The following is a 62,103-nucleotide window of genomic DNA, read 5'->3' as shown; positions in this document are numbered from 1 at the left end:
TGTCCCGTAGGCTTTGCCTGTGAGGTGCCGAGCTGACTAGGTGTCAAGCTACCTGTGAGGTGTCGGGCTGACCAGGTGCCGAGCTACCTGTGAGGTGCCGAACTGACCAGGTGCCGAGCTTCCTGCGAGGTGCCGAGCTGACTAGGTGCCGAACTACCAGTGATGTGCCAAGCTACCAGTGAGGTTCCGAGCTACCAATGAGGTGTCGGGATGACCGGGTGCCAAGCTACCTGTGAGGTGCCGAGCTACCAGTGAGGTGTTGGGCTGACCGGGTTCCGAGCTACCTGTGAGGTGCTGAGCTGACCAAGTGCCGAGCTACCTGTAAGGTGTCGAGCTGACCCGGTGGGTGCCTTAGAGCTATGATTGCATTGCATCAGGGCTGATCGGGTGCCGAGCTACTTGTGAGGTGCCGAGCTGACCAGGTGGGTGCCTTAGAGTTATGATTGCGCTGCATCAACTTCGTAATGCCGGTCATCCACTCCTACAAGAAGCTACTAGGAGCTTGACTTTTGGGGGCAACACTACTAACTTTAGGTCATCAGCTCACACAGGAGCCTTGGAAGGCTTGACCAGTAAGGGCGCCTATGTAGTCTGTTGGCCGCCAATTCCCGCGGAAGTCACGAAGAGCTCATCTTTGTAGGGGGACCTTGCGAAGAGGACTGATGAGGCTTTATCCGAATTGAAAGTAAAGTTACTTAGTCTGTTAGCTCCCTGCATAGTGTTTGAGTTCATAAGAAATGTAAACTATAAAGTGAGAGCTTCAATTTCTAAAAAGTGAGGACTTAGCCTTTCAAGAGAAGAGGACTTAGCTTTTGTAAGATGAAAATTTAGCTTTTGTAGGATGAGAACTTAGCTTTTTGTAGCGTGTTCCCATAGACGACACCAATTGATGTAATTGGTTCTGGTCATGTAACAATTTTTTTTTATTTTTTGCTAAGTACCTCGTCATTTGACTTGCTCTCAAGAGAGAATGGTGGAACTCCCTGGTGGCGATGCCTGGGGAAGAGCTATGCCGAGCTCCCTGATGGAGAATTGCCTGGGGGAGAGCTATGCCGAGCTCTCTGATGGCAAACTGCCTGGGGGAGAGCTATGCCGAGCTCCCTGGTGGCGAACTGCCTTGGTGGACTCGTCATTTGACCAAATCCTAGACGGCCTGCAACTCAAAGGATGGTGGAAATCCCTGGTGTAGCGCAACCCGTTTGCCCTTTGCATGAGGTGATCTTCCCTCCTTTGTAGGCGGCGGGAGTTTCGGGACTTGCGAGAACTCCATCTTTTGCTCCTCTTTGTAGGCGGCGGGAGCTGAGGAACCTGCGAGAACTGAATCAGAGGACCCTGGGGTATTTACCCGGCGGGGACTCTCCGATGCTTAAGTTAGCACTCTGATTGTAGAGAGGTTGAAGATGATATTGGAGAAATGAGAGAGCTAGGGAGCAAGGATTACCTCCATTTTTTCATCTCTATTGTCTTTGGGGGTCGGAGTCCTTATATAGTGGTGTCCTGTCAAATCAGGCGTAACAACCTCTGTCAAGTCAGGCATAACCGCCTCTATCTCTTTGCCACAGTCGTTACTACTAGAGCTGAAGTGGCGGGTGTAGGCAACTGTTGCAGAGTACGACTCTGCCAGGCAAGGGACAACTCTCAGGGCTAGCAGGCACAGCGCCGCCTGACAAGAGACGCGGGCGCAAGTCTCCGGATCTATTAGGTACGGTTGTCAGGTAGGAGATCTTCCTGCGATATGCCGAACTGCTCTTCTGTACCGAGCTACCCTACAAGTGGCGAGCTGCCTATGGCGAGCTGTCTGGGGGGGAGTTATGCCGAGCTCCCTGAGCTATGCCGAGCTGCTTGTGGCGAGCTCTACCGAGCTGCCTGTGGTGAGCTATGCCGAGCTACCTGTGGCAAGCTATGGCAGGCTCTGCCGAACTGCCTATGGCGAGCTATTGCCGAGTTACCCGAGCTGCCCAATTGTCAAGAGGTTGCGCTTGGTTTACTAATGCATTTGATTTTAGTAAGATTTATAGTAGTAAAAATGTACCAAAAAATATTAGTAGTAAAAAATGTCACTCTCTACTATTGACCTATATTCTCAAATATTCTATTGGATCATATATTAGCCTTGATTTTTCCTCTCGGCCTAGTGCTTGGATTCTTAAGCTTCGTCAAGCTATGTGTTGAGTTTAAGGTTGTAGTGCAATTTCACTTGCACAGTTGCACTATGGGAGTGCAAATTTTGGTTTATTTTTATTTTGGCCTTTACCTTATTGTGTTCATTTGTATTGTATATGAAATAAAATAAAACCTGAACTGAAGTAAAGTAAAATAAAACCCAAAGCAAATTGCACACTCATTTGCACTTCCTGCAGGGTGTTAAGTTGGAAGACTCAGCAGATTACTTGTCGCTCAGCTCTTGAAGTAGAGACCCTAGCAGTTGGTACTCTTCTACCCCCATGCCAGAATCGTAATTTGGGTTGGCCCGAATTAGTCTTTTACATTGCTTTAGGCTTGGGCCTATTGACAAAAGTCCAACCCAAATTTGCCCAAGTTGCACCCCTAGTTACCTGGACTCCAGTGCCAAATGTGTTATTGAAGAGCTTCCCCTTAAGCCTCGACATCAGCGTCACCCATTTGCCGACCTCCGGTCGGAGATATGGACCCTGAATCGTCGGTGCCATGATGTTTGGTTTGCTCGTCTGTGGGCTTGGTGGGCCGTTGCAGCCTCCGGGCCCGGGCCCCCTTGATTTGGTGCTTTGTGTGCCTTGTCGTTTTCTTTCTTGTTTTCTTCTGGGCTTTGGCCCAATCTTTAAAAGAAAAAAAATTCCAGAGGTCTTATAAAATTCGCCACCAACAACAGTGAGGTAAAAGAAGGTTCCACCGAGATTTGAACTCGGGTTACTGGATTCAGAGTCCAATGTCCTGACCACTAGACCATGGAACCATAAGATACTTTTGAGGATTATTAATCCTACCTATTTAATATAACTTTACCAAAATTTCAACCAATGAAAACCAATATCTTAATAACCAAACCAGATGTCTAACCGGATAACTGTTGAGGTAGAATGGTCCAACCATTCCGTTCACCGAGTGAATGTAACAATAAAACCCCTGAAAAGCAATCAGCTGTTGACTGAGGTCAATAGCAGATGGGATCATGGGAATTTGAAAACATTGTTGAAAAGATGGGCATTATTAATTCTATTAGACGGATAGAATCATCCAATGGAAGAACTGATCCCAGACTCCGAGTGCATCCAGATTGTGCCCCCTGTGGTGACGAAGCTGAGACGACTGACACCTATTATGGTATTGCCCAGTGGACTGGAAAGGCTGAATGGTTCGGCTCCCCTAATCCCTACGGCCAATTAGTATTGATGTTGTCTGTGCCAACCAGAACCAGGTACCTCGGCAGCTGCATTGAAGCTTCGCTCCACATAGAAGTGGAGTGGGTGATTGATAGAGCTGAGCAGCCCAGCCCGGTTCGTGTAAGCCTTGGCCCCAGCTCACATTGGGATGTTGTTGAAATGTCCGGATGGGCTAGAGATTAGACCTGTTAACTGTTAAGGATCGAGCCAGGCGGGGCTTTGCTTCTTTATTAACAGAACATGTTCGGGCCTAAGCCTAAGCTTGGCCCGATCATCAGGCCTAGATCTTGATAACCCCGAATCCGGCCTTTATAAATTTCAAAGCTTGCACCTGAGTCCAAAACTTGACCTAAAAATTGGTCAAAATGATATTTTTATTTTTTTTTCTTGAAAATAAAATTGATTTATTTACATTAAACTCCCTCAAAGACCAAAAATACCAAACGATTTCACTATGGCTTGAGAAAAGAGAAGAGGAACAAAGGAAAAAGGTATAGCATCTTTTTTATTATATAAAATATTATTAGATCAGGCTTGGGTTCAGACCGGACTTATTTAAAAAAGTCTGAGCCCAGCCCAAAAAAAAATGGGCTTAGTGTTTTAGGCAAGAACCCAAGCTCATGGGCCTAACAACATATCCAAGCCTGAGAAATAACAAGCCAGGCCAAGAAGGCCCTTTGAGTTACTTGGTTATGAACAAGTTTTCTAGATACAAAGTCATGCACAATGGGCTAGGCAACCTATCAAGAATGAACATGCCACTATCCGGTTTCTCAGCTGAATAGTGGGATGGTCATTTTAGGAGGGGTAGCAATGCGCCAGGTTCATGCATACCCAAGCCTAGATCATATTAGAGGCATCACCCTGGGTCTTGGAGGGTATGGGTCCCATATGACAGAGGTAGACCTATTCACAGGCCGGGCCAGGCCAGGTTCGGGCTGGGCTGTCTCTACATTAACAGAATATGCTCAAGCCCGAGCTTGAGCCCAGCCTGATCATCGGGCCTTGGTCTTGAATCCAAGCCCGGCCTGATTATAAAGACCGAAACCTGGGCCTGAGACCGAGCCCAGCCAGAAATATGAAAAAATGAATTTTTTCTTTTTAAGTCAATTAAAATTTATTCTATTTATATTTAAAGATCTCAAAACCTAAAAAATAATGGAAAGTCCCATTATTACTTGAAAAAAGAGAAAAAATATATTATATATGTTTTTTTATTAATTAAAATATATTTTTATTATATAGTACACTATCAAATTGGACTTGGGTTCAGCCTTGGGCCGATCTTTTTTAAGAAAGCTCGAGCCCGGTTTGAAAAAAAGTCAGGCCCAATATTTTAGGTCCAAACCTGAGCCCACAGGCCTGAAATCCTCCTGTTCAAACCCGATTTAGATCAGGCTGGGCCAAGCTAGCCTATCAGGCTACCCGGCCCATGAACAGGCCTAGACAGAGGAAGTTCTGGACAGGTACCATTGGAAAAACAAAAGCCCGAACTCATTCGCATATACACAAATCTGAAGTTTATATGAAATCCCGAAATATGAATTCTATGTGAAATTTCAAAAGAAGTTTGTTCCATCATAAAGAATGGGTTGGGCTTCTGAAACGTATTTCTTTGATCAATATAGCAAACTGAGGTTGTTTATATCGAAAAAGCACCATATCTTAAAAATGCATGTGTGGGAAGTTTGTTTACATAAATGTCAATAAACGACATTGATAATAAGTGTGATAGTTGAAGTGACTCTCATGATTGATGTGATAATATATATCTCTCATCAATTTATATTGTTTAACCCAAAATATTTCAGGTTGAAATAGCAATTTTATTTACCAATACAATCTTTTAAAGTATCTTAATATTCTTTTAAGAGTTTGAAGAAATTTTAGGCTGTGTTTGATTTGAAGGAAAAGATAGTGAAAGGAAAGAGACCTGTACAAACGTATAGGTTTTCTTTCTTTTCCTTACCTTTTCCTTCAAATCAAACACACCCTTAAGAAACTTAAGAAACAAGAGATTCTTTTAAATGTAAACTCTCACGTATAAGAAACAGGTTCATCACTCAAATCAAATGCAACTCGTAGTTTATTAATGAATTCATCTTCTCCAATCTTTTGTTGTTAACATTATGAATACTAGCAAAACTTGAACTTGCATGAATTACTATGTTGCGTAAGAGTTGATGGATCTCCTTTCTTGCATAATCTTAGGTATCCTTTGTCAAGTATTTTTAGTAAGATCTTCTGATAGATTAAATGGCCAAAAGATCTAAGGAGCTTTTTGGGTCTTATCTTAAAAATATAACAAGTCAAAATTAATTAAAACTCTCATGGGTCTTCATTGTTTATCATAAAATTCATATTTATTCTCTAATTAATAAGATCATTCTTAAATCTCTCTCTCCCTCTCTCTCACCCATCCACCTTAATAGTCAGGGGGAGTCAGGAGTGGCAAAGGGGGGCCGTGGCCCCCCCTATGCCTTGAAAATCCCTACACTACCCATTTTAACTTTACCTATATTTTGGTCCCCCTACTTATATTATTAAATTTTGCCCCCTATCAATGTTTATTATATTTTGGCCCCCCTCAAAAGAAAATCCTAGCTCTGCCCCTGTTAATAGTTAATGTTTGTAATATTTCCCCTCCTCATTAAATCATTCTTTTCTTCTTAAATCTTTCTTACTTAATCCCTTTGGCTCTCTAATAAAGTAGGAAAGTAAATTAGATGGAGATTGGCTTAGGTTAAGGGCCAACTCTTTGGATCACCCCTTGTCGGATCCGAAAAGATCAAATCCGATGTGTTATATATTTATAAATATAAATATATATAATACATATATATTATTTATTTATTTATAAACATATTATTTATATTGTATTTTTATAAATTTGTTATATTATTTATTTTTTTATAAACAACATGTATATATATGTTTAAAATAATTAAAAAATACTTATATTTTTGTTTTTTCTTTATTTAAATTGGTATATTTTATTTTTTATTTTAATAATTTATTAGTTTTTAAAGAAAACAAGTTAGATCAAATTAGATCTGAAAATTCGATAGGGTTCAAATTCAGATGGAATCCTATCAGATCCGATAGGATCATTGGATCGGATTAGACCCGACATGTCAATGTTGGATCGGATTCAAATATAAACTGATTCGAATCCAATCCAATCTGTTTGCATCCCTAGCTAAGCTGACCCAAATTAATGTCAAAATCCAAAATTCCCCACCCAATACATGGGGTGAACCATTCTTCTTCTATAAGTCTAAAGAAACCATTTCTCTGTTATTAGGATTTTCTTTCTTTTTTTTATTAATTTAATGTGAGCCTTTAGTTATCTTTCTCAAATTAATTTTAAATTTGGGATTTTTGGGCTGCAATCCCCCTCACAAATCTGACTTGCAGCCCCCTCCTAGTCTTCTAGTACCCCCCTCCTATAAACCGCATCCTGCCCATGGATTTGGCATCAATCCACGGTCAGGATTCAGTCCACCCCTAGAGTGGAGCTCTAGATTTCTAGGGGTGGATTGAACTGTAAAAACCCCTTTAATTTTTTTTTTTAACTTGATTAGTGATAAGCATATTTTTTTTTTGGTTTATAGGGCTAGACAAAGGGGGATAGCCCATTTGCTAAACCCTTAACCCCAACCTTAGTGGTAGTTGAATTTGATCCAAGTCCCACTACAACTAGATAACCTACCAACAGAGCCATCATTGGTTGGTTTCATGCTAAGCAGTTGATTTATGTATTTCTCACAAAATATAACTTATATGAAAAGGAATAAATGTGAAGTTAAATAACTAAAAAAGAAAAGAAAATTATTTTTCTTCTATTTTATATCTAAAAACTAAAAATATATAAAAATTTTACTGAATATTTTTTACTTCATTTTTCCATAAAAGTACATTTTTAATCAGCAGCCCACACGTCACCGCTAGTTCATAATATGTAGGGAAATCCGACTCGAGCTGATCCGATCCGTTTATAACTGATTTGTTTGATTTGATAAAGAGTAAACCAAACAAAGCCTAAACCCAACAATTGATCATTAGATTATTTCTTGTATCTTGCCACGTGTAAAACCAACCCAAGATTCCCTGCATATTTACCTCTTTTTCTCGGCTATAAGACCCGAAAACAACATAATGCAATGTCATTCTTAAGCCTTTACAAAAGTATAATTACAAGATCAATTGCCTAATATTTTCGTTATTTTGGAAATAAATATGGGCATTATCATAATTGAAATTCTTATCTAAATATTTTATCCGGACTTAAGATCGTTCGACACTGGAAGGACACCGACTTCCGGTCTCACTCTCTCAGGTCTCCATAGTCTTGAGGTGGACCTCAACTGCTAATTGAGAGTTGCAGACTCAGAGAGAGAGAGAGAGAGAGAGAGATGAGCAGCGATTCGAAAGTAGAGACGATCTCGAGACTTGCTCAGTGGAAGATAGAGAACTTTGGTCCATGTTCTTACAGACGGTCTGACCTTTTCAAGGTCGGAATTTGGAACTGGTAATACCCTTCTTCCTTGTATAATTCTCCATGAAACCCCCTTTCTTTTTCTTTAGTCTAGTTTGATTCTTCTGAATTCACCCGATTGTGCTTGAATTCCGAAATATTCACCTGATTCGTTCCTCTTTCCATTGAAATACAGGCACTTGTCGATAGAGAAGAATCGCTATCTCTACATTCGTCTCTTTCCAGAGCCTTGTCGGGTCGCTAAAGAACAACCTCCCATAGCTAGATTTGTTCTCCGAGTATCCAATGTTGGCGCTAGTCGTCGCCCTTATATCTCGCCAAGTATTTATTCTAATTTCGTTTTTTTTCGCTGCAAATTCTAATTTCGTTATTATTTTGTATTTGAGCGTTCGTTTATTAATTCCTGTTCTATTTCCGTTTCAAGAATCTACTCAATTATCAAAGAACGGTATAACTAAACTTCAATTATCTGTTTGATGCTTTTCACATGATGTAGTGAACTAGATGCAGGATCAGACAAATCAGAAATGTGTTCATGAACTAGTCCAATTTGCATAATTTAATTGATTTCAAATGCGACAATTGAATTGATCTAATTGATTGCTTCAGTGCGGCTTCATAAATAAAAAAAAAAAATGATAACTCCAGTGCTTCTTATTGTGAAATTTCAGTGTTAATGCTAGTCAAGTATCAGTTGTTGTACGGTAGATGATACGTTATTTCTTATTCCGTTTCTTAAATTCCAAATTTGGCTTTGTTCTGTTTCCCTTATGCTTTTTTCTTCCTTCTTTTTTTATCAAGGCCGTGAAGGAGCCAAATGTTAATTTTCTTTTGTATTTTCCCTTTTTATTTCATTCTTTGCTAGGACTCAGAAACAGAAAAATGGAACGTTATAATAAGTTGTGCTTTTTAATGCTGTGAAGCATAACATGATCATCCATAAGATCTTATGCTGTTTTTGACCATTGGTGGTGGAGCATTTGTATGGAGTTTGGTGATGTATTTTTTGAATTTATGGCAGTTGCTGGAAATAAGGTTCTCAGTCTTAAACCTGTCTATGGGGTCAACAAAGAATATTCTCTATGAATTTGGAAACATGGAAATCTCCTCAATCTTCTCATAGGGCAAGCTCTACATTTTGTTTCAACAGGTTTTCTTCCATTCTTCAGTTAACCTTGAATTTTATCCAACTTGATGAAGAGTTATTTTCTATAAAACACAGTGGCAATACCCAGTCCATGGAACCCATCCAACCCAGCCACTTGTATCCTTACCACCCATTTATTTGGTTGATTGTATATGGGTTGACAACCCATTTGCAACATGTTTAGATGGGTTGGTTGGTTTGGACCATGGGAACCCATTGTTTGCCCTCCCACATCCTGCCTCTGCCCATCTTGTCTTCCCCCTCTTTCTCCCCAAGTCCCCAACTAGAGAAAGAGCTGTTGGTTTCCACTCACCACCCCAACCATATTCCTCTTCTTCTTTCAATGATCTCATTACATATTTGTCTCAAGCATTTTTGGCATTAACATTGTCCAAGTCATCAAGAAAGTCATTTGAATTGTTGCTAGTGGACTCATCATGAGCTTACATGGTGCATCCTTTTGAGCTATTCCTCTCATTTTGCTTGGGCCTTTGAACATGAGTACATGACTAACCAAATGAAGTATTACTCATGACAATGGCAAGTCAACATCAATGGGGAGCTTGGATGACAAGGTTATGAAAGGAGTTTTTGGCGTTTGTTGAGATGGAGGCATTGATGTGTGCTATTGTTCTTGGGGAGGAATGCTTGACAGAAGATGGAGAAGAGGGGATTTGGGTTCATACTGTTACCAGGATTTAATGTTGCTTTGTTTAACTTCATTATGTTATGGTACAATTGTAAAACTACTAAAACTGCAGTCAGCATGGTAGACAGTAAGGGGCATAGGGGGAATTATGTAACTATAAATGCTTGTAGACTGTATGTGTATGGTTTTCTGTAGCTAACCATTTTAGAAGGAAGTCAATTTGGGGTGGATAGGATTGAGTTGCAATCCATGTAGTTAAGTGTAGTTGAGTTGCAATCCAAGACACCAAATTGGTACCTGTGTTATCATTTATAAACCCTCAATTTCTATGTCAATTGTTAGGTACTCTATAGGAGAAAAAATACATTTATTCATGCAACAAAGCTTATTGAATTAAAAAATGGACCATTACCTAATACTGTTGATTCTGGCTATCCAGGGTTTTGGGAGGGGTGTACTGGATAGGAACCTAACCCTGGTTGTTTTCTTTGTTTGCATGAAATGGCTGTTCTCAGTGTGAGACCCGTGTTTTCATGCTTGTCAGCTCAATATTTTATCATCACACTAAGCAATAGTCCTAATTGAACTTACTGCAATCTGCATGTTCCATCTTAGAAATTGATCAACTTCAAGATGATCTTCTGTATACTTGCCAGTATTTATGGGTGCTCACTGACACACTATTTACCTGGTGTTGCAGTTCATGAGAGGCTGCTTCGGACCAGTGAAGACTTTGTGTGGCCTGTTGATTCTACCATTCATGGCCGATTTATTATTGATGTTGAATTTCTGGACCTGAAGATTTGTCCCTTAAATGTTAGTGTTTTTTTGATAATCATGTTTTACATTCTGATAGGCACTATTGTCACATTTTCTCATGTTTAAAACCATTTATAACATACCATATTGAAATTCAGGGTGGGGAAGCCTATTCTATATGGCCTAGTGAAGGAACAATGCAGAACCTTGCAACCCAAAGTACCCTGAGATGCCTCTCCCGTATGCTCGATGAAGTTATCCATGCAGATATAACCATCAATACAGCTGATGGAACTCTGAGAGCTCACAAGGCAATTCTGTCAGCAAGTTCTCCTGTGTTCCAGAGCATGTTCTTGCACAACCTCAAGGAGAAAGAGTCCTCAACAATTGATATAGAGGACATGTCACTAGAGTCCTGCACAGCCCTACTTAGTTACTTGTATGGGACCATAAAACAAGAAGATTTCTGGAAGCACCGGCTTGCGCTGTTGGGGGCAGCAAACAAGTATGACATTACAGACCTAAAAGAAGCTTGTGAAGAAAGCCTCTTGGAGGATATTAATTCGAGCAATGTCCTTGAGAGGTTGCAAGAGGCCTGGCTGTACCAATTGAACAAGCTGAAGAAAGGATGCATGACGTACTTGTTTGATTTTGGAAAAATATATGATGTCAGAGATGAAATAAGTAGCTTTTTCCGCCATGCTGACAGGGAACTGGTGGTGGAGATGTTTCAGGAGGTTCTAAACGCGTGGAAGCCTGCATAACTCCTGCTTTGCCAAATTAGTTATAAGTTACTATCAATGCATGCATGCATGTATACATCCTTGTAATTTTGTCAGGTATGTTAAACTTCTTAGTCCCAGAAGGATAAAAGTAGCCGTGAGAGTATTTAGATTGTGTACGAGGTATGTGCTTTTCTCATTGTTGCTGCACACTGGTATCAGTTTCCGGGATGTACTAAATTGCAGTCTATTATCCAAGTTAATGAGATAAGTTTGGAAGATTCTAGTTGTGCAGTTCAAATTTGGTGTTGATTTGTAGACTCCATGAAACATTGGTTACCAAGTCATCTAGCAAATGTTACTATATCATATTCCAACGAGCTGCATCAGGGATTTCAACTCCCCTGAAAGAAGAAAGAAAAAGAAGAAATAATTGCTTCTTGGAAGGGGAAAGGGATATAGCAGTAGAGATTATTTTATGATTTTGTGCTAAATTTCCAATAGAAATATGAACAGGCTAAAGATGGAAATTTCTAGAGAAAACTTGGTAATTTACATCTTGTGAACACATCGGAACCGTTGGATTAGTCTCTGCAACACAGAATTCAGAGGAGTTGTGGGTTCAAAAACTTAAGGAGGCGTTCTTTTTTTTTTTGGATTTTGAGAGGGGGTAAGGTTGGTCAATGGGATTTTAATTCCCATTGACCAAGAAACCCATATTCATTTTTCAGATTTATGTGGGGACCAATGAAAGTTTATTTTCCTGGATATCACTTAAGTGATATCCATCTTGTAGGTGGGTAAATTAACTTTTTCATTTAGGGGAAAGTTGCCAATACTTGGATGAGACAAAAATTCTCTTTTTAATAATGAAATTTTTATGGGTAAAATGGTCATTGCCTTATTTACATGAGAAATAAAAAAACATGAGTAAATGCACTTACCAGGTAAGTGACTTAACGAACGGAGCATAAAAGTTTAATGTTGCCATGTTAGAAATTATTGGAGCTTTCCTCATCTCTTTGCAATACTTGGTTGGAGTATGGGGGTTCCGAGGTGGGGGATGGAAGAAAAATCAGTATATGGGACGACCCGTGGCTACAAAGTTAGGAGAACCCAAGAAAATGCTGTATATACCAATGCAAAGAAATCGTCTGCTAAAACTATTTCTTTGAGCATTTTTTTCACTATGAGGATGCAACCTATCTTCGTGCTGTCTCAAAACTAGGCAATTTCTTTTTGAAATCGGCATGCTTTGTCGTAGCAAAGATGTGAAAAATAGAAACATAAGGAATAGGACTTATTGCTTCCTTGTTCCTGGTTTTAAGCACAAAATCATGAGGCATCTCTTGGTGTGATCAACCTCATTCTAACACCTCGGATCTTATTTTGTTTAGTTACCGGGATATGCACTTTCAAGGCAGTTGCTGATTAGAGTATTCTTAATTCGAAGGGAATCACTAACATATCTAGAGCTATAAATGGATTGGGTTATGGTTCTGTGGTTATGTTCCCTGATTAATGATTGGGTTAGGACTGGTTCTTTTTGTTCAAAACCGATTAAGACCTAAACTGATTGTATAGTTAATGGAACCATTGCGCTTTGGCCTGGTAACTTTTTTAACTAAAAATATAGATGTTTTTGCTTGGTCAACAATAGAAATGCCTGATATAGATTCCTCTGTCATAATTAACTCATAGACTAAGTGTTGACCCTTTAGTCAGACCAGTCCAACAGAGGAAGAGGAACCTTGCCCAGGAGCGGTGGAGGATAGTAGACAAGAAGGTCAGGAGCTCCTCGTAGTAAACTTTGTTATAGAGGTCCAATACTCGAGCTAAATTACCAACCCAGTGCTCGTGAAGAAAGCCAATGGCAAGTGGCACATGTGCGTTGACTACACTGACCTTAACTGAGCCTACCGAAAGGACAATTTCCCACTCCCTAGAATTGACTGCCTGGTAGACACGACCTCGGGGTTCGAGCTATTGAGCTTCATGGATGCATACTCCGACTACAACCAAATCCATATGGATCCAGCTGATGAAGAAAAGACTGCTTTTGTAACTGAGATGGGCTTCTATTATTATAAAGTTATGCCCTTTGGTTTAAAAAACGCTAGAGCGACCTACCGGCGCTTTCCGTTCTTCAAGGCCATAATAAAGAACCAAGAATTCGAGTGGACTGAAGAGTGCCAGCTCGCATATGACGAGCTCAAGAAGTACCTCAGTTCGTCACCTTTGTTAACCATGTCGGAACCCGGGTACGAGCTCAAACTCTACCTCTCTATGAGTGACGAGGTAGTCAGCTTGGTCCTAATCCAAGAGGTAGACAGAGTGTAGCGACCTATCTACTACAATGTTTTAAAAAACGACTCGAAACCAGAATTGTTTTGGCCATCGGTTTCTGGGTCGATGGTTCAACCATTCAGTTTGAATGGACGACCCATTATGACAAAATAAATTAAAAAAATAAACAAAAATAATTAAAATCTAAAAATGGCCAAAAACCATTGAACGGGTCGATGATTCGTTGACCGATTCAACGATTTTTGGCTAGGGACCGGGTTTGGGGTAAAATGGAACCGGTTGCTTGGACGGTTCTTGGGCCGAACAAGTTTGGCTGTCCAAGTCAATGACGGTTTGAAAACCATGGTCTTCTATATGAGTAAAGTCTTGCACTTCACGGAGACCAGGTACCCAAACATCGAGAAGCTGGCCTTTTCACTGGTACTAGTAGCCCGAATGTTGCGTCCTTACTTTCAGGCCCATACCGTCGTGGTCTTAATCTATCAACCCCTAAAGCAAGTCCTCTAGAAGCCCAAGGTCTCAGGTAGGTTTACAAAATGGGCAATTGAGCTCAGTGAATACAACATCCGGTTCAAGCTGCACCTAGCAGTCAAGGCGCAGATTTTGGCTGACTTTGTTGCCGAGTGCATGTTCAACACGCCAACCCCTAAAGTTGCTGAGCTTGTGACCACCTTGGAGGCATCAATCAATGTGGCACCCGACCTGACTTGGGACAAGGAGCCCTCGATCCTCCATGTAGATGGCTCGTCTAACCAACGTAGGAGCGGAGTTGAATTGATACACTATAGACCTAGCGAGGTGAAGCAGGAGTATGCTCTCCATTTTGCGTTCTGAGCATCAAACAATGAAGTTGAGTACGAGGTGCTGATAACCAAGCTATCACTGGCGAAGAAGGTTGCCGTGAAACATCTCATTTTGTGCAACGACTCGCAGCTAGTGGTGAATCAAGTGAATGGGCAGTATGAGGCCTGGGAGCCCGCCACGTTGGCCTACCTGGCCAACATTAGGGAGATCCTGCCTAACTTCCACTCTTGGTACATCCAATAAGTGTCGACGTCCAATAAAATTGAAGCCGATGCGCTCTCAAAGCTGGTTAGTGTGACAGACACTACAAAGAGAATGGTCTACATTGAAGACCTGCCATGACCTAGCATAGAATGGGTTGGAGAAGAGGTCACTCCTATTTTGGCTACAGAGTCGAGTTGGATGGATCTGCTCATTGACTATCTACGCCATGGGACCCTACCTATAGAGTGTAATACAGCTCGGAGGGTGGAGGGACAATCAGTTCACTATGTAATCATAGGCGAGCAACTGTATCGCAAATTATTCATGCTCCCTTACCTATGCTACTTGCGCCTAACTAAAGTGAGCCAGGTGCTACGCGAGATCCATGAAGGTCTTTACGGAGGACACTTGGGGGGTAGGGTGCTCGCCCAGAAGGCTCTACAACAAGGCTATTATTGGCCTACGATGAAGACAAACACAATGGAATTAGTTCGGAAGGGTGACAAGTGCCAGTGGCATGCCAACATACCACACTAGTCTGCTGCCGACCTGAGGTATCTTACTAGCCCATGGCCATTTGCACAGTAGGGAATGGATGTCCTTGGTCCCTTTCTACATACGACTGGGCAGAGGATGTTCTTGGTTGTCGTGGTTGACTACTTTGTGAAGTGAGTGAAAGCTGAGCCATTGGTATCCATCACAGCTTGGAATGTGCAGAACCTTTTCTAGAAGAGCATCGTCTGCAGATTCAGACTTCCCAAGGTACTGATTTCTGTTAGACAGTTTTGTATAACCTTAGCTTCAATCAGAATGATGTACTTTATGAGTTTATTGTAAATGAATAAAAGTGCATATTTGATTCATGTTCCCTTGGTATGTTTCTGTGTAATACCCTTAAACTGGGCACTTAATGAGACTTGTGTTAGTTTAGAATGTTCACAGCCAGTGGGTCGGTCTGGGGAGACCTATCCTGACAAGGCTAACACTGTGGTGCCACCAAGTCGGTTGGGGTGGCCTATCTCGGCTGCCAGGGTGAGACCCTAGGCACATACAGTGAGGATTAATTGAATCTTTGAACTAGACTAGATTTCTAGTATTGCCCTGGACCTTGGAGATTGATGGGCAAAACTGGAAAGTTACATCCGACCCCTAGACTCGATTATGATACTGCACTAGGTGTCGAATTGGGTTGTCTTTGATATACCAATCAGTAAGATCCTTAGCGAGGGTCAAAACCTGGGTATATTGGGACAGTCTGAGAATTCATCTGAGTGGGTGATCATAGTGACAGGATCAGCCCCTTTGTTGGATAAAGGTAATGATCGAGGATGCACTCTCTCTGATGGAAACCAAGACTGCCGGCAGCCGATTTCAATTGTTGAGATTTTGTTTTGCAAAATATATATATATATATATATGCTATGGTTTCAAAATGATTTGCAAAAGGTTTGAATTGCCGGGATCCATGTAAGCAGAGAGTGCAACACTGTTCCTTGTAGCCAAGGGAGAGGTCCTCCCTTGTCGGGCAGTGTATGATCTTTATGGGCTGAGAGGTTAAGTGTAAGACCATTGAGGATAATACCTGATGGGCTAATCTTACATCTGCCCACAGTCCCTGGGTGTTACAAGGTGGCTTGGCCCAGGGACCACTTAGGGTAAGTGTTGGGCCCATAGAGCCCATAAGATGGGTTTCAGGGGGTGCACTGTCCATAACAGTTTATTTGGCCAGGCCTTGTAACAAAGGCTGGGCTGAACCCATGTGGCTGATGTGTAGATCAATGTTTGGGTCCCACGCCATACAAGGAAGCCCAACTGGGCAGTAGTTTGGAAGACTAAGTGAGTATATAACCTTAATTGGGCCTTAAGCCCATTTTGAACTGGGCTGATTTGATCAGTCAATTAAAAGGGGTGAATTCTGAGGTGGATCAGCTCATAGGATTGGGCCTAGACCCTATCCACTTAGAGGGTCCAAGATCTAAATAAGATTTAGATCTGGAAGCCTCCTAATTAGATTAGGAGATGACTGATCTGATCTGTAGATAAGATAAGTGTTCTCCCTTATCACTTAAAGGGACTTCTAATCCAAATATTATTTGGATCAGCAGCTCCTAATAGGATTATGAGCTGATCCTTTAAATCTATAAAAGGAGGAGGGGGCGGCAACCTTTAGATATGCAACCAAAAAGAAACTCTTGTCTTTAGAGCTGAAATCACAAGAAGAGAGAATTCTACACCCTGCGAAATATCTCTTGCCGCCTCCTTCCTGCCGTCGCCATTTTCTCCAGTTCGATCTCCAGTTCTTGGGAGAAATCAAGATCTGATCTTGATATCAATTATTTGGGAAATGATTGATTGGAGTTGTACTCACAAGCCATGTAGTTGATTCTTGCGAAGGGTCAAGTTCTTTTGAAGAACATTGTTGATTCTGCTCCATCCTGCACTGCGCCATCTTCAGTGGGAGCAGTCTTTGGATCCTTCTTTGGGTGTGAACACCTCCATTGGGAGATATTGTTTCTCTGTATCAGGTACATCCTCCCTCCTACTCCTTTTGGTTCAGATCTGGTTTGGTTAATGGTTCAAGATTGATCATTGAAAAATATGTTTTTCTAAAATAGGGAATTCGATTCCCTACAAAGATGAGAGAAATTTTTTAAAATTTGCCCCGTCCATTCCGCAAGATTTGGGCATCCATGTGATTGATATCCTCTCCCTTCAGTGGTATCAGAACCAGGTTCAAATATTGAATCAATTTAATTCAGATCTGAACCTACGCAAATGGGCAGAAGGTGTTTTACCCGATTTGCGCAGATAAGTGTTTTTGGGAATTTGCTCCCAAAATTATGGGCGAATTATCTGAAATTAAATTTAATATAAACCTGATTATTGTTTAGAATAGTTCTTTATGATTTTCTTGATTTATGGGCTGTTCGTACAAGAGGAGAATGAATTTTTGGTTTGCGCAGGGAACCTGCAAGATTTGCAATTCTTGATTTATTAATTACATTTGGTCTGTAAATAATACTTTTTATTTTTATTTTTAGACTCAATGTATTAGGTATTCGATCTGATGTAATTATAATAGAAATTAGGTTTTCTATTTATTTATTTTTGGATCGAAGATGGAGGCGCAAGGAAGGAGATTTCGCAGATGGGACATTCGCTACCTGCGATTTGCAGTTTGTGAAACTGCATTCTCTGATCTAACCTCTGTTTTGTAGGATGGATTGTACGAATAGCCCTGGATTGACTGATTCTTGTTTTGATTTATCAGTTCTTTAATTTTAGATTATTTTCTTGAATTAAAAATTTAATTAAAGATCAAACCCTAGACCCATTCGAACCAAGATTGGTTCAAATTGTTTGGATCGAATTTAGGGTTGGATCAAGGCTGAATATCAGCCCTAATTGTGTTTAATGGGCCTAAGGATTGATAATTAATTGGATATTTAATTTGGCCCAACCTGTAAGGCCCAGGTTTAAATTGTTAAAACTGCCAAAAGCCCACTTCAAAGGATAAAGCTATATGGGCCGAACTGGGTAACCCTAATTCAGCCCATATACCTAGATGATATTATTTGTTAATATTATGGATTAAAATGGGCTTCAAATGGGTTCTTACAGATAATTAATTGATTGGATCAATTCCTCCCTGCATGTGATGTATGGATGTGTGATGTGCTATGTTCATGGGCCATAAGTGCTTGGCCCATGCAAATTCGAAAGTGGCTCTTGCGCACACCATGGCTAAATGCACATCATTGCCATGGTGTCCCTCCTAGTCATTGGATGACCTCCCTCAATGGTGGGCCCCACACCTCCTGAAGAGGTTACGTGCGGAACCCTAGCCGATTTAGGCCCACCGAAATCTGACTTTATGAAAGTCAATGGAGCCACTTTGGTTTGACCTAGATCAAACTAGGGCGTAATTAACTGTTCCCTCCAGCTAATATGAGTGCATGTGATAGGGAGATTCATATGATGAACTCTCTAAAGGCCTTCCATCATTAGCATGAGGATGGGTCCTTCAGTAATGAGGAAACGCACCAGAAAATGGGCTATCCATTTGCTGTTGGGCTTGTCTGAGTGTTTCATAAGATGATAGGGGCGTCATAGACCGATGTGGGTGGGGCTTCACCAGAAAATGGAAACTCTCTCACGGTACCTTGGCATTCATGAAAATGATGGGTAAGCACTCACTGGACAGAAAGGTTTACCTGAAAATGGCTCTGAACCTTATCTGACAGAGGCCAAAGGGAAAACTCATATGATGAGTGGATATGATCCTTCACAGAAAGATGGTGGGGTTATGTAGCTGAAACAATTGGCTCCATGCACCCTATGTGATTTCCCACATTTCCAGAGACAACTCGTAGTCTCCGTCACTGAGAAAGGAGGGAAATCTCAGAGATGAATAAATGAAAATGGAACATAGATTAAAATCCATATCTATGTAATGAACATGAATCAAATTAGGTTGTGGACTGATGTTTGCTCTTTTATCAAAAAATGGCAAATGGATCATTTGCAAAGCTTCTTGACGACAACAAGCTTAATGGCCCAAACTATGCCGACTGGTACAGGAACCTTATGCTGGTCCTAGCTTCTGAAAAGATAGACAAAGTTGCTAAGAATCCTGCCATAGAGCGTTCGGGCGATAGGGCTTCTGAGGCCCAAAGGAGAGACTATTAGGAATGGGAGGAGTAAAACTCCCTTGCCCAGTGTTACATCATTGCCTCTTTGGACAACCCAATACAGAGGCAGTTCGATTGGATCGAACTTGCCAAGGACATATTGGACAGTCTCAGGATAATGTATGAAGAGCAGAATCGTTCTACTTGACAAAAGGTCTTGAAATTGTTCATGACCGCACAAATGACCAAGGGCTAACAAGTTCACGACCATTATCTTCAGATGATGGGGTATATCAACGAACTAGAGGCTCTTGGATCCGAGCTGGACCTTGCAACCCAGATAGATGCTATCCTTAATTCTTTGCCTCTTTCCTTTAATCCATTCATTATGAACTATAACATGAACAAGCTGAATGTCAGCTTGCAAGAGCTCAACAATATGTTGCAAAGAGTTGAAGAACTGATTAGAAAGGATGAGCCTGTAGCTATGCTTGTTGAACCTAGCAAGATAAGCAAGAGAAAGAGGAAGGCAAAGAAGCTTTAGAAGAAAGCCACTAAGGGCAAGAAGTAGAAGAAAGACAAAGCATCGGATGCCTGTCACTTCTGCAAAAAGACCGACCACTGGAAAAGAAACTGTCCTGCCTACCTGGAATCCAAGAAAGGAAATTTCGAAACATGTGTTTTAGAAACCAATTTATTGGTAGCTTCTGCGTCCTAGTGTATTGACTCCAGGGTTTCAACTCATGCGTGTAACTCACTGCAGGGGTTCAAGGTAGGCAGAAGGCTGAGTGTAGGAGAAGTCACACTCTACTTGGGGACTACTGCAACTGTTGCAGCCGCGGCCATAGGAACCATGGAGTTACTTTATAGAGAAGGAAATATTGTACTGAGAGATTGTCTTTATGTACAAAATTTAAGGAGAAATTTGATTTCTGTCTCAAAACTGTGTGCAGATGGTTATTCTGTCTTCTTTAGTAATACGACTACTATTAAAAGAAATAACAGATTCATCGCATACGGGGAATTGGAGAACGGTCTCTATGTTCTACGTCATTCTCTAGAAACTAACATAACCGAAACTATGTCGGCTGAAATCCCCAAGAAGAGAGCCCGTGATACAGTTAATCCCACGTGTCTGTGGCATTACCGACTTGGCCACATCGGTGTTGACCGAATCACAAGGTTGGTAAAGGATGATCCTTTGGATTTTCTAACTATAGAAGATCTGCCCACCTATGAGCCTTTCCTACAAGGCAAGATGACGAAACGGCCATTTAGCAGTAAGCCTGAAAGATGTACAGGCACACTTGACCTAATACATACTGATGTATGTGGTCCCCTGAATGTTAGGACACGAAATCAACACGTGTATTTCATCACCTTCATATATGATTTTTCACGATATGGTTACGTGTACCTAATGAGACACAAGTCTGAATCCTTTGAAAAGTTCAAAGAATTTAGACAAGAGGTCGAGAAATAGTTAGGGAGAGAAATTATAGCCCTTCGATCAGATCGAGGTAGCGAGTATCTCTTTGACGAATTCAGGGACTACTTAAAGGATAACGGGGTTGTATCACAATTAGCTCCTCCTGCTACACCACAACTTAACGGTGTTTCAGAGAGGAGGAATAGGACCTTATTGGATATGGTCCGGTCGCTTCTCATACACTCAGAGTTACGCACATCCTTCTGGGGTTACGCATTATAGACTGCAGTAGGTGTCGGATTGGGTTGTCTTTGATATACCAATCAGTGAGATCTTTAGCGGGGGTCAAAACTTGGGTATATTGGGACAATCTAAGAATTCATCTGAGTGGGTGATCATAGTGACAAGATCAGCCCCTTTGTCGGACAAAGGTAATGATCGGGGATGCACTCTCTCTGATGAAAACCAAGACTACCACCAGCCGATTTCAATTGTTGAGATTTTGTTTTGCAAAATATATATATATATATATATATATATATATATATATATATATGCTATGGTTTTGAAATGATTTGCAAAAGGTTTTAATTCCCGCGATCCATGTAAGCAGAGAGTGCAACACTGTTCCTTGCAGCCGAGGGAGAGGTCCTCTCTTGTCGGGTAGTGTATGATCATTATGGGCTGAGAGGTGAGTGTAAGACCATTGGGGATAATACCTGATCGGCTAATCTTACATCTGCCCATAGTCCCTGGGTGTTACAAGGTGGCTTGGCCCAGCGACCACTTAGGGTAAGTGTTGGGCCCATAGAGCCCATAAGATGGGTTTCAGGGGGTGCACTGTCCATAACAGTGTATTCGGCCTGGCCTTGTAACAAAGGCTGGGCTGAACCCATGTGGCTGATGTGTAGATCAATGTTTGGGTCCCACGCCATACAAGGAAGCCCAACTGGGCAGCAGTTTGGAAGACTAAGTGAGTACATAACCTTAATTGGGACTAAAGCCCATTTCGAACTGGGCTGATTTGATCAGTCAATTAAAAGGGGCGAATTCTAAGGTAGAACAACTCATAGGATTGGGCCCAGACCCTATCCACTTAGAGAGTCCAAGATCTAAATAAGATTTAGATCTAGAAGCCTCCTAATTAGAATAGGAGATGGCTGATCTGATCTGTAGATAAGATAGGGGTTCTCCCTTATCACTTAAAGGGACTTCTAATCCAAATATAATTTGGATCAGCAGCTCCTAATAGGATTGGGAGCTGATCCCTTTATATCTATAAAAGGAGGAGGGGGCGGCAGCCTTTAGATTTATTTGCAACCAAAAAGAAACTCTTGTCTTTAGAGCTGAAATCACAAGAAGAGAGAATTCTGCAACCTGTGAAATCTCTCTTGCCGCCTCCTTCCTGCCGCCGCCATTATCTCCACTTCGATCTCCAGTTCTTGGGAGAAATCAAGATCTGATCTTCATATCAATTATTTGGGAAAAGATTGATTGGAGTTGTACTCACAAGCCATCTTGTTGATTCTTGCGAAGGGTTATGTTCTTTTGAAGAACATTGTTGATTATGCTCCATCCTACATTGCGCCATCTTCAGTGGGAGCAGTCTTTGGATCCTTCCTTGGGCGTGAACACCTCCATTGGGAGATATTGTTTCTCTGTATCTGGTACATCGTCCCTCCTACTCCTTTTGGTTCAGATCTGGTTTGGTTAATGGTTCAAGATTGATCCTTGAAAAATATGTTTTTCTAAAATAGGGAATTCGATTCCCTACAAAGATGAGAGAAATTTTTTGAAATTCGCCTAGTCCTTTCTGCAAGATTTGGGCATCCATGTGATGGATATCCTATCCCTTCAATTTCAGACAATGGGAAGCAATTTGAAGACATTAAGTTCTAAAACTCGTGTACTGAGATGGGAATCCAACAAAACTTCACCTCAGTGGCCCATCCCCAAGCAAATGGTCAAGTCAAAGTGACAAATAGGGCGATATTCCGCGGACTCAAATCTCAGCTCTACTGGGCTAAGGGTTTGCGGGTGGATGAGCCGCATAGTGTCCTTTGGGCCTATTGAATTACTATCAAGACGGCGACCGAGAAGACTCCTTTTAACCTAACATACAGGACGAAGGCTGTCATTCCAACCAAGATTTAGGTTGCGACCTTGCAGTCCAAGACGTATGATGAGGAGACTAATGAGGACGAGTTGTGGACTAACCTCGACCTGGTGGAAAAAGTCTGTGACAGCCAAGATTCAGATTAAAACATACCAACTAAGAGTAGCTTGGTATTATAACGCTTGAGTAAAGAGACCCCAATTGCGATTTGGCGACCTAGTACTCATCAAGATTATGGTACCTAAGCCTAGCATGGGAAAGCTAGGTCCGAACTGGGAAGGCCCCTATAGAGTTCTCAAGGTGATGGGTGAGGGTACATATGAGTTCAAAATGTTAGGGGAGGGCAGGTACCCTGTGCGTGGAACATCATCAATTTAAGGAGGTATTATTTATGAAGAGTTTAGAAGATTCAAGTTGTGTCTGCTAAGAATACAAAATTTCACCATGTGTAAAAATGAGACCGCCCACCCTAGCGACCTGGTCTAGCCAATCTAAGCTATGAGCACTTTGGCTAAGTTGTACACAAAGGGAAGCCAAACGCTTTTAGCTTTATGGCCCCTTACATCGACCTCGGAATAGGTCAATAATTCGATAACTCGACATCCTTTTGACTTAGCTGAAATTACGAGTCTAGTCACTTTGGTACCTAGGCAACTCGTGCACCTTGCCACCTCGAAAACATCTGATGTTCTTTCAACACTTAGCCTATTTTCTAGTAACTGAAAATACAAGGCGAGAAAGAGGGGCACAGTATATGCAAAAAGTTGATTCCATTAGATAGAAAATGGAAAGAGTACATTGCTACTCAAAAATAATTTTTAAGGAAGCCAAGCTTGGAGGCTCGACATACAATATATATACATGGGGGTTTCAACACCTAGCCTATTTTCTGGGGCTTATCTGTCCCCACACCTTCCACACTGGCACCTTCCACACTAGCATTAGTTTTTCCATTAGCACCATCTCTGACCACATCGACCTCGTCCTCTTCCTCCTCAGAGTCAGGCTCTTGATTGACCTAACCCATCATCTCGTTGGTGCACGTGGAGGATTTTAACTTGCTGAGGTCGAACTCAAGGGCACATTGAGGCCACTACCATCCAGCACAGCTTGAATCCCTGACGAAAGGTGCTAGACCCAAACTCTTCCCTTTCCTTGAAGAAGTCGGGTGAAGTCTTAAACTCTTCAACCTCGACAGTAATGGACATTGTCAAGAAACTTGGATTGTTGCTTAGTAAGCTCAACCTCCTTCTCTTGTAACTTTTGGTCCTTGCACCCAAGCTCCTCACTTAGATTCTTGACCTCCCTCGTTAGGTCCGCATTGCTATCTAGCTCCACCATGAGCTCATCCTTTAGGTCACCGATGAGATGGATAACCAGCTCAATTCGGGGCCTGTATTCTGCCACATCCTCCTTGGTAGCCTAGGCCCTCGCCAAACCACCCTCAACTTGACCCAACAAAGAATGCGCCAAAGTGTTTGCCTATAAAAGAGATAAAAGGAAATAAGTTTAGAATGGAGGTCAAAATGAATACAACGGGAAGGTCAGGAATATACCACCATGAGGCAATGCATAAACTTTAATCTGAGCTCACTAGGACGTAACTCACGAAGCCTCGTAACCTCTTCAAGAAAGATGACCTCCTTGCTCTTCACCAGGGTGGTCCGAAAGTCCATGATGGTGCTGAAGGGATGAGAAACCCATCATATGGATGGCCGAATCCTACAGGAAGGTTGGGCGAAATTTCAAAAGTTTCTTTCTCTCCCATTTAGGAATCACATTCCCTATTTTAGAAAAGTGCATTTTCAAGGACTGTTCTTGAATCCAAAACCGGACCAGATCTGAAACCAAAAGGGAGGAGAGGGATATACTTGATATGAAGTAGTAGTAATCCCAATGAAGGTGTTCACACCCAAGGAGGAAACCAAAACCCGCTTCCACTGAAAATGGCACAGTGTGTGATGAAGCAAGATCAGTAGGATGGCTCTTCAGCAAGAGTCGAACAAATGCTGGTGAGTACGACTTTAGATTGTTTCTTCAGCCAAGAAACAATATCAAGAACCTTTCTTGATTAATTCCTCAAGAGAAGATCGAATTGGGTAGGGATGGCAAGAATAAGAGAGAATTCTACAGGTTGTTGTGTTGTGTAACTGAGGAATTCGCCCCCTTTATTTATAGCCTTCTCAGGATCAGCCTCCTAATTTAATTAGGAGAGAGTTCCTTAATCCAAATCTGATATTTGGATCTGGACTCTTGAATGGATAAGACTTATTTTATTCTTTAGCTAATCCTAATCAGATTATAAATCCTATCTTGCCTCCTTTTAATTAACTAACTTAAGCCCAATTCGAATTGGGTTTTAGGCATATTAAGCTTATGTGCTCACTTAACTTCATAACCTACTGCCCAGTTGATTCTCTTTGTATGGCGTGGGGCCCAAACATTGATCTACACATCAGCCACATGGGTTCAACCCAGCCTTTGTTACAAGGCCTAGCGAATTCACTGTAGGAGATAGTGAACCCCTAAATCCATCACCATGGGCTCTTAATGGGCCCAATATTTACACTAAATGGTCCTTGGGTCCAGCCACCTTATGAAAACCCATGGACTGTGGGCAGATGCAAGATTAACCCATCAGGTATTACCCTCAATGGTCTTACACTTATCCTCTCAGCTCATAATGATCAAACACTGCCCGACAAGAGAGGACCTCTCCCTCGGCTGCAAGGAACAATGTTGCACTCTCAAGTCACATGGATCTTGGGAATTAAAACCTTTTGCAAACATTTTGAAACCATAATATATATATATATATATGTATATCTCTATATAAATATATTTTGCAAAAACAAATCTCAATGTTTGAAATCAATTGCCAGCAGTTTAGGTTTCCATCAGAAAGAGTGCATTCCCCGATCATTCACTTTGTCCGACAAAGGGGCTGATCCTGTCACTATGATCACCCACTCAGGTGAATTCTCAGACTGTCCCAACATACCCAGGTTTTGACCCTTTCTAAGGATCTCATTGATTGGCATATCCAAGACAGCCAAATCTGACACCTAGTGCAGTACCATAATCGAGTCAAGGGGTCAGGTGTAACATTCCAGTTTTGCCCATCTATTTCCAAGGTTCAGGGAAATACTAGAATTTGGTTGTTCAGGGTTTCAAAAAAAACCCACATTGCATGTACCTCAGGTCTCACCCTGGCAGCTAAGACAAGCCACCCTTGGTGACTCATATCTAATCTTATCCTTATCTCTAAATAGAAATTCTTAACTAAGATGGACTTTGACTTTCTTTCTTTTTAGAAGTACAACAAGAAATAGACTCTATTAAAACTCTTGGTGACTCACGCCTCCAACTCAACCGAATCCTACTAGGATTGATGGGGCCCACTTCTTGCATGCTGAAATCGTATTGGTCTTCTCCTAACGTGCTGGGGCTATGCTGCAAGTTTCAGCTTTCTTCCCAAATTGTGATTTTCTAAATAAAACACAATAAAATCCATTAATTAACTTACTAATTAAATAAGAAAAAATACAAATAATATGGAAATTACACATACTATCAAACCCCCCACACTTAGACTTTGCCTGTCATCGGGCAAGACAAAATTTAAGCAAAAATAAACAAACCATCCTACCAAACTTTAAACTCAACACGACCAAGTCATACATGACTCATCCATCAACCAATCCAATTTTTGCTACTACAAACCAGTTAGTAAACTAGGGAAAACCTTTTTATCTTCACTCTCTTTTTTTTTCTCTTCTTAGTATAAGTGAGTGCATTTTATGCTCCATCTCACATTTAGGATTACTTGGGCAGTAGGTGCATTTTTTGCTCCATCCTACTGTTAGAATTGTTTGAATAGTACTACGTTTGAATTGCTGGATTAGTAGGTGTATTTTATGCTCCATCCTACTAGGTTACCTCAATTGTATGGTAAAAATATTTACCCTATTAACTTAAACCTGAATTTAGGACTAGCTTAAGAGGGAATGGCTTCAGATAAGTTGTGTATTCCCTAATCACACTTCATTACTAGGTTTACAAGAAATTTCCCAGAATATTATTTCAATTGATTTCAAGAGAGTTGAGTTTTTTTTTTTTTTGAACTGAAATAAAATACTATTTATCTAAAATCCTGAATCAAATCCTATACTCCCCCCACACTTAATCCATACATTGTCCTCAATGTATCAAAAGAAAGCTTGCTAGAACAAAATACTAGTAATACAGAGATAAGGGAGACTTCCCTAACTAGTGAGCTTTTGATGCAGTGAAAGGTGGGTGGGGAGGATTTTGCAATTCGGGATTTAGCACAAACTCCTTTTCCACTTTTTGTAATCCTTTTCGATCACTTCTTCATCTTCCAACTCAAAAGTTTGCTGCACTAAAGAATCAATAATATCTATAGAAAAAATAGAATGTACATCACTAGGATATCTCATAGCATCATAGATATTAAATTTGAATATCTTACCATCAAATTCCATGGTAAGTGTTCCCTTATGTACATCGATTTTAGTTTTGGATGTCTTAAGAAATGGCCTTCCCAGAAAAATTGGAGTTGAATTGGAAGAATTATCTTCTTCCATATCAATCACATAAAAATCAGCAGGAAAGACCAGATCATTGACCTGGACAAACACATCTTCCAAAACCCCCTTTGGATATGTAGTGGATCGATCAGCAAGTTGTAGAATCACACCCGTTTCTTTCAATGGCCCAAGGTTCAAAGTTGTGTAAATAGAACAGGGCATGACATTTATCGAAACTCCTAGATCTAACATTGTTCTTTCAATCTTAACGTTTCCTATCTTACAAGGGATAGAAAACATACTTGGATCCTTGCATTTAGTAGGTAATTTTTTTTGGAGGATTATTGAAACATTCTCCCCTATATGAACTTTCTCATTACCTTTTAGCTTTTTCTTAGTAGTGCATAACTCCTTGAGGAATTTAGCATAGCGAGGTACTTGCTTGATTGCATCAAGGAGGGGAATATTTACCTCAACCTTGTGAAATGTCTCAAGAATCTCCATCTCTTGCTCCTCCTTGGATTTTGCAAATCATCTTGGAAAAGGTGGAGTTGTCACTATGGCTTAGGTTTGTTCATCGCTTGGATCTTGAGTTTGGGGTGGTGGTGCTTCCTTTTCTATTTCTTCTTCAATTGTATTCTTAGGCACTTCCTTGCTAGGCCTATTCAGCTCCTTTCCGCTTTTTAAAGTGATTGCACTAGCATTCTGCTTAGGGTTGACTATGGTCTATGAGGGTAGTTTTCCTGATCCTTGAGATTCCAATCGACTCACAGCAGTTACCAATTGGCTCACTTGATTCTCCAGGTTTTGGATGCTTGTCCTTGTCTCCTATTGAAATTGTTGGGTGTTAGTTGCAAGTGCTTTAACGATTTCATCTAATGACATACCTGGTTTGGAAGATGAATGTTGTGGAGCCGGTTGTCTAGCTTGATATTGTTGGAAACCGAAGGGCTTGGCTCCATAGCTATGATTAGGATGATCCCTCCATCCTACATTGTAAGTATTTGAATAAGGATTGTATCTCCTTTGTAGGAATCCTCCAACAACATTGGCTAATTCATAGGGTTCATCTTGAAGTGTAGGACACATGTCGGTTGGATGACCTGTAGTGGAACAAATGCCACGTCTTTACTTGTTGTACATGACCTACTACCGATTTTCCACAAGAGAGGTGAGAGTATCTAATCGTTGATCAATGGAGGAAGTACTTACCTCATTGACTCTCCTCAGGATGGACTCTTGTCTATTGCCGAACTGTTGTGTATTGGCAGCCATGTTTGCAATTAGTTCCCACACTTGAGTAGGAGTTTTATTCACCAACACACCTCCACTTGCAGCATCTAACATACTCTTGTCCATAGGCAATAATCCTTCATAAAAATATTGGAAAGGAGTTGATCTGGAATCTGATGTTGAGGATAACTTGCACATAGTTGTTTGAATCTCTCCCAATACTCATAGAGAGTTTACCCACTGAATTGTCTTATCCCACAAATTTCCTTCATGATATTAGCAACTCGTGATGCAGGGAAGAACTTCTCAAGAAACAACTTCTTCATCTCATTCCATGTAGTGATAGAACCGGAGGGTAAGTAGTAAAGCCAATCCTTAGCTTTGTCAGTTAGTGAGAAAGGAAAGGCACACAACTTGATATGCTCTTCGGTAACACCTTGAGGTTTCATGCTCAAGCAGACTACATGAAATTCTTTTAAGTGTTTGTGGGGATCTTCACCTGAAAGTCCACGGAAAGTAGGAAGTAAGTGGATAAGACCATATTTTAGTTCAAAAGGTACCGTTAGATCTGCATATTCAATGTAGAGTGGTTGTTGATTCAGATCTGGTGCAGCTAGCTCTCTAAGAGTTCTTTCGTCGATGTTGGCCATGATTTCTTCTTCAGAGTTTTTAGATGACTTGACGAGGTTTGTTGCCGACTTCATTCCAGGAGATGGGAGCGATGCCGATTGGTTACGACGTTGCTTGGCTTCTTTCCTTAACCGACAAACTGTGTTTTCGATCTTGGGATCGTATTGGAGTTCACCTACACGAGAAGAACAAGGCATAAACCAAGCAAAAGGAAATAAATCTTATTTAGGACACCAATCCCCGGCGACGGCGCCAAAATTTGGTGGGTGTCGAATCCAACCAAAAATATAAATCCTGATCGAATTAAATACTTTTGTATATAGTGATGAGCAAGGTCGTCTCCTTAGGGATTGGGTTGATTTATTTCCAAGAAAATGAAGTAGAGGGTTGTTATAAAGATAAGGAAAATAAAATAAAATAAAATAAAATAAAGGTAAATTCGATAGAAGGCAGCATCTGGTTGAAGGGATAAGTTCAACCTTGATTCTTACAATTGATCATCGATGCAAGGATGAATTCAAGTGCTTATGAGTAAATTGGTTATAGCTACTAACAAGCTCTAATAGCCAATCTCTACTTGTATTTTTGGCAACCAAAATAAGCTCTTTGATTGCTTCTCTTATTAATAGACAACCCTAAACAAGCTCTTAGGGTTTAATTTATTAATAGCATTAAGAAATTGAGAGACCCAATTCTGGTCAGCGAACACACAAGCTCAGTTCGTTTAAACCAGATTATTTATTTTCATAACATGAACCGAAAACTTGTCCATAATCCGTTTATGTTATTTGCCACAAAGATTAAATCTAACAAAATGTACGAATTTGATGATCTAATCGGCAATAGGTTATTGTATCGATTGAACAATGGATCGTGTTGCTCAATCAATAAAATAATCTGAAACAAGAAATCACAAAAAATATATAAATACTCATAAACAATGAATTGAATTAAAATCAATTAGATCTCACAATTTTTGTAGAACCAAAGATTCCTTAACCTTCAACCAGAAAATAGAAGTTAACCGCACTTCATGGAGAGATCGCAACTTCCAGATGAGGATGACGTCTTCTACTTCCTTCCTTCACTTCTTCCTTGCTTGATTGAGTGATTTTGATTTCTAGTCTACCCCCCCTCCCTTTATATAGCCTTAGGGGGAGGGGCTGTTTCCAACACCTCTTAGGAGTTCTTTCTCAAAAATAGAAAGTCCAATTTCCTAATGGGATAATGCGTAATTCAAATCTAATCTTATCCTTATCTATAAATAGAAATTCTTAACTAAGATGGACTTTGACTTTCTTTCTTTTAGAAGTACAGCAAGAAATAGACTCTATTAAAACTCTTGGTGACTCACACCTCCAACTCAGCCGAATCCTACTAGGATTGATGGGGTCCACTTCTTGCATGCTGAAATCGTATTGGTCTTCTCCTAACGTGCTGTTGCTATTCTGCAAGCTTCCTTTCAGCTTTCTTCCGAAATTGTGATTTTCTAAATAAAACACAATAAAATCCATTAATTAACTTACTAATTAAATAAGAAAAATACAAATAATATGGAAATTACGCATATTATCAGGTGTAGCAAGAGGAGCTAGTTGTGATACAATCTCATTTTCCTTTAAGTAGTCCCTGAATTCATCAGAGAGATACTCGCCCCCGCCTCGATCTGATTGAAGGGTCTTAATTTCTCTCCCTAACTATTTCTTGACTTTTTGTCTGAACTCTTTGAACTTTTCAAAAAATTCAGACTTATGTTTCATTAGGTACATGTAACCATACCGTGAGTAATCATCGGTAAAGGTTATAAAATAAATGTGTTGGTTACATGTCCTAACATTCAGGTACCACATAAATCAGTATGTATCAAGTCAAGTGTGCCTGTAGATCTTTCTGGCTTTCCCGTAAATGGTCTCTTTGTCATCTTGCCCTGAAGGCAAAGTTCACAAGTTGGAAGATCTTCTATAGTTAGAAAATCCAAAGGACCATCCTTTACCAACCTTGTGATATGATCTATATTAATGTGGCCAAGTCGGTAATGCCACAGGCACGTGGGATTATTTCCGATGTAGTTTCGGTAGTGTATGTTTCCAGAGAAGGATGGAGAACATAGAAACTGTTCTCAAGTTCTTCGTATGCGAGGAATTTGTTATTCCGTTTAATAGTAATCACATTACTAAATAAGATAGAATAACCATCCATGCATAATTTTGAGACAAAAATAAAATTTCTTCTTAAATTAGGTATGAAAAGACAATCTTTAAGTACAATTGTTCCTTCTCTGAAAACTAGTTCTACAGTTCCTATGGTTGTAGCTGCAACTGTTGTAAAAGTCCCCAAGTAGAGCATCACTTCTCTGTCACTCAGTCTTATTCTTATCTTATACCCTGCAGTGAGTTACACGCATGAGTTGAAGCCCCAGAGTCAATACACCAGGAAGCAGAAGTGACCAACAAATTGGTCTCTATGATAAAAGATTCGAAATTACCTTGCTTCTCAATCTCCAGCTATTGAGGACAATTCCTCTTCCAATGGCCGATCTGTTTGCAGAAGTGATAGGAATCTAATGCCTTATCTTTCTTCTACATTTTAGTTTTGCTACCCTTCTTCTAAGCCTTCCTTTTAGGCTTCTGCGTTTTCTTGCTTGATTTGCCACCTTCAACAACCATGGCTATCAACTTATCTTTCTTAATCAGTTCTTTAGCCCTCTACAACATATTGCTGAGTTCCTGAAGGCTAACATTTAGCTTATTCATGTTGTAATTCATGAAAAACTGATTGAAGGACGGAGGTAAGGAATTGAGGACATCATCAATTTTGGTGTCATGATCTAGCCCTGGCTCGAAAGCCTCCAGTTCATTGATATAATCCATCATCTTTAGACAATGGTCATGAACCTATTGGTTCTCAGTCATCTGTGCGGTCATAAAAAATTTTAAGACCTTTTGTCGAGTAGAATGGTTATGTTCTTCAAACATAGTCTTCAAACTATGTATCGGATTGTATAAAGAAGCTATAATATAACGCCGGGCAAAAGAGTTTTTCTCTTCCCATTCTTGATACTCTCTTCTTCGGGCCTCAGAAACCCTGTCACCTGGATGATCTGGAGCTGGGTTCTTAGAAATTTTGTCCAATTTCTCGGACGTGAGAGCCAACATAAGGTTTCGGAACCAGTCAGCATAATTAGGGCCCTTGAGTTTGTTATCATCCAACAATTTGGTGAAGTTTCCGTTTGCCATTTCTGGTAAAGGAAAGGCGGATTTATAAGTCCACAACCTAATTGATTCATGTCATCACATAGAAAGGGCTTTAAATCTATGTTCCGTTTCCATTTTGGGCATCTCTGAGATTCCCTCCAATCTTAGTGATGGAGATAGTTGTCTCTGAAAATGTGGGAAACCACATGGGGTGCATGGAGCAAACTATTTCAGTTGCAAAACCCCACCACCTTCTGTGAAGGATCTCATCCACTCATCTTTTAAGCTTTCCCTTTGGCCTCTGTCAGACAAGGTTCATAGCCATTTTAGGTTAAACCTTTCTATCCAATAAGTTCTCACCCATCATTTTCGTGAACACTAAGGTACCGTGAGAGAGTCTTCCATTTTAGAATAGGCCCCTCCCACATTGGTCTATGATGCCCTTATCATCTCATGAAGCAATCCAGCCAACTGCATTAGCATATGGATAGCCCAATTTTATGGTGTATGTCCACCCACCAATACAGTCAACCTTCATACTAATGATGAAAGGCCTTTAGAGAATTCATCGTATGAAATTCCCTATCACATGCACTTATATTTAATGGAGGGAGTTTAAACTCCCTAGATCTGATTTAGGTCAAACCAAAGTGGCTCTCACTGGTTTTTATAAAGCCAGATTCAAAGTGGGCCCAAAAACGGCTAGGGTTCCAGGATGTTCCTCTTGGGGAGAAATTGATGTGGGCCCCACTGAGAAAGTGAGATCATCCAATGGTCTTAAGGGCACCATGGCAATGATGTGCATTCAGCCATGGTGTTCGAAAGAGCCACTATCGAATTAACATGGGCCAAGCACTCATGGCCCATCAATGCAGCACATCACATTACATAAATCACATGCGTGGAATTCATAATTGATCCAATCAATTAAATAACTATAAAACCCTTAAATAAAGCCCATTTAATTCCATAATATTACCAATTAATATTATCTAGGTATATGGGCTGAACTAAAAAAAACAGTTAGGCCCATATAACATTTATGCTGAATTGGGCTAAAGCAGTTTTAACAGATTAAAATTGAGTTTTATAGATGTGGGCTGAATTGCATCTTGCAATTAACCATCAATCCCTCGGCCCATGTAGAAAATTTTAGGGATGAGAACAGCCCCCATCGAACCACAGGTTTGGTCCAACCAGTTTGGTCCAATCTGGTTTGAATGGGTCTAGGGTTTGATATTTAATTCAAGATCTAATTCAAGAAGATGATCTGAAATTAAACAACTGATAGATGATATTCAAGAATCAATAATCAAACAAAAAGGGGGCTGTTCGCAAGGCTGCAACCCTGCAAGACAAAGATCAGTTCGCAGTATGCAGTTTCCAAAACTATAAACCGCAGATCACTGAACCCGAATCTGCGAAATTCTCTCCTTTGCGCTTTCAGCTTCGTTTTCGAATGAAATAAAAATAGAAAACCTAATTTTTGTATTAATATTACATCAGATTCGAATTCCTATACATTCCATCTAAAAAAATAATAAAATTAATTACAGACCAAGAATGAAAAGAATAAATCAGCAGGTGCACAGATTTCTTGCGCCAATAAAAGAATTCGATCTCCACCATACGGATAGCCCAAAAATCAAGAAAAATATATAGAACAATTCTAAATCTAAATCAGATTAATAAAGATTTAATTTCAGATGATTCACCCAAAACTGGGAACCGATTTCCCAGAAAAAACGTTAACTACGCAAATCGGGTAGAACGCTTTCTACCCATTTGCACAGATCCAAATCTGGTTTAATTTGGTTCAAGATTTGAACCTGGCTCTAATACCACTGAAGGGATGAGAGATCCATCAAATGGATGGTCGAACCCTACAAGAAGGTTGGGCGAAATTTCAAATATTTCTCTCTTTCCCATGTAGGAATCGCATTCCCTATTTTAGAAAACTGCATTTTCAAGGATTAATCTTGAACCAAACCGGACCAAATTTAAAACCAAAAGGGAGAAGAGGGATATACCTGATATGAAGTAGCAGTAACTCCCAATGAAGGTTTTCATGCCAAAGGAGATAACCAAAACCCACTTCCACTAAAGATGACATAGTGTGTGGTGAAGAGGATCAATAGGACAGCTCTTCAACAAGAATGGAGTAGAGGGCTGGTTAGCACGACTTCAAGTTGCTTCTTCTACCAGGAAGCAATATCAAGAATAATTCTTGATCACTCCCACAAGTGGAGATCAAACTGGGTAGGGGCGGCAAGAATAGGGAAGAACTGTGTAGATTGCTATCTTGTATTTGGTGTATTTTTCATGTCTGCCCTGTTTTCTTATTTATAGCTTTAAAGAGACAACCTCCTAATCTGATTAGGAGTTTCCTGATCCAAATTTTTATTTGGATTTGGACTCTTTAAGTGATAAGGATAATCCCTTATCTTATCTGTAGTTCAAGATCATCTTAATCCTAATCAAATTAGGAGTTTCCTGATCCAAATCTTTATTTGGATCTGGACTCTTTAAGTGGATAAGACTTATCCTCTTATCCTTATCTTCTGATCCAAACCCAGATCCACCCTTATTTAATTAATCTAATTAACCCAGTTCGAAATTGGGCTTTAGACCCATTAAGTTTATGTGCTCATTTAACCTCTTAACCTACTGCCCAGTTGGCTCTCTTTGTATGGCGTGGGACCCAAACATTGATCTACACATCAGCCACATGGGTTTAGCCTAGCCTTTGTTACAAGGCCTGGCTGAATTCACTATAGAAGACAGTGAACCCCTGAGTCCATCACTATGGACTCTTAATGGGCCCAACATTTACACTAAATGGTCTTTGGGTCTAGCCACCTTATGAAAACCCAAGGACTGTGGGCAGATGCAAGATTAATCCATCAGGTATTACTCTCAATGGTCTTACACTTAACCTCTCAGCCCATAATGATCAAACACTACCCGACAAGAGAGGACCTTTCCCATGGCAACAAGGAACAGTGCTGCACTCTCTACTCACATGGATCCCGGGAATAAAAACCTTTTGCAAAACATTTTGAAACCATAATATATATATATATATCTATAAATATATTCTGCAAAAACAAATTTCAATGGTTGAAGTCAACTGTCGGCAGTTTAGTTTTCCATCAGAGAGAGTGCATCCCCAATCATTCACTTTGTCCGACAAAGGGGCTGATCCTGTCACTATGATCACCCACTTAGATGAATTCTCAAACTGTCGCAACATACCCAGGTTTTGACCCCTCTAAGGATCTCACTGATTGGCATATCAAAGACAGACCGATCTGATACCTAGTTCAGTACCATAATCGAGTCTAGGGGTCAGGTGTAACATTCCAGTTTTGCCCATCTATCTCCAAGATCTAGGGCAATATTGGAATTTTGGTCCGGTTTAGGGTTTCAAGAAAACCCACACTACATGTACCTCAGGTCTCACCTTGGTAGCTGAGACAAGCCACCCTAACCAACTTGGTAGCACATGAGTATCAGCCTTGGCAAGATAAATCTCCCTAGATCTATCCAATGACTGTGAAGATTCTAAACTAACACGAGTCTCATAAGTGTCTTGTTTATGGGTATTACACAGAAACACATCACAATGACATGAATCAATTATGTACTTTATTCATTTACAATAAATGTCAAAAGGTACATCAATTTAATTGGAGCTAAGGGCATGACTATCTAACATCGGGCTTGGGCTTTGGGCTTTATATAAGGGTCAGGCTCGCACTCAAGATCTAGGCCTAATGGTCAGACCGAGATTAGGCTCAGGCCTGTACATTTTTTGTTGATAAAGAGGCAAAGCTTGGCCCAAGCCCATCCTAGCCCTGCCCATGAACAGGTCTACTTATAATAAGGCATCTATGCCTCATTGGCTTTGGACTTTGTTTCTATAGGATTATCCTTTGATGAAACTTATTTTTCACCAAGAAAAGGAATCCCTTTCAAAGCCCACACTCCCATAGGCTACGTGGCGACCAATTTGATCTTATATCCGTAAGATCAACTTTGACCTCCACCTTAGCTGTGTCCATTGCTTTGATTGGGTCATTGAAAGTCCAGTTCAAACCCCATCTCTTCTAACTAATTTCCTAGGTCAATACCTACTCTACTAGGGCTTTGTATTGAGCTATCATCGAAGTGCAGAATAAATTCTACATTTGCTTGACTCGAAAGAGCCATAAGGCTGCATTTGGAAGCAATGTAAAACCCGGTTCAGTGTAGTTTTACACTCTACTTCACTTTTGTATGCATTTGGATGGAATATAAAATAAGAACGATAATCGATGTAAACGAGCTTTTAAACATATTTTTACATTGAGAATCAATGTGAAAATTACATAAAAAAAATCGATGTAAAAAAACTCTCGATCTCTCCATCGGTATAATGCCTTTCTTCTCCTTTGAAAAACTGCTCCCTCAACATAGTGGTTTCAATCTTTGTCAGAACCCTCATGTTTTTGTGATGGTTTCAATCCTCATATGACCCTCTTCTTCTATATTTCACTCCCTCTCCCACCCTCTCTATCTCTTTCTCTCTCTCTATTTGTTCTCATTGTGCCAGGTCTGAGGTTCAGCCACCTTCTCCTTCTCTGTGAGAATGCATAGACGATCAAAGCATCTCATTGTCCCATCGATCCCATCACCTATCTATTACTGATCCCCCCACCAGGCATCCAAAAAAAATCAATTTTAAGATCTTGCAAGTAGAACTTACTCGACCTGTGCTCTGTTATGAAATCTCTCCTTGCAATGAAGCTCTTTCTCTCTTCATTCCTAAATTTTATCAAAACATATGGATCCATTTTACCTGTAAGACTTGCACTATTATGAAACCTCTCCTAGCAACATTGTACAGCTTCTTACCATTTCTGTGAAGTACAAATTACGAAATTTGTGTGTCATCGACAACTCTCCTTGCAACGTTGCACACTTGAGCTGAAGTTTCCATCAAAAACTTAACTTTCTGTTCTGACTCGGTGGCTTATACCTTTGACAACAAATTCCAAAAAAATCTACTCAACCTCCTCCCTTCCCTCGTCTCCAATGGCTCCTAAAATGGCTTCTTCAACACTAGCTATGGCAACAACCTCAACATCGTCTATGGACTTGTTCAGTGTAGAGCCAATGTCTCTATGGATGCTTGCGAGATATACTTGTATATTGATGATTTTACACCATTTTTCCAATCGCACAAGAGTGTAAAACATGCACTTCGCCGGTTCGCTTTTTACCCTGATACATATATTTGACCGTTTTTATCCATCGATGAAGTTTTGCATTTACACCATTTTCAAACATAGCCTAAAGGAAAGGAGACAAAATGGGGTTATTGGAAGGGTTAGGATCCATCATATGGATAGCTGAACCATGCTAGATGGATGGGCAAAATTTCAAAAATTTCCTAATCGTTTTGGGAATCAAATTCCCTATGTTTTGAAAAACTGCATTTTTCAAGATTGATTTTGCACTGAACCAGACCAGACTTAAAACCAAACAGAGGGAGATGTATACCTAATAAGGATACCACAATGAAGATTTCAAGGTGGAAATTTATGCCCAAATCAGTCCTAAAACCAGCTTCCATTGAAGATGGCGTAGTGTATAGGTGAGTCTGAACACAGTTTTCAACAAAACTGCAACCCAACTACTTGGATCAAAATGGGGAAGGTGAGTCTGATATCCCTTGATTTTTTCTTACAAAAATCAAAGGAAAAATTGATCTATATCAGTCCCAGATAGCTGATGTCGAACTGGGCAAAAACTAGGAGACAAAAGGGTGCAGAGAGAATAAAAAACTACAAAAATATGAAGCTGTCTTGGATTGGTCCACCCCCTCCTTTTTTATAATCTCTTATGGAGCTATCTCCTAATCTAATTAGGAGATAATCCAGATCTAAATCAGATCTAGACTCTAATTAGAGATATACCTTATCTTCTTATAAGATTAGGTGCTCCATACCCAGATCCCAATCGAGATTCACTCATGTGACAATTTAATTAATCATATTAATTATGGACCTTAGGCCCATCATCTATAAGGCTCACGACCCAAGGGTGTTGCATGGCCAACTTAGGCCAGATTTGTATGGCATGGGACCCCACAATGACCTTACATAAGTCCACATGGGTTCAACCCAACCTCTGCGAAAAGGTTTGGCCGAATTCACTACTAACTACAATGAACCCTTAAGCACATCACTATGGGCTCAATATGGGCCCAACATTTACACTTAAATGATCATTGAATTCAGCCATCCTATGAAGATCCAAGGATAATGGACTTAAGTAAAATAAAGTCCATCAGGTAATTAGCCTTGTAATGGTTTCTTATACTTAACCTCTCGGCCCATAATGATCAAACACTACCTGACAGGGAAGAACCTTTCCCCTGGCTGCAAAGTCTAGTGTCACACTCTCTACTTGGATGGATCTTAGGAATTAAAACCTTTTGCAAACATTTTTTATAAAACATTAATATGAAAGCCCTATCATTTACTTTTGCAAAACTAAATCTCAAACACAACTGAAATCCACTACCGACAGTTTAGGTTTCCATCAGAAAGAGTAAAAGCCCTACCATTCACTTTGTTCGACAAAGAGGCCAATCCTATCACTATGATCACCCAGTCAGATGAATTCTCAAACTGTCCCAACATAATCAAGTTTGACCCTTAACGGATTTCACTGATTGGCATATCAAAGATAGCCTAATCCAACACCGAGTGTAGTACCATAATCAAGTCTAGGGGTTATGTGTAACTTTCCAATTTTTCTCATCAATCTCCAAGGTACAGGTCATAACTAGAAAATGGTCCAAGTTCAGTGTTTCATCCAAACATACACTACATGTGTTTTGGGTCTAACTCTAACAGCTGAGATAAACTGCCCTAACTTTTTTGGCAGCATATTAGTATCAGCCTTGGTAGGATAAACTCCCCAAGTCTATCAAACGGTTGAGAACATTCTAAACTAATACGAGTCTCATAAGTATCCAGTTTAAGGGGTAATTTCACAAAAAAACATACCAATATCAACATGAAACAATAGCATACTTTTATTCATTTACAATAAATGTATCTGTACATCAATCTGATTGGATTTAAGGGCACATATTGTATAACAAGAGAAGAGTGCAAAATCTCAAAGAGGTTCCTTTCCATGTTAGCCCAATTGATGTTGTAAAGCTCTTAGTAGCCAAGGCCCAAGAATTACGCAAGTTGGTGGTGGTAGCTTCTAGATTTATTAGAGATCTTGAAGGTACAAGGCTGCACTATCCAAGATCTTTAAAGAAATAGAGATAAAAAATGTAAGCAAATTTGGGCTGAAAATATCATTCAAATATTGAAACATAAGAGGGGAGGTATATTTTTCTTGGAGGTATGATCCAAATATGGCTTTGTAAGAGCTCCTTGTAGCTCACTTAAGAAATTAGCAAAACCTCTTTACTTACACTTTTATTTCTCTTTGGGCTAATTTTTTTCTTCTTGAAACCTTACACGTCTCCTCCTTTTGGGCCTTTCTATTCTTTTCTTTCTTTTCATTTTTTCTCTACTCTCTTCCACCCACTCAACCCCTTTTCATAGACATTATTGCCGTAATAACTAGACTCTTAATACTATTAATAGACACATTCTTTTACTTGCAACTTACTCAACTTCTTAACCTTTGGTCTTTTATTTACAAGATGAAATGCATTTAATGGTTTTTTCAAATTAATTCAAATACATCTAACCTTATTATCGAAGATCTAGTTGTTCCTTTATATATACATATTCTTCATAACAACATGAGGGGCCATTTAAGTACTGTTAAAGTTTCCCACTTCTTCCAATCCGGCCCCTAATGCTTCTCTGCCTAACGTAGTTGCCGATTGATTCCGGTGGAGCTCAAATTAGGCCAACCATAGCAAACCAAATCTTGACCTATTGATAAAACTAAAGTTGTTACTCCAAATCCTATCCATGTTAGTGAGGAGAGAATCCTCTATCGTCCTATTAATTTTCTCACTAACCTCTCCTGTGTTGATCTTATTATTGGAATGTTTCTAGTCCAACCCAATCTAAACCCAAGCTTTTGAGCTTAGTATGAGTTTAGATTGGCGCCCCACATAGCACGCTCCACATACACATCTCATTGTGCATGGGGAACATTTCCTGTATTTGTCATTGGGAGATGTTTCTAATACATGATTGGGATGTGCTATGGGGCGCTCATGTGAATCCACTCGGTATTAGTTTGTGGTATTGTTAGACCAGCTCAGAATGAACATGATGACCCAATTGCCATTGAAAAGTACAAACTATCTTTTGGTTTTACATGGATGATGAAAAAGACAACGTTACATGAATTTAGGGTTTAATACATCGCAAAAAATCACTAAAATCCATATGATCAATGATTACTTTATTGCTTTCCAAGTTATTACCTCCATTGCTTTTACTTCACTGCTCAAGGGTACCAGCCAAGTATTTTTCTTAAGCCTCATTCTGTTTGCATCGGTATCCAATGGGAGTTTAAATGGGGGAGCGAAAATAGGTTAAATACATTAGAGTGCAAGTGGTAATGCATCAAAGTCCCACCAATCCCCACCTTAAGGAAGGTGGTATCAAACATTGTTGGTAAAAGAATTCTATATATTTTATTGATACAGAGAGGTATTTATAGATACAAGAGATAGTTTTGAAGGGATGAGAGATCCATCATATGGATGGCCGAACCCTACAGGAAGGTAGGGCAAAATTTCAAAAATTTCTCTCTCCCATCTAGGAATCACATTTCCTATTTTAGAAAATCTGCATTTTCAAGGATCAATCTTGAACCAAGAACCGAACCAGATCTGAAACCAAAAGGGAGGAGAGGGAGGTACCTGATACGAAGAAACAATATCTCCCAATGAAGGTGTTCACACCCAAGGAAAACTCCAAAAACTGCTCCCACTGAAGATGACACAACGTAGGGTGGAGCAGAATCAGCAGGTTCTTCACAAGAACCGAATCCTTCAGCAAGAATTCGATGGAGGGAATGTGAGCATGACTTCAGATCAGTTTTTCTCCAAAAACTGATTTCAAGAACACTTATTGATCACTCCTACAGTGGAGATCAAACTGGCAATGGCGGTAGTAGGAGGAGGGCGCAAGAGAAGAAGATGGCGCAATCTTACTGTAGTTGTCTTCTCTCTTTCTGTGATATGAGATCTGTTGTGATTTGGTGAATGGAGGTTCACCCTCCTCCTCCTTTTATAGCCTTAAAGAGAGCTCCTAATCTCATTAGGAGTTCCCTAATCAAAAGCTGAATTTGGATCAGGACTTCTCTTTAAGAGATAATGATAAGCCCTTATCTTATCTGTAGATTAGATCAACCCTCCTAATCTTATTAGGAGTTTCCAAATCCAAATCTGTATTTGGATCTGGACTCTCTGAGTGGATAGAGAGTTATCCCTATCCTATCTGCTGATCCAAATCCCAGATCTGCCCCCTTCTTTAACTAATCAAATTAGACCAGTTCGAATTGGGCTTTAGGCCCATTAAGTCCATGTGCTCACTAACCTTCCAAACTGCTGCTTAGTTGGGTTTCCTTGTATGGCATGGGACCCAAACATTGATCTACACATCAACCACATGGGTTCAGCATAGCCTCTTTTATAAGGCCTGGCCGAATTCACTGTTATGGGCAATGAACCCCTGAGCCCATCACCATGGGCTCTTAATGGGCCCAACACTTACACTAAGTGGTCCCTGGGCCAAGCCACCTAATAAAAACCCAAGGACTGTGGGCAGATGCAAGATTAGCCCATCAGGCACTACCCTCAATGGTCTTACACTTAACCTCTCATCCCATAATGATCAAACACTGCCCGACAAGAGAGGACCTCTCCCTCGGCTGCAAGGAACAGTGCTGCACTCTCTACTCACATGGATCCCTTGAATTAAAACCTTTTGCAAATATTTTTAAACCATGATATATATATATATATATATATATATATATATCTTTATATAAATATATTCTGCAAAAACAAATTTCAATGGTTGAAATCAATTGTCGGTAGTTTAGTTTTCCGTCAGAGAGAATGCATCCCCGATCATTCACTTTGTCCGACAAAGGGGCTGATCCTGTCACTATGATCACCCACTCAGATGAATTCTCGGACTGTCCCAACATACCCAAGTTTTGACCCCCTCTAAGGATCTCACTGATTGGCATATCAAAGACAGTCCAATCTGACACCTAGTGCAGTATCATAATCGAGTCTAGGGGTCAAGTGTAACATTCCAGTTTTGCCCATCAATCTCTAAGGTCCAGGGCAATACTAGAATTTTGGTCCAGTTCAAGGTTTCAAGAAAATCCAGACTGTAAGTACCTCAGGTCTCACCTTGGCAGCTGAGACAAGCCACCCCAACCAACTTGGTGATACATCAGTGTTAGCCTTGGCAAGATAAATCTCCCCAGATTTATCCAACGGCTATGAAGATTCTAAACTAACACGAGTCTCATATGTGTTCAGCTTAAGGGTATTACACAGAAACACACCATAATAATATGAATCAAATATGTACTTTATGCATTTACATTAAATGTCATAAGGTACATCATTCTGATTGGAGCTAAGAGTATACACTGTCTAATAGCTCCCACTTGCAGTTAGGTCCAATCTAGTATAAGTCGGAGTCTCATACTTTCCATGTGTTTCTCAAACACTTTCTGTGTTAATGGCTTAGTCAATAGGCCTACTACATTCTCCGCTGTTGCTACCTTCTGAATCAGGACGTCCCCTCTTCCAACTATCTCCTACAGTACATGGTACTTCCTCTCGATGTGCTTCGACTTTGAGTGGGCTCGTGGCTCCTTAGCCTGAGCGATAGCTCCCTTGTTGTCACACAACAATGGAATGGGTGATGTGCTGGATGTAACTATTCCCAATTCATGAATGAAATTCTTCATCCATACGGCTTCTTTGGCAGCTTCACTTGCGGTAATGTATTCGGCTTCGATTGTGGAATCTGTAGTGCACCCCTGTTTGCTGCTTTTCCAACAAACAACACACGATCCCATCATGAAAACACACCAGATGTAGACTTTCTATCATCTGAATCTGACTAAAAATCGTCATCAGTATACCCTTGGATCTGTAGTGAGCTACCATCGAATACCAGACAAAACTCTTTTGTCCTTCGAAGGTACTTAAGTATATTTTTCACAGCAGTCCAGTGCTCCTGCCCTAGGTTGGCCTGGAATCTGCTTACCACACTCACTACCTGAGCAATGTCAGGACGAGTGCATAGCATGGCATACATGATGTTTCCTACGGCTGAGGCATAGGGAATGTCCTTGATGCCCTCAATCTCCTCGGGAGTCTTGGGAGACATCCCCTTGGAGAGAGTGACTCCGTGCCTAAAAGGAACATTTCATTTCTTGGAGTTCTCCATGCTGTATCTCTTGACTATTTTGTCAATGTAAGCAGATTGGGATAAATGTATTATCCTCTTCGATCTATCTCTATAGAGTCGAAGGCCTAGTATATAGGAGGCTTCTCCAAGATCTTTCATGAATAATTGTTGTGAATGCCATACTTTCACCGTAGTCAAAATTCCTACATCATTCCCAATGAGTAGAATGTTGTTTACATACAGAACCAAGAACGTAACCTTATCTCCAATGGATTTCCTGTAAACACAGGGTTCATCCAGATTCTGCTCAAAGTCAAAGTTTTTGACAGTAGAGTCAAACCGGATGTTCCAACTCCTAGAAGCTTGCTTAAGTCCATATATAGATCTATTTAATTTACATACCATGTGTTCCTAACCTACAGCTACGAAACCTTGCGGTTGCTGCATATAGATATCTTCAGTAAGATCTCCATTCAGGAACACAGTTTTGACATCCATTTGCCAAATCTTGTAGTCATGGTATGCTGCTACAGCTAGCAGGATCCTAAAGGATTTAAGCATGGCCACCGGCGAAATGGTTTCCTCATAATCGATGCCCTCTTTCTGAGTATACCCTTTCGCCACCAGACGAGCCTTGTTGGTCTCAACCTTACCATCGGGGCCCTTCTTTCTCTTATAGATCCATTTGCATCCAATTGCTTTTACCCCGGGGGGCGGATCTACTAGAGTCCAGACTCTATTGATATCCATTGAGTCCATCTCAGCTCTCATGGCATCTATCCACTTTAAGGAATCTATGTGCAACATAGCTTCTGTATAAGTCACGGGATCCTCCTCACTGGTCGTAGTTTCCACCAGGTAACTATCCTGGTCATAGGCGAAACGAACTGGAGGCCTGGATGCCCGGGTAGATCTTCTAGGTTGGTCATTACCTGGAACTTATGGGACATCTCCCACTGACCCTGAGCTCTCCTCATCAAGAACAACTTCCTGACGATGATTGTTCAGGATGTAATCTTCCTCCAAGAAATGGGCATTTCGGCTACAGAACACCTTCTGTTCTCCTGGGTCATAGAATAGGTAACCCATAGAGCCCTTGGGGTAGCCTATGAATAGGCAACGACTGGTCTTGGATTCCAATTTGTCCGCACTCGTTCTTTTAACGTGTGCTAGACAACCCCAAATCTTTAAGTGTCTTACACTTGGTTTCTTTCCGGTCCAAATCTCATAGGGAGTTTTCGGAACTGATTTGGTTGGAACCCGATTCAACACGTATATCACAGTCTCCAATGCGAAACCCCAAAAGGATGTGGGCAACTCTGACTGTACGAGAAGTGACCGGACCATAATCAATAAGGTCCTATTCCTCCTCTCTGAAACACCGTTTAGCTGTGGTGTAGCAGGAGGAGCTAACTGTGATACTATCCCGTTGACCTTTAAGTAGTCCCTGAATTCGTCAGAGAGATACTTGCCACCTCGATCCGATCGAATGGTCTTAATTTCTCTCCCTAACTGTTTCTCGACCTCTTGTCTGAACTCTTTGAACTTTTCAAATGATTCGGACTTGTGTCTCATTATGTACACATAACCATACCGAGAATAATCATTGGTGAATGTAATAAAATACACGTGCTGGTTACGAGTCCTAATACTCAGGGGGCAACATACATCGGTATGTATAAGGTCTAACGTTTCTGTACATCTTTCAGGCTTACCGTTAAATGACCATTTCATCATCTTACCCTGAAGGCAAGGTTCACAAGTGGGAAGATCTTATACAGTTAGAAAATGCAAAGGACCATCCTTTACCAACTTTGTGATACGATCAATACTGATATGGCCAAATCAGTAATGCCACAGGCACGTGGGATTAACTGTATCACAGATTCTTTTCTTGGGGATATTATCGGACGTAGTTTCGGCTATGTTAGTTTCCAAAGAAGGATGAATAACATAGAGACTATTCTCAAGTTCTCCGTATGCGATGAATTTGTTATTTCTTTTAATAGTAATCGTATTACCAAAAAGAATAGAATATCCATCCGCACACAATTTTGAAACAGAAATCAAAATTCTTCTCAAATTCTGTACATAAAGACAATCTTTCAGTACAATTATTCCTTCTCTAAAAATTAACTCTACGGTTCCTATAGCCGTAGCTGCAACACTTGCAGAAGTCCCTAAGTAAAGAGTTACTTCTTCGTCACTCAGTCTTCTGCTTATCCTGAACCCTTGTAGTGAGTTACACGCATGAGTTGATGCCCCAGAGTCAATACACCAAGAAGCAAAAGTTACCAACAAATTGCTTTCTATGACACATGATTCAAAATTACCTTTCTTGGATTCTAGGTACTGAGGACAGTTCCTCTTCCAGTGGCCGGTCTGTTTGCAGAAGTGACAAGCATATGATGCTCTGTCCTTCTTTTGCTTGTTAGACTTGGTGGCTTTCTTCTAGGTTTTCTTCTTTGCCTTCCTCTTTTTCTTGCCCGACTTGCTAGTTTCAACAAGCGTAGCAAGAGGCTCATCCTTCTTAATCAGTTCTTCGGCCCTCTGCAACATATTGATGAGTTCCTGAATGCTAACATTCAGCTTGTTCATGTTGTAATTCATGATGAACGGATTAAAGGAAGGAGGCAAAGAATTCAAGATGGTGTCTACCTTAGTGACATGGTCCAGCCCAGATCCAAGAGCCTCAAGTTGATTGATATATTCCATCATCCGAAGGCAATGGTCATAACCCTGTTGGCCCTTGGACATTTGCGTGGTCATGAACTATTTAAGGACCTTTTGTCGAGTAGAATGGTTCTGCTCTTCGTACATTGTCTTTAGACTGTCCAATATGTCCTTGGCCAGCTCGATCTGATCGAACTGCCTCTGTATCAGATTTTCCAGGGAGGCAATGATATAGCATCGGGCTAGGGAGTTTCTCTCCTCCCAATCCTGGTAGTCCCTCCTACGGGCCTTAGAAGCCTTATCTTCCAGACGCTCTGGGGCCAGGTTTTTAGCCACCTTGTCCAACTTCTCAGAAGTCAGGACCAGCATAAGGTTACGGTACCAGTCAGCATAGTTTGGTGTCAACTATCAGCTTTGCAAAATGTCCGTTTTCCATTTCTGATAAAAAGCAAACATTAGTCCACAACCTAATTTGATTCATGTTATCTACATAGATATGGATTTTAATCTATGTTCCATTTCCATTTATTCATCTCCGAGATTTCCCTTCCATCTTAGTGACGGAGACTGCAAATTGTCTCTAGAAATGTGGGAAATCACAAAGGGTGCATGGAGCCAACTGTTTCAGCTGTATAACCCCACCACCTTTCTGTGAAGGATCATAGCCACTCATCATATAATCATATCCCTTTGGCCTCTGTCTACTGAGTGCTCACCCATCATATTCGTGAACGCCAAGGTACCGTGAGAGAGTCTTCCATTTTAGGATAGGCCCCTCCCACATCGGTCTATGACGCCCCTATCATCTTATGAAACATTCCAACAAGTCCAATAGCAAATGTATAGCCCAATTTTATAGTGTGTTTCCTCATTACTGAAGAACCCATCTTCATGCTAATGATGGAAGGCCTTTAGAGAGTTCATCATATGAATCTCCCTATCACATGCACTCATATTTCATGAGGGAACAAAAGTTATGCCCTAGTTTAATTTAGGTCAAACCAAAGTGGCTCCCACTGACTTTTATAAAGCCAGGTTTAGGTGGGCCCTAAACGACTAGGGTTCCACACAGATCCTTTTCAGGGGTGTGGGGCCCACCACTGAGGGAGGTCATCCAATGACCCATAGGGACAGCATGGCAATGATGTGCATTTAGCCACGGTGTGTGCAAGAGCCACTATCGTATCTGCATGGGCCAAGTACTTATGGCCCATGTACGTTGCACATCACACATCCATACATCACATGCAAGGATAGAATTGATCCAATCAATTAATATCTGTAAAGCCCATTATTAAAGCCCAATTTAATCCATAATATTACTGATTAATATTATCTAGGTATATGGGCTAAATAGCATTAAGCAGTTCGGCCCATATAGCTTTTTTGTAGTTGGTGGGCTTTCGCAGTTTTAACTCCTTAAAACTGGGCCTTACAGGTGTGGGCCGAATTGGGTCTTACGATTCAACATCAATCCCTTGACCCAAATGTGGGAAATTAGGGTTGAGAACAGCCCTCATCGAACCATAGATTCAGTCAAAACAGTTTGGTCCAATCTGGTTCGAATGAGTCTAGGGTTTGATTTTTAATTCAAGAATTAATTCAAAAAAATGATATGAAATTAATTACTGATCAAAGACAATCAGAAATCAGTAACAGGGCTGTTCGCACAAAGGAGATCCATCATATGGATGGCCGAACCCTACAGGAAGGTAGGGCGAAATTTCAAAAATTTCTCTCTCCCATCTGGGAATCACATTCCCTGTTTTAGAAAATCTGCATTTTCAATGATCAATCTTGAACCAAAAACTGAACCAGATCTGAAACCAAAAGGGAGGAGAGGGAGGTACCTGATACGAAGAAACAATATCTCCCAATGAAGGTGTTCACACCCAAGGAAAACTCCAAAGACTGCTCTCACTGAAGATGTCACAGCGTAGGGTGGAGCAGAATCAGCAGGTTCTTCACAAGAACCAAATCCTTCAGCAAGAATCCGATGGAGGGAATGTGAGCACGACTTCAGATCAGTTTTTCTCCAAAAACTGATATCAAGAACACTTCTTGATTGCTCCTACAGTGGAGATCGAATTGGCAATGGCGGCAGCAGGAGGAGGGCGCAAGAGCAGAAAATGGCGCAGTCTTACTATAGCTGTCTTCTCTCTTTCGGTGATCTGAGATCTGTTGTGATGAGATGAATGGAGGTTCGCCCTCCTCCTCCTTTTATAGCCTTAAATAGAGCTCCTAATCTCATTAGGAGTTTCCTAATCAAAATCTGTATTTGGATCTGGACTTCTCTTTAAGAGATAAGGATAAGCCCTTATCTTATCTGTAGATTAAATCAGCCCTCCTAATCTTATTAGGAGTTTCCAAATCCAAATCTGTATTTGGATCTGGAATCTCTGAGTGGATTGGGATAACTCCCTATCTTATTTGTCGATCCAAATCTCAGATCCACCCCCTTCTTTAACTAATCAAATTAGACCCATTCGAATTGGGCTTTAGGCCCATTAAGTCCATGTGCTCACTAACCTTCCAAACTGCTGCCCAATTGGGTTTCCTTGTATGGCGTAGGACCCAAACATTGATCTACACATCAGCCACATGGGTTCAGCCTAGCCTCTATTACAAGGTCTGGCCGAATTCACTGTTATGGGTAGTGAACCCCTGAGCCCATCACCATGGGCTCTTAATGGGCCCAACACTTACACTAAGTGGTCCCTGGGCCAAGCCACCTTATAAAAACCCAAGGACTGTGGGCAGATGCAAGATTAGCCCATTAGGCACTACCCTCAATGGTCTTACACTTAACCTCTCAGCCCATAATGATCAAACACTGCCCGACAAGAGAGGACCTCTCCCTCGGCTGCAAGGAACAGTGCTGCACTCTTTATTCACATGGATCCTGGGAATTAAAACCTTTTGCAAACATTTTGAAACCATATATTTTGCAAAAATAAATTTCAACGATTGAAACTGGCTGCCGATAGCTTTGGTTTCCATCAGAGAGAGTGCATCCCCGATCATTACCTTTGTCCGACAAAGGGGCTGATATGGTCACCCACTCAGATGAATTCTCAGACTGTCCCAACATACCTAGGTTTTGACCCCCTCTAAGGATCTCATTGATTGGCATATCAAAGACAGCCTAATCCGACACCTAGTGTAGTATCATAATCGAGTCTAAGGGTCAGGTGTAATATTCCAGTTTTGCCTATCAATCGGAATTCTGGTCCGGTTTAGGGTTTTAAGAAAACCCACACTGAAAGAATGGTAGGATCCATCTAATGGACGCCATAAAGGTTGCAGAATGGGTGGGGCGAATTTCAAAAATTTCCTACCTTCTCCCAACTGGGAATCATATTCCCTAGATTTAGAATACAATATTCAAGGATCCTACTTGAACCACAATCAAACCAGATCTGAACCAAAAGATAAATAGGAGGAATATACATGATCCGGAGAAGCAGTATCTCCCAAAGTTGGTGTTCACGCCCAAAGAATGCACCAAGATCCGTTCCTGCTGAAGATGACACAGTTGTGGATGGAACAGAACCAGCAGGGTGCGTCCTACACGCTGGATCCTTCAAAAGAACCCTCTAGAAGCACTAAACACTGAGTCTTTTTTAGTCTTTCTTGCAAGACTGATGTCAAGAACAGATTTCTCGACTTCCTATTTTTGCAAAGATCGAATCTTGCAAAGGTAGATGGCGCCGACAGGAGGAGAACTCCAAGGGCGAGAAAGGCTGAACTGCTTTTCTTTTCTCTCTGGAGTGTGAATGAGATCTGATCTCAATTCGCAGGGAGATTTCTCTTCACCAAAACCCTAGTTCGAATTCTGATGTATTTCCTCTTGTTTTTCTCCTCTTGATTAAGAAACCTCCTAATCAGAAGTTATTCCAATCCAAATCTGTATTTGGATAGGGGATTATCTTAATCCTATTTGCAGATTAAGTTAGTTTACTCCTAATCTTATCAGGAGGTTACCAAATTCAAATCTAATCTGAATTTGGTCTCCTGGAGTGGATAAGGTTAAATGCCCAATCCTTTTACTAACATTAATCTCAGATTCGCCCCATAGATGGGTGATCATATCAGCCCAGCTCGAAATGGGCTTTTGGCCCATTAGATGTTCAGTGTTTAACTAGTTTCCAATCTGCTGCCCAGTTGGGCTTCTTTGTATGGCGTGGGACCCAAGCATTGATCTACACACCAGCCACATGGGTTCGGCCCAGCCTTTAATACAAGGCCCAGCCGAATTCACCGAAAGACTCAGTAAACCCCTGAGCCCATCATATGAACCCTATTGGCCCAACACTTACATTAAGTGGTCCCTGGGCCAAGCCATCTTATAAAAACCCAGGGATTGTGGGCAGGTGCAAGATTAGCCCATCAGGTACTATCCTAAATGGTCTTACACTTAACCTCTCAGCCCTTAATGATCAAGCACTGCCCGACAAAAGAGGACCTCTCCCTCGGCTGCAAGGAACAGTGCCGCACTCTCCACTCACATGGATCCCGGGAATTAAAACCATTTGCAAACAATTTCATGGAGAACTATTGTGATAACCATACCTTGACCGAAGTCAACATTCCTACATCATTCCCAACGAGTAGGATATCGTCCACGTACAACACCAAAAAGGTGATCTTATCCCCACTGGATTTTTTGTAAACACAAGGCTCATCTGGATTCTGCTCAAAGTCAAACGTTTTGACTGCAGAATCAAAATGGATGTTCCAACTCCTAGAAGCCTGCTTAAGTCCATATATGGATCTATTAAGTTTACATACCATGTCTCGTAGTCATGGTACGTTGCTACAGCTAGCATGATCCTAATGGATTTAAGCATGACCACGAGTGAAAAGGTTTCCTCATAATCAATGCCTTCTTTCTAAGTATACCCTTTCGCCACCAAACGAGCTTTGTAGGTCTCAATCCTGCCATCGGGGCCCTTCTTCCTCTTGTAGATCCATTTGCAACCAATTGCTTTTACCCCAGAGGGTGGATCCACTAGAGTCCAGACTCCATTGGTATCCATTGAGTCCATCTCAGCTCTCATGGCCTCCACCCACTTCTGGGAGTCTATGTCTAACATAGCTTCCGCGTAAGTCACGGGATCCTTTTCACTAGTCAAGGCTTCCACCAGGTAACTATCCTGGTCATAACCATATCAGACTGGTGGTCTAGATACCTGGGTGGTCCTTCTAGGTTGGTCATTACTAGGAACTTGTGGGACATCTCCCACTGCTCTTGAGCTCTCCTCCTCAAGAACTATTTCCTGACGATGGGTGTCCAGGATGTAATCGGATTCTAAGAATTGGGCGTTTCGACTGCAGAACAATTTCTGCTCACTTGGGTCATAGAATAGATAACCCACCGAATCCTTGGGGTAGCCTATAAACAGGCAACGACTGGTTTTAGATTCCAACTTGTCCGCACTTGTTCTTTTAACATGTGTAGGACAACCCCAAATCTTCAAGTGTCTTACACTTGGCTTCCTTCCGGTCCAAAGTTCATATGGAGTTTTCGGAACTGATTTGGTTGGAACCCAATTCAGCACGTAGATAGCAGTTTCTAATGCGTATCCCCAAAAGGATGTGGGTAATTGTGAGCGTACGAGAAGTGACCGGACCATGTCCAACAAGGTCCTATTTCTCCTCTCTGAAACACCGTTGAGTTGAGGTGTAGCAGGAGGAGCTAGTTGTGACACTATCCCATTGGCCTTTAAGTAGTCCCTGAATTCGTCAGAGAGATACTCGCCACCTCGATCTGATCGAAGGGCCTTAATTTCTCTCCCTAACTGTTTCTCGACTTCCTGTCTGAACTCTTTGAACTTTTCAAAGGATTCAGACTTATGTCTCATTAGGTACACGTAACCATATCGTGAAAAATCATCTGTAAAAGTGATGAAATACACGTGTTGATTCCGTGTCCTAACACTCAGGGGACCACATACATCAGTATGTATTAGGTGAAGTGTGCCTTCAGATCTTTCAGGCTTACCATCAAATGGCCGCTTAGACATCTTACCTTGAAGGCAAGGTTCACAAGTGGGAAGATTTTCTATGGTTAGAAAATCCAAAGGACCATCCTTTACCAGCCTTGTGATTCGGTCAATACCGATATGGCCAAGTCGGTAATGCCAGAGGCACGTGGGACTTACTATATCACGATTCCTTTTCTTGGGATTACTGACGTAGTTTCGGTTAAGTTAGTTTCTAGAGAAGGATGTAGAACATAGAGACCATTCTCCAGTTCCCCGCATATGATGAATTTGTTATTCCGTTTAACAGTAATCATATTACTAAAATAAACAGTATATCCATCAGCACACAGTTTAGAAACAGAAATCAAATTTCTTCTCAAGTTTTGTACATAAAGACAATCTTTAAGCACAAGTACTCCTTCTTTAAAAACTAATTCTACGGTTCCTATTGCCGCAACTGCAACACTTGCAGTCGTTTCCAAGAACAATGTCACTTCCCCTTCACTCAACCTTCTGCTAACTTTGAATCCCTTTCTTAGATTCCAGGTAGGTAGGACAATTCCTCTTCTAGTGGCCGGTCTGCTTACAGAAGTGACAGACATCAGATGCCTTGTTCTTCTTCTGCTTCATAGGTTTGGCAGCTTTCTTCTGGGGCCTCTTTGCCTTTCTCTTTTTCTTGCCCGATTTGTTAGCTTCGGCAAGCATAACCACAGGCTCATCCTTCTTGAGCAGATCCTCGGCTCTCTGCAATATATTGCTGAGTTCCTGGACGCTGACATTCAGCTTATTCATATTATAGTTCATTGTGAACGCATTGAAGGAAGAGGGCAAAGAATTTAGGATGGCGTCCACTTGTGTGCCAAGATCTAGCCCGGATCCAAGAGCTTCTAGTTCGTTAATGTATCCCATCATCCGAAGACAATGGTCATGAACTTTCTGCCCTTTGGACATCTGCGCGGTCATGAACAGTTTCAGGACCTTCTGTCAAGTAGAACGTTTCTGCTCTTCATACATTGTTCTTAGACTGTCCAATATGTCCTTGGCTAGTTCGATCTGATCGAACTGCCTCTGTATTGAGTTGTTTAATGAGGCAATGACAAAGCAGTGGGCTAGGGAGTTCTTATCCTCCTAATCTTGGTAGTCCCTCCTACAAGCCTCAGAAGCCCTATGACCCGGACGTTCCGGGGCAGGATTTTTCACTACCTTGTCTAACTTTTCGGAAGTTAGGAAGTTAGGACCAGCATAAGATTTTTGTACCAGTCGGCATAGTTTGGGCCCTTAAGCTTGTTATCATCTAGCAGCTTTGCAAATTGACCGTTTGCCATTTTCTGATAAAACAGCAAAGATATTAGTCCACAACCTTAGTTTGATTCATGTTACTTACATAGATATGGATTTTAATCTATGTTTCACTCCCATTTGTTCATCTCTGAGATTTCCCTCCTTTCTCAGTGACGGAGACCATGTAATGTCTCTGGAAATGTAGGAAATCACATGGGGTGCGTGAAGCCAACTGTTTCAGCTGCATAACCCCACCACCTTTCTGTGACGGATCATATCCACTCATCAAATGAGTTTCCCTTTTGGCCTCTATCAGACAAGGTTCAGAGCCGTTTTCAGGTAAACCTTTCTGTCCAGTGAGTGCTTACCCATCATATTCAGGTTATGCCAAGGTACCGTGAGAGAGTTCCCATTTTCTGGTGAAGCCCCTCCCACATCGGTCTATGACGCCCCTATCATCTTATGAAACACTCTGACAGATCCAACAGCAAAAGAATAGCCCAATTTTATGGTGCGTTTCCTCATTACTGAAGGACCCATCATTGTGCTAATGACGGAAGGCCTTTAGAGAGTCCATCATATGGATCTCTCTATCACTTGCATTCATATTTGCTGGAGGGAACAAAATTACGCCCTAGTTCTAATTTAGGTCAAACCAGAGTGGCTCCCACTGACTTTCATAAAGTCAGATTTCTGGTGGGCCTTAATCGGCTAGGGGTTCTGTACGCATTCCTTTTCAGGGTTGTGGGGCCCACCAAGCAAAGAGGGGTCATCTAATGACCTTAAGGGACACCATGGCAATGATGTGCATTCAACCATGGTGTGTGCAAGAGCCACTTTCGAGTCTTCATGGGCCAAGTACTTATGGCTCATGATCGCAGCACATCAGACATCCAAACATCACATGTAAAGGAGGAATTGACCCAATCAATTCACTACTGTAAAGCCCATCGAATAGCCCATTTAAAACTAAATCATTAACAATTAATGTTTACTAGGTGTATGGGCTGAATCGCAGTTAGCAGTTTGGCCCATACAGCTTATCTCACAATAATGGGCTTTTGCAGTTTTAACCCTTTAAAACTGGGCTTTACAGGTGGGCTGAATTAATCCCTGTAATTGAACATCAGATTTGGAACAAAAAGTGTGTGAAATATGGACTGAAAAACAGTCCTCTTCGAACCCCAGATTCGGTCCAAACAGTTTTGGTCCAATCTAGTCTGAAAAAGGTCCAAAACTGATTTTCAATTCAAGAATTAATTGATGAAAGATCTGAAATTAATAATTTGGATTTCAAGCAATCACAAAATAATCTATGGACTGTTCGCACCACCTGCAAAACAGAGGTTAATCCCCAATGTTGTAGTTTCACAAACTGCAAACCGCAGGAAGCGTTTTCTCCATCTGCAAATCTCCAGCGCCGCCATCTTCTTCCTTCTTCTTTAATCAAGAAAATAAATAACAGAAATCCTATTTCTATTAATTAATTACATTCTTGATCAAATCCTATACATTCAGTCTAAAAATAAAAAAAAAATTATTTACAGACCGAATTAAAGGAAATAAATAAATAGAAAGGAAAAAGGGTGCGCAGACCATCTGCGCCAAATCTGCACTGCGATCTCCAAGTTCGAATAGTCCATTAAATAAAAAATAAATAAAGAACAATTCTGAATAAATTTTGGTTTTAATAAAATTAATTTCAGATCAATCACCCCTAACAAGAAACAGTTTCTTGAAATAAAGAAAACAATCTGCGCAAATCTTGAAAGAACAACTTCTATCCATCTGCACAGGGTCAGATCTGATTCTCTTTTGGTTCAAGATTCGAACCTGGCTCTGATACCACTGAAAGAATGGTAGGATCCATCTAATGAACGCCATAAAGGTTGCAGAATGGGTGGGGCGAATTTCAAAAATTTCCTACCTTCTCCCAACTAGGAATCATATTCCCTAGATTTAGAATACAATATTCAATGATCCTACTTGAACCACAATCAAACCAGATCTGAACCAAAAGATAAATGGGAGGAATATACCTGATCCGGAGAAGCAGTATCTCCCAAAGTTGGTGTTTACGCCCAAAGAATGCACCAAGATCCGTTCCTGCTGAAGATGACACAGCTGTAGATGGAACAGAATCAGCAGGGTGCGTCCTACACGCTGGATCCTTTACAAGAACCCTCTAGAAGCACTAAACACTGAGTCTTTTTTAGTCTTTCTTGCAAGACTGATGTCAAGAACAGATTTCTCGACTTCCTATTTCTGCAAAGATCGAATCTTGCAAAGGTAGATGGCGGCGGCAGGAGGAGAACTCCAAGGGCGAGAAAGGCTGAACTGCTTTTCTTTTCTCTCTGGAGTGTGAATGAGATCTTATCTCAATTCGCAGGGAGATTTCTCTTCACCAAAACCCTAGTTCGAATTCTGATGTATTTCCTCTTGTTTTTCTCCTCTTGATTAAGAAACCTCCTAATCAGAAGTTATTCCAATCCAAATCTGTATTTGGATAGGGGATTATCTTAATCCTATCTATAGATTAAGTTAGTTTACTCCTAATCTTATCAGGAGGTTACCAGATTCAAATCTAATCTGAATTTGGTCTCCTGGAGTGGATAAGGTTAAAGGCCCAATCCTTTTACTAACATTAATCTCAGATTCGCCCCATAGATGGGTGATCATATCAGCCCAGCTCGAAATGGGCTTTTGGCCCATTAGATGTTCAGTGTTTAACTAGTTTCCAATCTGTTGCCCAGTTGGGCTTCTTTGTATGGCATGGGACCCAAGCATTGATCTACACACCAGCCACATGGGTTCGGCCCAGTCTTTAATACAAGGCCCAACCGAATTCACTAAAAGACTCAGTAAACCCTTGAGCCCATCATATGGACCCTATGGGCCCAACACTTACATTAAGTGGTCCCTGGGCCAAGCCATCTTATAAAAACCCAGGGACTGTGGGCAAGTGCATGATTAGCCCATCAGGTACTATCCTAAATGGTCTTACACTTAACTTCTCAGCCCTTAATGATCAAGCACTGCTCGACAAGAGAGGACCTCTCCCTCGACTGCAAGGAACAGTGCCGCACTCTCTACTCACATGGATCCCGGGAATTAAAACCATTTGCAAACAATTTGAAACCGTACATATATAAATAAATTAATTTTGCAAAAAAAAATTCCAACGATTGAAATCAACTACCGGCAGTTTGGTTTCCATCAGGGAGAGTGCATTCCCGATCATTACCCTTTGTCTGACAAAGGGGCTGATCCTATCACTGTGATCACCCACTCAGATGAATTCTTAGACTGTCCCAACATACCCAGGTTTTGATCCCCATCTAAGGATCTCACTGATTGGCATATCAAAGACAGCCCGATCCGACACCTAGTGAAATGTCATAATCGAGTCTAGGGGTCAGGTGTAACTTTCCAATTTTTCTCATCTGTCTCCAAGGTCCAGGGCAACACTAAAAATCTGGTCCGATTCAAGGGTTCAAGTAATCCCATACTGCATGTGCCTCGGGTCTTACCCTGGTGGCTGAGACAGGCCATCCCAACACTTGGTGGCACACCAGTGTCAGCCTTGGCAGGATAAATCTCCCCAGACTTATCCAACGGCTGTGAATATTTAAAACTAACACGAGTCTCTGTAAGTGTCTAGTTTTAGGGTCTTACACAGAATTAAACCAAACAACATGAATCAAACATGCACTTTATTCATTTCCACTAAATAACAAAAGTACATCAAATCGGAATGAAGCTAAGGGCATACAAGACTGTCTAACACACACTACATGTACCTCAGGTCTCACCCTGGCAGCTGAGACAAGCCACCCCAACCAACTTGGCGGCACATTAGTATCAGCCTTGGCAGGATAAATCTTCCCAAATTTATCCAACGGCTATGAAGATTCTAAATTAACACGAGTCTCTTGTGTGTTCAGTTTAAGGGTATTACACAGAAACACACCATAATAACATGAATCAAATATGTACTTTATTCATTTACATTAAATTTCATAAGGTACATCTTTCTGATTGGAGCTAAGGGCATACATTGTCTAACAAGTTTAACCAAATGTGGTGCTCAATTGAGCAAGTGGCAAGATTCAAGATTCAGGGGCAAGGTTTATACGACAACATGGAGACAAAGTAACCTTACAAATTAGCATTTAGCCTTAACAACTTAATACTCCTCCTCAAATTGGAGGGAGGAGGTTAAATGCACAAATTGGATAAGAGAAAAACAAATTGATCATGCCCCAAGGATTTGGTGAACAAATTGGCTGATTGCCACTTGGAGGCTATGTGATTCATGGTAATGGTATGAGCCTGAAGATGAGAGAGGACAAAGTGACAATCAATCTTTATGTGCTTCGTCCCTTCGTGAAAAACTGGGTTGGCGACAATTTGAAGTGCAACCCAGTTGTCACAAAAGAGTTGCATGGGCTATGGATGTTGAAATCCAAGATTATCAAAAAAAGAAATGCTTAGGCCATAATAACTCACTTCTTATTGTACCCATTGATCTGTATCCGGGTTCAATAGAAGAGCAAGAGACAATCATTTGTTTCTTGGATTTCCATGACAAAGGGGAGTAACCCAAAGCAGTAATGTGACCAATTGTTGAACATCTTGTGCATGGGCAACTTGCCCAATTTGAGTTACAATATCCTCGTATGAGAAGATCGGATTTAGAAGAAAGAAACACCCCATTATCAAGTGATGACTTGAGATACCATAGAACATACATAGCAACATCCAAGTGTTGTTGTAGTGGATCACTCATGAATTGGTTGAGAATGTGCACTGGAAAGGTGATTTCTGGTCTGGTGATGGATATATATATTAGGCGCCCAATTAAGTTCTTTACTAACTTGTATATAGTATGGATGGGCTAGAATTTGGGTCAATATGGTGTTACTGCTCCATAGGAAAAGAACTTGGACGACAGTCGAGCATGCCTGTCTCTTTGAGAATGTTGAGTGTGTACTTTCACTTGCTTAGGAAGATAAAAGAAGGAGATCCAAAAATATCAATGCCCAAAAAATATCAGAGAGGGCCCAAGTCCTTAATGGAAAAACAATGACTGAGGTATTGTTTAAGTGAATTGTACTAACCAGATCGTTCCTATAGCTATGATTAAATAATCCACATAAAAGTAACACAATAAGAATGCTGCTAGATTTGTGAAGTGTGAAGAGAGTATGATCTATGGAAGATTGAGAAAACCCTCATTACTTAAGTGCATGGGCTAAAGTCTCAAACCAATTCCGAAATGTTTGCTTGAGCCTATAGATTAACTTGTTCAGCTTACAAACACAGTTGTCAACTATAGGAAGGAGGCCTAAAGGAGGCCATACATAAACTTCTTTGTGGAGAATTCCCTAAAGGAAAGCATTGTTTACATCCATTTGATGCAAATGCTAATCTCGTGCTACTACTAAGGCCAATAAGCAATGTATAGCAACGGGTGTAAAAGTTTCAATGTAGTCCACACCCTTAGTTTGAATGTAGCCCTTGGATACAAGACACGCTTTATAGCACTCTATACTATTGTGAGGATTGGTTTTAATCTTGTAGACCATTTACAATCAATGGGCTTTTTGCTAGGAGGAAGATCTGCTAGAGACCATGTTTTGGTGAAGCTTCAAGGGTCGTAAGTTCAACTACTAGGGCATTGTGCCAACATGCATGTTGATTGGTTTGCTGGTAAATGGTGGGTTTAGGAGGTAGGATAGGTGGAGTGGACACCAAATTAGAACTGGTAAGATAGTTGCAAATTGGATGACTTGTATAACATACAGAGTTGGTACCATGTAGGCCATGTTTAATTGTGGGGCAAATAAAATGATCCAGTTTGGTGGGTGCACAATGTATTCTAGTGGGTCTAGAATTGGATATCATTGCTATTGGTTGTTTCTAATGGAGAGATAACATCACCTATGACTAGACGTGGAATCACAACTGTAGAGGAAGCATCAACATCAAGAGAGTGATCAACATACTTGAGTGGAAAAAGATCTTCAAAAAATACCACATCTTGAGATATTAATATTTCTTTGGTGACAATAGTGAAAACACGGTAACCCTTCTGGCCATGAGGGTATCCGATGGTAATACATCGCTATGAATGTGGGCTAAATTTATCCCTACCACATTTTTGTGTTGTAGCATAACAAAGACATCCAAATGTGATAGGAAGGTGGCCTTTGAAACAACATTTCATATGTGATTTTACTAGAAAGTTTAGGAGTGGGTATGTAGTTGATCAAATATGTTGACGTAAGAACACATTCCCCCCAAAACTGAACCGGTAAACCTGCTTGGAATATAGAGCTTTAGCCATCTCAAGAAGATGATGATGATTTTTTCCACCACTCCGTTTTGTTGTGAGTTTCGAAACAAGAGCATTGATGGATTATACCATTCTCAGCAAAGTATGTCTACATAGGCCTAGATGGAAATTCCAATCCATTGTCAGATTAGATGCACTTAACTTGTGTGTTAAATTGAGTCCAACAAACAAAGAACATAAGTAAGAACAATGAGCATCAGATTTGCATTGCATAAAAAAAAACCATGTAGCTCATGAGTCTACAACAATAAGGAAATATTGAGCCCCTGAAAGTAAAAGAGTATGATATCCACCCTATATATGTATATGTATCTAGTCAAAGCATTTAGTTGCATTTGTCTTACTAATGTGAATACAAAGTCGAGCCTATCTTGCTTTCATGCAAATGCCACCGCAAGAATTATTAGGTAAAGAATATGTAAATCAGGAATCAATGCAAGATTATGATAAGAAGCATGTCCAAGTCTCGAATGCCACAATTTCGAGTTAACTTTATGTACTGTGTGAAAAGCCATGGATGGTGGAGTAGGTAGAAGATGATACAAACCACCACGCATTAGACTGAACCTAATCACCTTCTTAGAGCTCAAGTCCTGTGTCACACAGAAACTCGAAAAGAACAAGGCAACATAGTTAAGATGTGAAGTTGTTTTTCTAATGGATAACAATTTGCATTTGAAGTCCATCACAAATAGAACATCTCATAGGGACAAACCCGGGGGATAGTGCCAAATCAACTTGTGATTGTATTGGCATTGTAAAGCCATTTGACAAGTGAGTTGGTTTGTTGGGTGAAGGAAGCGTGTGAGTGTCTAGATTCTTGGTAGAAGGTGTCATATTGTCTGAAGCACCATTGTCTAGTAACCAAGGTCCTAACTCTAACAACCAAAGTAAACAAGAGGCCGTATTGACAAAATTTAAGGAAATCATTGGATTATTAGATTTGAGAAGATTCAGAAGTTGATGGTACTATTCCATTATGAGGCTAGCTATCGAAGATGTGTCAGAGGCAACTGAAGCTTGTGAGCTTGACTTCGAAGTACTAGTGTTATTCTTTTCTTGAGAATTGTTTCTCTGTATGCTAGATTTCCCTTTTGCATCCCAGCCTAGAGGGTAACCAATGAGTTTATAGCAGCAATCCTTACCATGGCTTGTCTTTTTGCAATGATCACAATGGAGTTTTGATCAATCTTTGGTGTTCTTGGAACCACCCTTGGCCTGATCAGTTATGTGAAGACCTGATTAGTTCGTTGGCTAGCAACTAACTAATGTTTGTCCTCTTGTGTAATTATGGCATACACCTTGCTTATATATGGGAGAGGCTCCATTCCAAGAATATTGGAGTGAATGGTACTGAATCAGTCACTAAGACCCATGAGAAATTGGTAGACGAGATCTTCTCGCGTTTTGATACCAGAGCTTTCATTACATCGCAAGTGCAGTAGGTATAGATCAACATCTGAATGTAAGTTGAGAGTTCATCCTAGATCGCCTTTATTTTTGTATAATACATTGAAACAAAGAGGTTATCTTGTCTGAGCAATGCTAAATCCTGTTTCAAGTGGAAGACGTGCGATGCATTTCCCTACGAAAGTCTCTCCTCCAGATCTAACCAGATTGCACAAGCATCGTCCATGTAGGCAATGTTGTCATGCAATTCTCTGGCCAAGGCATTGTAAATCCATGATATGACCATTGAATTGCATTTCTTCCGGGCAAAGAGCTCTGTTTGCTTTGTCTGGTCTAGTTTCACGATTATGTCATCAACATAACTAATGTTATTTATTTTTTCCCAAAGAGCATTTGTCATTGCTCTCCTCTAGTCGGATAATTGTCACCATTCAGAGGAGTGGTGACCAGCATGAGCCAGGATTGTTTGAGATGCGGAGATAGTATGGAGACGTAGAATTAGAGTAATCTGCATTACGGATGTCTGTGTGTTTCCACTGACGTTATCTCCAATAACCATCTTCTTGCGCGCGATTTGAAGAAACACAAGGTCGTCGTCGCAGAGAGGAACAAGAAGCAGCGGTGGATTAAACTGAACACTCTGATACCATATCTAATTTTGGTGGCAAAAGAATTTTGTATATTTTATTCATAGAGAGAGGTATTTATAGATACAAGAGACAGTCTAATCGTCTGTGTTACT

General features: G+C 40.7%; 2 protein-coding genes and 1 non-coding gene across 3 annotated transcripts; 1 reads left to right on the top strand and 2 right to left on the bottom strand.

Annotated features, from left to right (window-relative positions):
* Positions 1-2,860: 2,860 nt before the first annotated feature.
* TRNAQ-CUG (transfer RNA glutamine (anticodon CUG)) lies at positions 2,861-2,932 on the bottom strand. Its single transcript has one exon. It is a non-coding gene; the product is annotated as a tRNA-Gln (tRNA).
* A 4,720-nt stretch (positions 2,933-7,652) lies between these two features.
* On the top strand, positions 7,653-11,435 carry LOC104587814 (BTB/POZ domain-containing protein At1g21780-like). The gene is made up of 4 exons (XM_010245542.3): positions 7,653-7,890; positions 8,033-8,178; positions 10,354-10,469; positions 10,571-11,435. Exons 1-4 carry the CDS (start codon positions 7,775-7,777, stop codon positions 11,174-11,176), a joined length of 984 nt encoding a protein of 327 aa, XP_010243844.1. The 5' UTR covers positions 7,653-7,774; the 3' UTR covers positions 11,177-11,435.
* Positions 11,436-26,950: 15,515 nt separating this feature from the next.
* On the bottom strand, positions 26,951-27,679 carry LOC148803014 (uncharacterized). The gene has a single exon (XM_088888542.1). The coding sequence runs from the start codon at positions 27,677-27,679 to the stop codon at positions 26,951-26,953; it is 729 nt and encodes a 242-aa protein (XP_088744668.1).
* Positions 27,680-62,103: the final 34,424 nt, after the last annotated feature.

Source organism: Nelumbo nucifera, chromosome 1 (genome assembly GCF_055504915.1).
Source record: "Nelumbo nucifera cultivar China Antique chromosome 1, China Antique-T2T, whole genome shotgun sequence".
Classification (NCBI taxonomy): domain Eukaryota; kingdom Viridiplantae; phylum Streptophyta; class Magnoliopsida; order Proteales; family Nelumbonaceae; genus Nelumbo; species Nelumbo nucifera.
Note: the sequence above shows the minus strand (reverse complement) of the source record. Positions and strands in the feature narration are given on the sequence as shown.

Excerpts from the sequence above, each read along its gene's own strand:
- LOC104587814 (XM_010245542.3), top strand. The coding sequence starts at position 7,775 with ATGAGCAGCGATTCGAAAGTAGAGACGATCTCGAGACTTGCTCAGTGG. Across the intron at positions 8,179-10,353 it reads TCGCCCTTATATCTCGCCAA|TTCATGAGAGGCTGCTTCGG; the intron begins GTATTTATTCTA and ends CTGGTGTTGCAG. Across the intron at positions 10,470-10,570 it reads TGAAGATTTGTCCCTTAAAT|GGTGGGGAAGCCTATTCTAT; the intron begins GTTAGTGTTTTT and ends ATTGAAATTCAG.
- LOC148803014 (XM_088888542.1), bottom strand. The coding sequence starts at position 27,679 with ATGGAGATTCTTGAGACATTTCACAAGGTTGAGGTAAATATTCCCCTC.